The following is a 72089-nucleotide window of genomic DNA, read 5'->3' as shown; positions in this document are numbered from 1 at the left end:
TATTTCAGGTTTAGAAAATCCTATTTGTGTCTAACCAAAGCCTGATTGCTTTGCATTAAGCATACTGTTAAAGCTCAAGGGTGGAAGAGAACATTTATCCATTTTCTCCTTGTTATCTTGAAGATGATCATTAACCATAATCTCTGGTCTGAACATTTTAAGAGTATTCAACTACTGCGTTGCTTATGTTTTAAATATGTCACCAAACATCCACTGGGCAATGCATATGGAGGAACTACAGCGGGTTGGCTAGTATCCTTATTGGTTGCCATTGTCTTGCATACGCTTAAAAAATAGAAACTTATGGAATTCTCTTAATAAAAAACCTCAGGAGGTGAAAGCTATTATTATCCCTGTAATGAAGATGTGGAAACTGAGACCCAGAGATATTGGGGAATCTTCTTGTGGTCCCAGCCACCCTCAGGTAATGGAGCCAGAATCCAAACTCAGGACATTTGATGCCAGACCCTTCTTTGTGTATGCTCCACTGCCTCTAAACTCCCAAGTCCTCTGCAAGTGGCCAAATGTCCCCAATCTTTGTAGAAATCTCTTTTTTTTCCCTCATCCTCTAAGTTCTCCAAATTTTCCTAAAACAACAATATCTAATATAACACTGCATATTTTATATGAAATTTGAGTATTTTGATTTAATGGTGCTATTATAACCACAAGATTTTAGTTTCAGACTTGTATGAGCTCGCCTAGACTTAGCTCTTCATAATTGTGATCATGTTTCAAGGGACTGAGGGAAAAATGAAAACAATTTCCACTTTCTGTGTATCTGAACTCGAGGATTACCAATAAATGAGCAATACTCATAATTCATAAATGAAGAATCCAACTCTGTTTTACATAAAACCAGTCAGAACTACCCTTACAACTACCAGCTATCATTATATCCATTATGTTGATAAAATTATAATATCATATCAACTCTCATATCACAGCTCTTATTTTCAACAGTCATTTGCCAGCCCTACAAAATCATGGATCTAAGCCCTTAGAATACAGAATCTCATTTATTGCATCTGGAACTCTATGACCTAGATAGAATTATTAACCCTATTTTACAGGCGAGAAAAACCAAGACTCAGAAAAGGAAAGTAACTGGCCTACACTGACTCATTTAGTTCTGAAATGAGATCAGGATGTCTTTTGCCAAGTGTATCTAACAGGAAAGAGCAAGGTTTTATCACAGTCACCCTACAATCCAAATTCTGTAGTCCAAGCATAACTGTTTACAGACACGTCATCCTGGTCAGATGCTCAGGGCACGACTGCCCCTTTGCATCAAAGTTTATTAAAATACTTTGCAATCTCTTAACCAAACCAGTTTTGCAAACCAAGCCACAAGAGGAAGGATCGTGAAGGATGGCCCACTGGCCACCAGGGTCATAAGACCCAGATCCATCCTGAGTGGTCCCGAACTCAGCAGGCTTTTTCTTGTTTGTATTACACTGGTGGTATATAGAAAGGGAGACTCTCTCAGAAAAAGCATAGAGTAAATCTAAGGGGTTTTGTAAATCAAAGGTCAACATCTCTTTGAACTACACCTGGCAATAAATGTATGTCTTTGAGTTATGAAACTTGATCGAGGACTGACAGAATGTGATAAAAAGAAATCAAAGAAATGGTACCTCTACTTCCTCTACACTATTTTCCAGCATTATAAAAATTTGAAAGTGTCTGGCAGAACAGTTAGCCACAAGGGTTTTTGAGGTATTGATTTCTGGGAGACTATTTCTCTTGATAGACAGCCTGCATTTTAATGATGACCACTTCTAAAGATGATCTAGCCTGTCTTCATGTCAAGTCATGCAAATTGCACAGAGTAGGGTATATATGCCCAGGAAGACAAAAATGTGGATTCAACTTCATGTGTCTTTCTTCCTGGAAGCACTGTTTGTATATCTAAAATTTATGTGAAATCTCTTTTGTTGGTGGTATGATGCAACTATTGTCCTGTACCTGGGTCAGTTTTGTTTGAATCTATCTGTTGTCATGCTGATTGTCAGCATGGGCCACAATTATGAAAGTCATTGATTGTAAAATAAAATAATAAAGAGAAAAATCAGTAGGAGAGTGCCTGGGGTGAATTTATAATGCATTTAAAGTGTGAAGCTGTCCATTTAACCCTTAACAATATTCATTTTCTTCACAGTGTACAAACCTTGTCAGTAGTTTGAAAAGCTATGAATTTAAATAACCTTAAGCAGCCTGAGAAATGAATAATTTGATAGGTATATCTGGCAGATGGTTGAAATGTCTAAGTTTTTTTTTCTTTTTTCCCTGAGAATATGCTGTAGGGTTTCTGCCAAACTTAAGTTGTAAGGAAGGCAAAAATCAAACAAAAAATGCTCTGTATTTGCAAACTACCATTGCTAAGGTGGCATTTAAGAACAGTTGCCAGTCCCTCCTCCCTTGATCCTCAGAGGACAGGCCTGAAAAGCAAGAGGTTTTTTTGTTGGTGTTACTTGCTTTTTTCCCTAAGAAGTATTTTTTTTTAGATTGTCAAAATGAATATTTAATCTGACCAAGACTAAAATCAATGACTTGCTGGTACCTCTCCAGCTTGTCTTTATTGTTTTGTAGAGTTTAATGTTTATTTCAATCTTAATGTGAGTACTGACAGCTCCACTCGCATAATTTGATTGACATCTCATTGAAGGGACTCTGGTGAGAAACAGAACATATCTTTTCCCTTCTGGCTGTTGTTGATGTGAGCATACACACTACTTATCTTGTGCAAATAGCTGAAAAAAATGAGCTGAAAATAATATTGGTGATCCAAGTCAAAATACCTTGATCAACATCCACTTATTAAAAGCCTAAGTCTTTACCAGAAGTATGGTCTGGATGTAGAGTAGATATCACTGGTATTATAAAAGAGGATCCTGATACAAGGTACAAAGGATCAACCCAACTCACATTCACAAATACAGAATATGGATGATATGCCATGACCCAACTAATGAGGATATGCCAAAGGCTCCAAAAATAGCCCCTAACGAACAAAAACAGCAATATGATAGCCTTCTTTGAAAAATATCAAGGTGGGAAAGAGATTTTTAAGTAAGAATCAAAAATATACAAAATATTTGCAAATGACATATCAGATAAAGGACTAGTGTCCAAAATCTATAAAGAACTTAGCAAACTCAACACCCAAAGAACAAATAATCCAATCAAGAAATGGGCAGAGGACATTAACAGACATTTCTGCAAAGAAGACATCCAGATGGCCAACAGACACATGAAAAAGTGCTCCATATCACTCAGCATCAAGGAAATACAAATCAAAACCACAATGAGATATCACCTCACACCAGTCAGAATGGCTAAAATCAACAAGTCAGGAAATGACAGATGCTGGCGAGGTTGCGGAGAAAAGGGAACCCTCCTACACTGTTGGTGGGAATGCAAGCTGGTGCAGCCACTCTGGAAAACAGCATGGAGGTTCCTCAAAGTGTTGAAAATAGAACTGCCCTATGACCCAGCAAATGCACTACTGGGTATTTACCCTAAAGATACAAACGTAGTGATCCAAAGGGGCATGTGCACCCGAATGTTTATAGCAGCAATGTCCACAATAGCCAAACTATGGAAAGAACCTAGATGTCCATCAACAGATGAGTGGATAAAGAAGATGTGGTATATATACACAATGGAATACTCTGCAGCCATCAAAAGAAATGAAATCTTGCCATTTGCGACAACATGGATGGAACTAGAGCCTATCATGCTTAGCGAAATAAGTCAAACAGAGAAAGACAACTATCATATGATCTCCCTGATATGAGGAAGTGGTGATGCAACATGGGGGCTTAAGTGGGTACGAGAAGAATAAATGAAACAAGATGGGATTGGGAGGGAGACACACCATAAGTGACTCTTAATCTCACAAAACAAACTGAGGGTTGCTTGGGGGAGGGGGTTAGGAGAAGGGGGGTGGGGTTATAGACATTGGGGAGGGTATGTGCTTTGGTGAGTGCTGTGAAGTGTGTAAACCTGGCGATTCACAGACCTGTATCCCTGGGGATAAAAATATATGTTCATAAAAAATAAAAAATTTAAAATATATATATATACCAAATATAATAATATAAAAATTATTTATTTATTTATTTATTAGCCCAAATTTATTGATTTATTAATTTATCAACCCAAACTTATATGGTATGTCAGAAGGTACGTAAAAATCAGAAGTCTTATATGAGGAAGTGGTGATGCAACATGGGGGCTTAAGTGGGTAGGAGAAGAAAAAATGAAACAAGATGGGATTGGTAGGGAGACACACCATAAGTGACTCTTAATCTCACAAAACAAACTGAGGGTTGCTTGGGGGAGGGGGTTAGGAGAAGGGGGGTGGGGTTATGGACATTGGGGAGGGTATGTGCTTTGGTGAGTGCTGTGAAGTGTGTAAACCCGGCGATTCACAGACCTGTACCCCTGGGGATAAAAATATCTGTTTATAAAAAATTAAAAATTAAAAAAAAATCAGAAGTCTTTGAAGATATTTCTGCTAACAAAATACTAATTTTTAATATGATGATTACCATTTCCTAAATACTTTAGTATGTTTCAGTGCCTGGGTGGGTCAGTGGGTAAGCACCAACCTCTTGATTTCTGAGGGTCCTGGGATGGAGCCCTGCATCCGTCTCTGCACTCAGCCAGGAGTCTGCTTGAGGATTCTGTCTCCCTCTCTCTCCCTTTGCCCCTCCCCAACTCACACATGCACATGCACAGGCTTTCTCTCTCTAAAATAAAAATAAATAAATCTTTTTTTAAAAAAAGAATTTAAGTACCAGTATGTTGAGATAATAAGAGAGGTAAAAATATAAGATATTTTTAAACATCAAAACAGCTTATACACATGGCTTTATTTAGACCCATTTCCTAAGAATAATATAGGTACATGAAAGAAGTAAGGGAAATCACCCAGTTAATGACGGGAATTAGAGTACAGACTTTCTAACTCTTAATTCAGTGACTTTTACTACACAAAGTTGCAACAAATTTGTAAAAACTCATTGTAGGCTGAGGAGTCAAGATGGCGGAGAAGTAGCAGGCTGAGACTACTTCAGCTAGATAGTTTATCTAAAGATTGCAAACACCTGAAAATCCATCGGCAGATCGAAGAGAAGAGGAACAGCAATTCTGGAAACAGAAAAACAACCACGTTCTGAAAGGTAGGACCGGCGGAGAAGTGAATCCAAAGCGACGGGAAGATAGACCCCGGGGGAAGGGCCCGGCTCCCGGCAAGCGGCAGAGCAACCGCGCACAAAATCAGGACTTTTAAAAGTCTGTTCCGCTGAGGGACATCGCTCCAGAGGCTACCCGGGGCAAAGTCCACACGGGGTCAGCGTGGCCTCAGGTCCCGCAGGGTCACAGAAGGATCGGGGGTGTCTGAGTGTCGCAGAGCTTGCGGGTATTGGAACGGGAAAGCCGGCTACAGAGACAGAGCCAACAGTAAGCTCGAAGCTTGGGGTGACCTTGAACCGGTCGCAGGCTCCGTGAGCTCGGAGCGTGGCTGGAGGTCAGGCAGACGGGAGTAACTAGGCGCTGTTCTCTGAGGGCGCACTGAGGAGTGGGACCCTGGGCTCTCGGCTCCTCCGGGCCGGAGACCAGGAGGCTGCCATTTGTATTCCCATCCTCCGGAACTCTACGGAAAGTGCTCAGGGAACAAAAGCTCCTGAAAGCAAACCCGAGCAGAATACTCAGCCCGGCCCCTGGTAAGGGCGGTGCAATTCCGCCTGGGGCAAAGACACTTGAGAATCACTACAACAGGCCCCTCCCCCAGAAGATCAACAAGAAATCCAACTGAGACCAAGTTCACCTACCAAGGAGTGCGGTTTCATTACCAAGGAGAGCGGCAGAATTCCAGAGGAGGAGAAAGCAAAGCATGGAACTCATGGCTTTTTCCCTGTGACTTTTTTTAGTCTTGCAGTTAATTTAATTTTTTTCTTTTTCATTTTTTGTTTTTTTCCTCGCCTTCTGGTAAAATATTTTTTTAACTTTTACCTTTTTCTTTTTTAACGTTTTTTAACTAGTTTATCTAATTATATATATTTTTTCTTTTTTATATTTTTCTTATTTGTTTTCTTTTTTTAAATTCTTTTCTTTTCTTTTTTTTTCTTTCTTCCTTTTTGAACCTCTTTTTATCCCCTTTCTCCCCTCTCATGATTTGGGATCTCTTCTAATTTGGTTAAAGCATATTTTCCTGGGGTTGTTGCCACCCTTTTAGTATTTTCCATGCTCCTTCATATACTCTTATCTGGACAAAATGACAAGACGGAAAAATTCAACACAAAAAAAAGAACAAGAGGCAGTACCGAAGGCCAGGGACCTAATCAATACAGACAAGGGTAATATGTCAGATCTAGAGTTCAGAATGACAATTCTCAAGGTTCTAGCCGGGCTCGAAAAAGGCATGGAAGATATTAGAGAAACCCTCTCGAGAGATATAAAAGCCCTTTCTGGAGAAATAAAAGAACTAAAATCTAACCAAGTTGAAATCAAAAAAGCTATTAATGAGGTGCAATAAAAAATGGAGGCTTTCACTGCTAAGATAAATGAGGCAGAAGAAAGAATTAGTGATATAGAAGACCAAATGACAGAGAAGAAAGAAGCTGAGCAAAAGAGGGACAAACAGCTACTGGACCACGAGGGGAGAATTCGAGAGATAAGTGACACCATTAGAATAATTGGGATTCCAGAAGAAGAAGAAAGAGAGAGGGGACCAGAAGGTATACTGGAGAGAATTATTGGGGAGAATTTCCCAAATATGGCAAAGGGAATGAGCATCAAAATTCAGGAGGTTCAGAGAACGCCCCTCAAAATCAATAAGAATAGGCCCACACCCCGTCACCTATTAGTAAAATTTACAAGTCTCAGTGACAAAGAGAAAATCCTGAAAGCAGCCCGGGAAAAGAAGTCTGTAACATACAATGGTAAAAATATTAGATTGGCAGCTGACTTATCCACAGAGACCTGGCAGGCCAGAAAGAGCTGGCATGATATTTTCAGAGCACTAAACGAGAAAAACATGCAGCCAAGAATACTATATCCAGCTAGGCTATCATTGAAAATAGAAGGAGAGATTAAAAGCTTCCAGGACAAACAAAAACTGAAAGAATTTGCAAACACCAAACCAGCCCTACAGGAAATATTGAAAGGGGTCCTCTAAGCAAAGAGAGAGCCTACAAGTGGTAGATCAGAAAGGAACAGAGACCATATACAATAACAGTCACCTTACAGGCAATACAATGGCACTAAATTCATATCTCTCAATAGTTACCCTGAATGTGAATGGGCTAAATGCCCCTGTCAAAAGACACAGGGTATCAAAATGGATAGAAAAACAAAACCCATCTATATGTTGTCTCCAAAAAACTCATTTTAAGCCCGAAGACACCTCCAGATTTAAAGTGAGGGGGTGGAAAAGAATTTACCGTGCTAATGGACATCAGAAGAAAGCAGGAGTGGCAATCCTTATATAAGATCAATTAGATTTTAAGCCAAAGACTATAATAAGAGATGAGGAAGGACACTATATCATACTCAAAGGGTCTGTCCAACAAGAAGATTTAACAATTTTAAATATCTATGCCCCCAACGTGGGAGCAGCCAACTATATAAACCCAATTAATAACAAAATCAAAGAAACACACAACAATAATACAATAATAGTAGGGGACTTTAACACTCCCCTCACTGAAATGGACAGATCATCCAAGCAAAAGGTCAGCAAGGAAATAAAGGCCTTAAATGACACACTGGACCAGATGGACATCACAGATATATTCAGAACATTTCATCCCAAAGCAACAGAATACACATTCTTCTCTAGTGCACATGGAACATTCTCCAAAATAGATCACATCCTTGGTCCTAAATCAGGACTCAACCGGTATCAAAAGATTGGGATCATTCCCTGTATATTTTAAGACCACAATGCTCTAAAGCTAGAACTCAAGCACAAGAGGAAGTTTGGAAAGAACCCAAATACATGGAGACTAAACAGCATCCTTCTAAAGAATGAATGGCTCAACCGGGAAATTAAAGAAGAATTGAAAAAAATCATGGAAACAAATGATAATGAAAATACAATGGCACAAAATCTGTGGGACACAACAAAGGCAGTCCTGAGAGGAAAATATATAGCGGTACAAGCCTTTCTCAAGAAACAAGAAAGGTCTCAGGTACACAACCTAACCCTACACCTAAAGGAGCTGGAGAAAGAACAAGAAAGAAACCCTAAGCCCAGCAGGAGAAGAGAAATCATAAAGATCAGAGCAGAAATCAATGAAATAGAAACCAAAAAAACAATAGAACAAATCAACGAAACTAGGAGCTGGTTCTTTGAAAGAATTAATAAAATTGATAAACCCCTGGCCTGACTTATCAAAAAGAAAAGAGAAAGGACCCAAATAAATAAAATCATGAATGAAAGAGGATAGATCACAACTAACACCAAAGAAATACAAACTATTATAAGAACATACTATGAGCAACTCTACGGCAATAAATTTGACAATCTGGAAGAAATGGATGCATTCCTAGAAACATATAAACTACCACAATTGAACCAGGAAGAAATAGAAAGCCTGAACACACCCATAACCAGTAAGGAGATTGAAACAGTCATTAAAAATCTCCAAACAAACAAAAGCCTAGGGCCAGATGGCTTCCCAGGGGAATTCTACCAAACATTTAAAGAAGAACTAATTCCTATTCTCCTGAAACTGTTCCAAAAAATAGAAATGGAAGGAAAACTTCCAAACTCATTTTATGAGGCCAGAATTACCTTGATCCCAAAACCAGACAAGGATCCCACCAGAGCTATAGACCAATATCCTTGATGAACACAGATGCGAAAATACTCAACAAAATACTAGCCAATAGGATTCAACAGTACATTAAAATGATTATTCACCACGACCAAGTGGGATTTATTCCAGGGCTGCAAGGTTGGTTCAACATCCGCAAATCAGTCAATGTGATACAACACATCAATAAAAGAAAGAACAAGAACCATATGATACTCTCAATAGATGCTGAAAAAGCATTTGACAAAGTACAGCATCCCTTCCTGATCAAAACTCTTCAAAGTGTAGGGATAGAGGGCACATACCTCAATATCATCAAAGCCATCTATGAAAAACCCACCGCAAATATCATTCTCAATGGAGAAAAACTGAAAGCTTTTCCACTAAGGTCAGGAACACGGCAGGGATGTCCATTATCACCACTGTTATTCAACATAGTACTAGAGGTCCTAGCCTCAGCAATCAGACAACAAAAGGAAATTAAAGGCATCCAAATCAGCAAAGAAGAAGTCAAATTATCACTCTTCGCAGATGATATGATACTATATGTGGAAAACCCAAAAGACTCCACTCCATAACTGCTAGAACTTATACAGGAATTCAGTAAAGTGTCAGGATATAAAATCAATGCACAGAAATCAGTTGCATTTCTCTACACCAACAGCAAGACAGAAGAAAGAGAAATTAAGGAGTCAATCCCATTTACAATTGCACCCAAAACCATAAGATACCTAGGAATAAACCTAACCACAGAGACACAGAATCTATACTCAGAAAACTATAAAGTACTCATGAAAGAAATTGAGAAATGGAAAAATGTTCCATGCTCCTGGATTGGAAGAATAAATATTGTGAAAATGTCTATGCTACCTAAAGCAATCTACACATTTAATGCAATTCCTATCAAAGTACCATCCATCTTTTTCAAAGAAATGGAACAAATAATGCTAAAATTTATATGGAACCAGAAAAGACCTCGAATAGCCAAGGGGATATTGAAAAAGAAAGCCAACGTTGGTGGCATCACAATTCCAGACTTCAAGCTCTATTACAAAGCTGTCATCATCAAGACAGCATGGTACTGGCACAAAAACAGACCCATAGATCAATGGAACAGAATAGAGAGCCCAGAAATAGACCCTCAACTCTACAGTCAACTAATCTTCGACAAAGCAGGAAAGAATGTCCAATGGAAAAAAGACAGCCTCTTCAATAAATGGTGCTGGGAAAATTGGACAGCCACATGCAGAAAAATGAAATTGGACCATTTCCTTACACCACACACAAAAATAGACTCAAAATGGATCAAGGACCTCAATGTGCGAAAGGAATCCATCAAAATCCTTGAGGAGAACACAGGCAGCATCCTCTTCGACCTCAGCCACAGCAACATCTTCCTAGGAACAATGCCAAAGGCAAGGGAAGCAAGGGCAAAAATGAACTATTGGGATTTCATCAAGATCAAAAGCTTTTGCACAGCAAAGGAAACAGTTAACAAAATCAAAAGACAACTGACAGACTGGGAGAAGATATTTGCAAACGACATATCAGAGAAAGGACTAGTGTCCAGAATCTATAAAGAACTTAGCAAACTCAACACCCAAAGAACAAATAATCCAATCAAGAAATGGGCAGAGGACATTAACAGACATTTCTGCAAAGAAGACATCCAGATGGCCAACAGACACATGAAAAAGTGCTCCATATCACTCGGCATCAGGGAAATACAAATCAAAACCACAATGAGATATCACCTCACACCAGCCAGAATGGCTAAAATTAACAAGTCAGGAAATGACAGATGCTGGCGAGGTTGCGGAGAAAAGGGAACCCTCCTACACTGTTGGTGGGAATGCAAGCTGGTGCAGCCACTCTGGAAAACAGCATGGAGGTTCCTCAAAATGTTGAAAATAGAACTGCACTATGACCCAGCAATTGCACTATTGGGTATTTACCCTAAAGATACAAACGTAGTGATCCAAAGGGGCACGTGCACCCGAATGTTTATAGCAGCAATGTCCACAATAGCCAAACTATGGAAAGAACCTAGATGTCCTTCAACAGATGAATGAATCAAGAAGATGTGGTATATATACACAATGGAATACTATGCAGCCATCAAAAGAAATGAAATCTTGCCATTTGCGACAACATGGATGGAACTAGAGCGTATCATGCTTAGCGAAATAAGTCAAGCAGAGAAAGACAACTATCATATGATCTCCCTGATATGAGGAAGTGGTGATGCAACATGGGGGCTTAAGTGGGTAGAAGAAGAATCAATGAAACAAGATGGGATTGGGAGGGAGACAAACCATAAGTGACTCTTAATCTCCCAAAACAAACTGAGGATTGCTGGGGGGAGGGGTTTTGGGAGAAGGGGGTGGGATTATGGACATTGTTGGAGGGTATGTGCTTTGGTGAGTGCTGTGAAGTGTGTAAACCTGGTGATTCACAGACCTGTACTCCTGGGGATAAAAATATATGTTTATAAAAAATAAAAAATTATATTTTCAAAAAAAACAAAAAACAAACAAAAAAAAAAGAATTAAGGTTGCTAATCAGCTGATCTTAAAGTCGGGAGATTATCCTGGATTAGCCAGGTGGGCATGATGTAATGGCAGAGTCCTTAAAAGTGGAATACAGAGGCGGAAAAAGAGTGAAGAGCAATATGACGTGTGAGAGACTCAACGTGTCATTATTAGCTTTGAAGGCAGAGGAAGGGGGATCATGAGCCAAGCAGTGTAGACCTCTAAAAGTTATAAAAGGCAAGAAAACTGAGTCTTCTACAAGGGTTCCTGAGGGGAACACAGGGCAATTGACACTGATTTTAATTCCAGTGAGATTGTACCGAACTTTTAACCAACAGAACTGTAAGATAAATTTGTGTTATTTTAAGCAAAAAAAAAAAAAAACTCATTGTAAAAGATTTTGAGATTTATAATTGGAAGAAGAATCATCTGTATCAATTACCTTAAAATTCTACATGGGAGATAGGTATGTAAATACGAGGTTGATTTTCAAACCCTCACATTTACTTTTATAGTCTTAGTTACTCATATGTCTTTAGTTTGAGTTTAATGTTTTGAAATATTCCTTTCAATTGCAATCTAAGTTGTTCTCTGTGTATAAACCATAAAAAACTCTTAACTATAGGAAACCAACTGAGGGTTGCTGGAGGGGAAATACATGGGGGAGTAACTGAGTGATGGAGATTAAGGAGGGCACTTGATGTAATGAGCACCTGATGAATCAGGCACCTGATGAATTCATGCACCTGATGCACCTGATGAATCCCTGAGCTCTACCTCTGAAATGAATAATACACTCTGTGTTAATTAGTTGAATTTAAATACAATAAAAATTTTTAAAACATTATTGCTTTGTTAAGTACTATGAAATAGTTACAATCTATTTTAAGAGGAGAATTAGAAGTTCTGCTTCGAAGACAGTTGACCAGATTATAGAGACGCTTGTAAGAACAGGATTGGTATTTTGTTGTTTACATGAAGAGAAGTATTTTATGCAAGGGAATGACGTGTTTCAGTTCAGACAGCTTGATCCCAGTTTACTAGCCTCATCCATTCCTTTCTTTCCAAACCTTTGTTCTAGGCAAACTGATCTAGCCACTAACTCTTAAATATATCCTTAAATTTCCTATCTTATTTCCACTGCTTCCATCATGTTCCTTGCCTAAAATTATCTACACTTCTTGCCCAGTAGCCTATATTTGGAAATATAACTACGCCACCCACTTTGCAAGTTTGTAAGTACTTATTAACACACCTATATTTTCATGCACTGTGGCTATACTACTGACAGGGAGAAAAAACTTTTTCTTCCATCCTCTTAGGTTCATTGCCTAGGGCCCTGCAAATAGAACTGACAAAAGACAAACTAACAGGAGAAAAATGGTTATTTCATATGCATATGTCAGGCATCACAGAAATGAAATGAAAACTACAAAGAGGCATCAGATCTGGAGGTTTATAATCCATTTTTTAACAAAGGACAATCCATTTGTGGAGAAATGTCAAGAAAAAGGAGGGTTTTGAGCTTCTAGGGTCAGGAAGACAAATATATGGGGAAAAACTAATGGAAGATAATGGTTATTTAGTAGAGTTTGTTTGTGCAGGCCCATGTTGGTGCTGACTTTCCATTTTTTTTTCATGGCAATAAATTATGAGAAAGAGAAATTATGGCATTCCTCATTTCTCACAAGTTTCTGCTCCTAATCAGATAAAGGAAGCTCCGAGAAGACTTCTTTCTGCATTTGTTGATTCCCAGTGACCTTAAGCATAAAGTGTCCATATATGAAAGTAGTATTTTTGGGGGGTGGTAGATCCTGATTCTCTTCACCACTTTGAATAACTATGACAGTATATCCATGCTGCACTTTACCCTGGATAGTAAGTCTTTGTAACCAGGGAAAATTCTCTACTTCTCATTAACTAGTTAGAAAAGCAAAAATCTAGAGAAGGGATCCAGATGGATGCTTGAGCGCACAAGTCTATCCTTCTTTCCAAAATTCTTAACATTAACATTTATTTAAAATTAATAAATAGTACTCAGATACAGAGAATACCATTTGTGGGCCTAGAATGTTAAAAATTCCTAAAAGATAGAAAGATATGTATCACATTTCTGAAAGTACCTATAGCCAAGAACATACAAGAGTTTTATAGTTCTGGAAGGGTTTCGGGAATTCTGAAAGTGTTCAGAGGTTGATAATTTGAGAAATAGCCTTTAGAATAGCCTGGAAGTTTGGCTTCTCAAGGAGTGGCAGGAGAAAAATTCATCTGTAAGTATGGAAAATTGTACCTTAGAAGGAGGGCATTGTTTCTGGGAGATGGGAGCTTATTCTTTATGGAGGCTTCCTGAAAGAATTACTAATGGGTGTACTTGAGCAAAATAAAAACTAATTCAATGTAAACTCCTCTGAGTCAGCTATATCACGTTAACTACTGCCTACTCATCAATTATAAATTACTTAGTTAATTAATTTAACAATGAATTTCAGGTCCTCAGTCAGTACATAGCATTTATCTTGGATCCAGAATAAGATTTTTGACTTAGTGTTAAGGATCCCTCCAAAGTCCAAATCTTCATGTGTTCCATTGATAAAGTAAAAGTCACAGACCACCTTTCAAATTTCATCTTCCAGATCATGATTACTGAATCATTACAATTAGCAATATTGAGGCAGTTGATACATAGAGAACACTGCACACAATAGCAAATACATATTTTCAAGAACAAGCACATATAAAATATTTCCAGATATCTGTAATATGCTAAGTCAAATAGTCCAGTGAAAAATTCTAATGAATTGAAATCACATAGAGAATGTTCTTAAGCAACTAAACCAATGTGAATTCGCTCCTTGGTGAGTCACAGATACACCAGGTGGAGTTGTCACACAAAGTAAGCTTTATTTGCAGCAAATAAGTATATCATGAGAATAACTTCCAAAGCCATGACTCCCCAAGCAAGGGTGAATAGATTGCTTTTATTTAGGGTTAGGATGAATATTTAGATAGGGAAGCTTTGTCATCGTATGCAGAGGCAGGCATATGGCCACACATGTGCCTTAAGGAAACATACCTATACATGCATTGTATGTTATGTACATGTGTGTTATGTAAATGAGGTCTGTGCTCCTCCTTGGGTGGAGATTTTATATTATTATAATGAGGTAAAGGTGGTTGTTGGTCATTCTAGAGGTCACTGCATGGTCCATCTGTGTAGGTGTGAGTCAGGAGTTACACTCCAGCTGGTCTGGACAGTCTGGGCTAGCTGAGGTCTTATCAGGGCAGTCACTATCCCTTGATGGCTGGCTCAGTTTCCATTTGCCTGTGTTAAGACATGAGGTAGAAAGATGAGCTTAAGGAAAAATAGGGGACAAAGATTGATGAGTAAAAACAAGTGGACAATAAAGGTCAGGTCTTGGGGTGTAGCTGGTAACACTTTGACTAAAATACATTAAGTTAGAATCAATGTAAATACATAACCACATAATGCCTATATGTTAGGAACTGGAAACTTTGTATCTAAATAATCCAGGATAAGATTAGTAATTAAAATGAAAATTTAAAAGTATATTTTATTATATAGAGTGAATGAGCACAAGCAAGGGGAGGGGCAGAGAGAGAGGGAAAGAAACATATTCCCCACCAAGTGTAGAGCCTGACCCAGGGCTCCATCTCATGAACCCCGAGATGATGACCTGAGCCGAAATCAACAGTCAGACGCTCAACCGACTGAGCCACCAAGGCGCCACAGAAAATATTTTTTTTAACTAAATGATAATCAAGGTGCATATACATCTAGAAGGAAAGTATAGTCTTAAATTCATACGTTAAAAAAGAAGGAAAGCAGGAAAAATAAGCTAAGCACCCAACACAAGAAGTTGGAAATACAAAGAAAATCAAATACGAGAAAATTAGAATGAAGGAAATCATAAAGATAAAAATGCGAAAAGGGAATAAATACATACAGGAAACAAATACAAATGTTGGATATTTGAAAAGCCTAATAAAAATAACTATCCTTCTAGGAATACTGATCAATAAGAATGGAGTAGGTACAAAGGGCTGATATTAAGAATTTAAAAAGGACATTGCTAAAAGTGCTATAACTACCAAAACTAGATAACATATTATCAATAACTAAATGTAGATCTAAAATATAGATTTTTAAAGATATATTGCTAGAAATAAAAATGAACAAAACTAACACTAGAAGATATAGTAAATTTGTATACTCTAATAACAATTAAAGAAATTGTTTCTTTAATTTTTAATAGTTACATACCAAAAAAGTTGAAGCACAAATGGCTACTGTAGGAATTTTTATCGGCTTTTAAATTCTTAGTCTCCTAATACCAAAATTTATGCCATATCTGAATCCAATTCTGATGCTTGATGAAACATTTGATAAGATTCAGTATATTTTTATGAAAAAGAGAATCCATAAAAATTAAAAAGAGAAAAGAATTTTCTTAATATGGATTGAAAAATCTACAAAAAGAATCTATACTATATATTATTAAATAATTTGTATATAAATATAAACTATATATTTCACTGGAAATTTTGAATGGTTTCATCTTTCAAATAGGAACAAAACAAGGTGCTCAGGACCACCATTCCTTTTTAGTAATTAACTTGAGATGCTTGTAGGACAGTAAGACAAAACAAATAAGCCAACTAATATATGGCATAAGAAGTTGAGGAGGAGGGGGAATGAAACCCATTATTTGCAGGTGATATGAGCAGGTATAGAAAATTCAAAAGAATCCACAAGTGCACTATTAAAATGAATTATTGAACTTAACAAATTTGCTGAACACAATTTACTTTATATAGCACTAATAAAAAGTTAGAAAGTAAAATATTTTTAAAGATTTTATGTATTTATTTGACAGAGATCACAAGTAGGCAGAGAAGCAGGCAGAGAGAGGAGGAAGCAGGCTCCCTGCTGAGCAAAGAGCCTAATGAGAGCTCAGTCCCACTTCGGGATGGTAACCTGAGCCAAAGGCAGAGGCTTAACCCACAAGCCACCCAGGCACCCCTAGAAAGTAAAATTTTATAGCAGATGCTTTTTACCATAGCATCAAAATTATGAAATACCCAAGAATAAATATAACAGAGGAGCATAAGATATATACGTGGGAAATTATAAAGCTTTTGATGATAAAAGTGAAAGAACTAAAAAAATGAAGATCATACCACATTCATCAATGACTTATTTTAAGAACAGCAGTTCTTCTCAAACTAATCTTTAGATTCTGGCGAATCCTAGTTTTTTGTTGTTGTTGTTTCTTAAATCAACACATATATGGTGAAAAGTCACAGGATACTTTGAAGGTTTACTAGAGGAGAGTTTAACTAGAGATGTTTGCTTGGAGGACCTGTACTCTTCTCTTTTTCTTACAGTCTTATTGGTTGACTTTCTGTGAATGGGAGCACTCTAATTCTGTGATGTTTCCTTAACTTTCACATTTTCTTTGTTCTTCAGAATAATCTACATGCTGTTGCCTGACAGAAAGACCGCACTAAGTATTAATGTTCTTCATTTCTTTTTACCTCTCCCAAGCAGTCATTTCCAAAATAGTTCTAATTAAATGGGGTACCCATTCTACCTATTCTTTATATCTGTCTCTCTCCAAGTTGAAGGGGATTGGTTCGATTTTCCCAGATTTAATGGGTTCACCTTTCCCCATGTGACTGTATCTTTGAAGCATGAAGAATATCCTTACCAAACTATCAAAAGTTTCTGTTTATATTTGGACATTACTTCCTTTTTTCTTAGAAGCTAAACTTTTCAAAGACTCGGGTCAAAGATCGTGACCTGCTTTCTGTTTGGTAAGTATTGCTATTCTTTGCTGGTGTCTATTTACTTTAGTTTAGACGTCTAGGTCAGAAGGAGTAGAATTTCAGATCTGCTCTCTCTTGTTGCAGTGGTTTATATCCCAAAGTATAAACTTTGAAATGTTAACATCATTTATTAATTATTTTAATATGATATTCTTCTAAGCATCGACCTAGTAAATAACAGCCATATAAAAACTGTATTAAATATTGTTATTCAAAATGAATAACAAAAAATATTTTATCTTTGAATAATTTTGAATCATTGCTGTGACTACATAAATCTATCCTTCTCTAGTCCTTGACACCATGATGGAGGGAAGAGAGGTAGAGAGGGAATGAAAAAGACAGAGATATAAGGTAAAGGAACTAGAAGGAGGATGAGGGAGAGAAAGAAAAGGGTGGAGAAAATAGGAGGAGAAAAAGAGAGATTGACAGAGAAAGAGGTCACAGAGTCATTTAGACTAGAAAGGTGTAATTTTATTTCAAAATCAATATTCAGAGAAAATTATGATGTAATTAGTTTGGATGGGACGGGATCCTCTACCTCATTTCACAACTGAAGAATCAAGTTCTACTGTGATCACCATAATTTAAAAAGTCATTCTGGCTGTAACTATGAGGTTGGAAGTGACAGGGTGTTTATAGTATTTGCTTGGATCTTACACATGAATTGAGCCTATGTTAAAAAGATAATAATATATATTCCGCATCGTTTAGCAATCAAAAAAAAAAAAGAAGAAGAAAGAGAAGAAAAACTATAAAAATAGCTTTGACATTCTCCTTTTTCCCCAACAAAAAACTAGGAGAAAACAATGAAGTGCACAAACAAATTTACTTACACACACACACACACACACACACACACACATGCACACCAGGCAAACTGGTCTCTTAAAATCTAGGAGCAAAAGGCTAATACGAGAAAAAGGAAAGGAATGAGTTGAGGTGTATTGTTATAGCAGATTCGCTTTTCTTTCCGTATTTCAACTAGATTGTTATTTACAATGGATTGCTGGAGAACCTGCATATCTAACAGTTACATTTCCCAGCACCAAAGCGAATTATTCTTTCACATTAGTTTCATACTTTAGAACAGTATGCATTGCGCTGAGACCTTGTAAAGCATAGTGTTACATGTGAAACTTTGATCTCCAAAAAAAATCAGGATCAAAGTTTTCCCTGATTTGGACATAAATCTCAGCTCAAATAAAGTGATAATAGTCTAGTCAAGAAAAAGCAACCGGATACAATGTCTTTGAATTGGTGTTACTATACATGGTGGGTGTATCATTGAGTTAATTAATCATTTCTTTGAACTTCTGTATTCTGCTGTCACCAGGTTAGGAATAAATGCCAGTCACTGTTATTCTATTCGACAGTCGTTTTCAGAACTAATATTTTGTAAATAGAGAAAAGAGTAAAATGTGTGGCTCTGAGAAACACAATGCGGAGAAAGTTTGTGATGTAAAGAAATGCATAGACAAATGTAACATCTTCACTATTGTTAACTGGACAATTCTCATCCTTAATAAAGGACTGATTGAATTTTGGGTTGTTATATTTTTGAGGTTGAAGTTCATTTGAGTGTCAACTGCTGAAATTAAGGTCGTTATTAATGTGAAGTCAGGCGGCCTGGGCTTAAATCACGGCTCCTCCAATTACCAGCTACTTGAACTTGAGCCAATTACATGAACTCTCCAAGCCACAGTGACTCCATTTGCAAAGTGGGGGTGTTAGCAGTACCCATCATGTAAGACTGTCATAAGCATTAATATAATTATAATTGTAAAGTATTTTCCATGGTAATTGTGTAATATTCCTGGTCATAATTATTATTATATCCCAGAGATTTCAAAACTGTTCATCGATGGCAGGAATTTTAAAGTTTGTTCCGAGGAATTATGGGAATTCTATAGACTTGCAGCCGAAGTGATAAGTAGACCGGCCTGAGATTGTCCATCCTCTGCTTCAAACAGAACCGTTGTACTCTTAACTTCTTTTAGCTTTTTTTCATGGACAGTTTTAAACATATTTGGAAGCAGTGAGAACATTATAATAAACCCCGTGTACCTCTCACCCAGCTTTATATAATTAACATTTCAATATATTTTACATAGTGTTTTCCTTCACAAGATTTGGCTTGCAAAACATTTCTAATGATAACAATAATAAATTTGAAAACCACCAACATAAAGGCTAAATACATTCTAGTGAAAAATAAAATCTTCCTCAGTTGGAAATCTGCCATCAGTTGGAATTCAGGCACCAAAAAGAATGCCGTATATAAAAAGCACTTGAATTTTGATTCGGTCCTGTGCGAAACTTTCTCAGCTCTGTGAACACTCTCTCTGTCTGGGTAACCACAACCAGTCCCAGCCTCATAGCTTTAAACTCCATTGATACGCCAGTGACCCTGGCTGTTATCACTAAAAGCGACCTTTCTGAATGCCTAAAATATCCACATGGCTATCCAATAAGCATTGGAACAAAATGCACCAATCGGAACTCTTTATTTTCTTACCCACAAACGTGCCAGTCTCTGTCTCAGTAAACGACAGTGCCACTCACCCAGTTCCTCAAACCAAAACTGTAGTGATTATTTTACTTTCTCTCTCTCTCTCTCTTTTTTATACTATTCACACCAGAACGTTGCTGCTAAAAAAGAATACATCCCAATTCTATTCACTCCTTAAATATCCACTGCTATGACCCTAACTGGTCTCCAAGCCTGTTCTTTTGCCCTTTTATAATCCATTCTCAATGCAGAAACCCAAGCAATCTTTTAAAAACATAAATCAGATGGCATCATTCCCCTGCTCAAAATCCTCCAAAGGAGTTCTATTGTTCCCTGAATGCAACCCAAACTCATCCCAGGGCCCTGTTATCTCCCCTCCACCTCCTCCTGGGTCACTGTCCTTATTCACTATGCTCCAAACACACGGCTTTTTGCCATTGTTATGCTGTCTTCACATGACCACACCAAGCTTGCTCCTGTCTTAATGCCATTGTGCTTGCAGTTCCCTCAGCCTGGAGCACTTTTCTGTCAGATTTTAAAAAGGCTGCCTTCTTCATAGCCTCTTCGTATCCTACAGGTCTCTGCTTAAATAGTTTCACCTCAGAGTCCTTTCCTGCTCACCCAATCCTCAGTAGTCTCTCCCCGTCACTATCACAGGAAAACCACATTGCACTGTCTTTATAGCACCTGATCACCATCTAAAATGATTTTTTTTTAAGATTTTATTTATTTATTTGACAGAGAGAGAGAGAGATCACAAGTAGGCAGAGAGGCAGGCAGAGAGAGAGAGGGGGAAGCAGGCTCCCCGCCAAGCAGGGAGCCCAATGTGGGGCTCCATCCCAGGACCCCGGGATCACGACCCAAGCTGAAGGCAGAGGCTTTAACCCACTGAGCCACCCAGGCGGCCCTAAAATGATCTTTTCCATTTGTATTTTTTATTTATCCGTTCATTTATCCGTTTGTATTATTTTCTGTCTTCTCATTTCCTAGACAGTAATCTCAGCGAGAGCATGGACTCTGACTTCCCTGATAAGCACATTTTCCCTCAGTGTCTAGGTATTAGCTGACATGATATAAATTTGTTGTGATAATATTAGAAAAATAAAAATATTATCGAATAGTGGAGTATGAACCACTGTCTCTAGAGGTCACAGATTTCACCCTCATATAGCTCCCCCCATTTCTGAATGAGCTTTACTTACTTTCTTCATTTCTCTGAGTCATTTTCCCCTGTCTTTTAAATGGGGAAAATGACTAAGACACATTATGGTTGAGCAGACAGAATGAAATAATACAGAGCATATTCTCCATTTGCTTCCACCTCACCTCATTCTTCAACCTTCTCTGTTCTGCTCTTTGCTGAGGCTGGCGTCCATGACATGTATCACCTAGATTCACTTTTCCTTTGTTTCTCTTTGAGTTCCAACAATGAGTGGAACTTCCTGTTCCTGTCGGGCCCCTATCCTCTTCCTATCCGGCTGTGGTTTCTTCCCTAGCTGACGATGGCAGCAGCTTCTGCCTGGCAGCTCCTCTTCTTTTCCAAGCCCCAACTCTCATCAGGCACTATTCCTGATTCTCTTCCTCTCTCTTGCCTTTTCAGGGTTAGTAGTGTGTAGGACTGGAAAAATTTTCCTTCTCCCCTTCTAGGTTCCTTGGCTGCTCTAACAATTAAATTGACATAAAACAGATTAACAAGTGAGAAACAAATTTTTAATTTTATACATATGGGAGCCCCATAAAAATATGAGACCCAAAGGCCGTTAGGCAATTCGGGCTTATTTGCCATCCAGAGCTAAGGAATGAGATAGGGGTCTAGAGCTACAGAGGAGGGGAGTGAATCACAAGGGAGTAAGAAGAGCAAAAGTAGATATTTGCTTTTCCATACAGATAGGCCATTCAGAAGAAAAGGTATAGCTGGCAGTAGCTCTTTTTCTTAACCAGGCCGCCTGTCTGAATTTCTTTAGATAGTTAAGGGAAAGGTAGAAATTTCTCTTGAGTCTGCTGGGTCTTGATTGACTTGAGCTTAAAATAATCCACATGCCAAAGCAGCACACTTTGGGGTGACATAGTCTGCTTCTCTTCTAATACCTTCCCACTATTGGTAGTGCCTGAATGCCTCACTTTTCTAAATTAACTTCAGCTTTTTGATGAACATTTGTTTCCTGCCAGGACCATGATTGACACAGATACTGTATGTGGGCATTGTCTGTTGCTGCCTGACACATACTTTATTTCAACAAATACTTGCTGAGTGCTTACTGCACACCCGGCATTAATCAGAAACTCAGTCAACACTGCTTGTATCTGACTTATTTACATGAGAGTTCATATAAGTGTTTTAATTAAATAAGATAGCGAGGTTTAGGCAAAATTAAATATCATAATAAGGTACCTCCCAATTAAAATATGGGTTACTAAAACACAGCACACAACTCCTGTTCTGTTGGGTTGCTCTTGTTCCCGCTGTTAGTGTGTCTATTGATTCTATGCACTTACCCTAAATATAGAAAATAGATACATACATGCATAATCTGGTTTATTTATGTGTGATCTTCACTTATAGCTGCAGATTATCAAACTGCAGGTATGAGTTTACATATGGGCAGTTATAAGGTCACTGGTATCAACTAAAAATGCCATACTTAATCAGATAAGGCAAATGAAATAAGTGTTTGTTTAGTTTTCATTTTACCAAGCAGAACTCCCTGGTGATGAGCTACCCGTAAGTCTGTCCGGCGTTGGTGTTCTTGCATACCTGCGGCAGGCAGGCACTGGCGCATTGATTCTCAAGGGCTCGGATTCTGGGATCAGAGTTCTGGGGTTCAATTTCAGCATCCCATCTTACCAAGTCCTTGATTTTGGACAAGTTACTCAACTTACATCAACTCTCCAAGTCTCAATTTTCTTATTTGTCAAAAGGAGGTTAAAATTAATCATGCCAGCCCCCAAAGGCTATCGTGATGATAAACTGAAATAACATATGTCGATTACTTCTCAAAAGACTACACTAAATGTCTATAAAATAGTTGCTATTAATGGAATAATTAATGATGATCTTGAGGCTAGGAAAGATACTGAAAGATATTCTGGTATATAAAAATTATAGACTCTCCATATTCATCATACGTAGAATACAATATTTTTTCTATATCAAACATCCTATGAACTGTTCTCCATTATCATTTTATTTTCCTCAAAGATTACAAACACATATACAAACCTATAAAATATATAAATACAAGGGTGCCTGGGTGGCTCAGTTGGTTAAGTGGCTGCTTTCGGCTCAGGTCATGATTCCAGGGTCCCTGGATCGAGTCCCACATCAGGCTCCCTGCTTAGCAGAGAGCCTGCTTCTCTCTCTCCCTCTGCCTGCTGCTCTGCTTACTTGCACTCTCTCTCTACCTCTCTGTCAAATAAATAAATAAAATCTTAAAAAATACATATATATAAATATATATTTCAGATTATATATAGGGACTTCGTTGACCAAGCATAGTGTATGCTACCTCTGTAGTAATCCAGGATAATTAACTAAACTCAACAGCCCCCAGCCAAGCCTGTGGGTAATCTGGTAAAAAAATAATAATAATGCTGAAGTGGGAAATGAAGCTGAGTAAGCTTACCTTTTCCATGAGATCATCAGGAAACATGACTAGATCTTTTTTCTATGGTCTTCACCCCTTATCTGTAAAGCAAAGGAAGTAAACCAGTTTTCAAAGCATCATACATGAACCACTTGTTTAGGTATGAGCTAGGATCTTGCTGTTTAGTATATAGATTGCTGTCTTCCACACCCAAACCTATTGAGTCTGAATCTTGGAAAAAGGAAAGGAGGCAACAGAACTGCTTTTTTAAAAAAAATTAAACAAAAACAAACAAACAAGGATCTTAGGTAATTCTTATCCACACTAATGTGCTGAGAACCTCAAGGGCAGAAGATTATTTAAGGTATCTTCCAACTTAAGTCCTCAGTGAAATAGGTCAAACCATTACTATTCTATTTAAAATATATTTCCGAACTGGTGACTGACCCCATGCATGAATGTGAAAATTGGCACTGGTCTAAAACATACAGTCCTTTCTCTGTGCGTTAAAAAACTATGACCACGTACCTTATCTTTTAACTGGAGTTTTTCCATCACACAATTTTAACATAGGAAAAAAAAAAAAAAAAAAACATAGCCTCAATGGACTGTGAAACAGTGAGCCAATCACAAAGGCAACACGAAATTCAATCACAAACACCTGCAACTCATTAGAAATTTAGCAGCACAAATGCCAGAGGCTGTAATGGGTCTCAGATAGTCTGTGCAACTCTGCCAATACTCACCTATAATTTGGACTTGACATTTACAAAAAAGACAACATTTACAAAAAGGAAAGGGCAAAGAGTTTTACCAAATAGTCCCACTCTTTCAACTTCCCCCTCCCTGCCAAGGCACTGCAGGGGGAAAAAAAAAGAAAGAAAATCAATTCTAAATGCAGGTGCTATTTGTATTCCTCCTTCAGTGCTTATGAAACCAAATTAATTGATGAGGAATTAAACCAATATTCACTAAGGGATCTAACAGTATCATATTTTCCCCCAGAAAGTAACATTCTCTATAAATGTCTTTAGCGTAACAGATAGGGATAAAGAAGAAAGGGAAAGTGGAAGGGAGAGTTTTGTTGTTAGATTTTCTTCCTAGTTTGCTTTAAGGATTAGCTGCATTCAGCAAATGTAGTCTTGAAATCCTACAAATGAAAACTGTTACACTTGGTGAATATGGATCGATATGGTCGTCATCATCATGTGGAGGGAAAAGAAAACTAAACTCGGGCATCTAGAGAATTTGATTCTGGTTCAGGATTCATCCCAAGTGGAGTCAGCTTGGAAAAGTTGTTTAACAACCTACAGTTCTGTTTACTCCGTTTTGTTTCAACTTTTGAGGGCTGCAGACTTGATATCCTCCATGCAGCTTCTGTTTTAATACAAGTACTCCTCATAAGCTGTGAGCTATAGACAGTTCATTCTTCTCTCCACATCTTCTTCCAAGTTCACTCTCTCCCCTGTTTTTCATGACGTAAGTCTGATTAATGTGCCTATACTAATGCACCTACTATCCTAAGGAGAATACTTTATACCTTATTCTGGGTATTAAAAGTCTCAGGGATTTTCCTTTGACCATTTTCTCAGTACATTTTGGAAATTACTCCCCTCCAATGCCATTTGATGAAAGTTGAGGAAAGTGAACTCACTTCAATGTATTGAAATTTGATGTATATTTCAATTTGTATTTGAAATACAAGTAGGAAGAAAAATAATCTGTTAATAAGAAAATCATAATTAATTAGACAGTTTAAGGTCACTCTTGGCTGCATAACCCACCATTTACAAGCCTTACTGAAAATTTTTAAAGGAGCTATCATTTGTGTTCTACGAATGTGCGATTTCCCAACCATTCCTTCTCATTTCTTTTCTCACATGTTCTGGAACATTTTTTGGCATTTGTCCATGCTTCAACTAACTAATATGCTTTAAGTTAACATAGAAACACCTTCCATTATCTGCCAAGTATGCTTCTAAAAGCTAAGAGCACCGGCCCTCTGTGATTTAGGAGATTCATTCTTATATGTCAGGTGTCATATCAAAGATCCAGATCTCATCTAGAAGATACCCATGCATAAGTCATTTTCTCAGAAGCTCCAAGATGGCCCGTTCATCACCTCAGGTGTTTGGGGAAGTTTCTTTCTTTGAGAAAGAGAATGTGTGCAATCCCTGGGTATCAGGACAGAGTTCAGCAGTTCGGGATGAAGGGAAGAAAAGGGAATAAAAAGGAAAGGAGATGACTAGGGATGTCTAAAAACCATGTGTATATTTGTCTTAGTCTGCTTGGGCTGCCATCACAAAATACTGACAAAGTGGGCCTGGCTTAAACAACAGAAATTTCTTTTCTCACCGTTTCGGGACAGGAGACCTGAGATCAGGATGCTGGTATGGTCAGCTTCTGGTGACAGCTTCCTGACTTGCAGATAGCCAGCCACTTTCTCAGAGAGGGAGAGAATGACAAAAAGAGAGAGATCTATTTTTATTTCCCACGTTCTTATCAGATTAGGATCCTTCCCTTGTGACCAAATTTACTTCCTAAAGACCCTGTCTATCTCCAGATACATTGTGGATTGGGGCTTCAGCATATGAACTTGTGGGAAACACAATTCAGTTCATAGTACTGTTACAAAGTAATAAGGAATAGAAATATCCATAACATAGTTCACCTTACTGTGATAGTGTGATTTAATTAAGAAATATATAGTTAATTAAGGAATATATTCTTAATTAAGAAATATATATATAACAGTGGTCTTCATCCACTGTTCCTGGCACTGTTCCTGTGTTTGGGAGCACAGAGCTCCTAACACCCTTGGAATTTTCTAAGGTGTCTTTTGTTATGTTAATGACTTTTTTTGGAAAGCCCCTAGGAAGCCTGAATTTGGGCTTTAGAAAACCAATCAGGTGATTGGATGGTTGTAACTTCCAGTCCAACTCTCCTCACCTGCAGAGATGGGAGGTGGGCTGAAGATTGAATTCAACTGCCAATGGCCAATGATTTAATCCAATAACGGCTGTGTGAAGAAATCTTCATTGAACCCCCCCCCAAAAGGACTAAGTTTGAAGAGATTCTGTGTTGGTGAATAGGCAGAGATTGGGGAGAGTGACACATCCAGAGAGAGTTTGGAAGCTCGGTACCCTTTCCTCATACCCTCCCTGTGTACCTTTTCCATCTGCCTATTCCCGAGTTCTATTCTTTTATAACGAACAAGCAATTCAGCAAATAAAATGTTCCTCTGAGCTCTGTGAACTGCTCTAGGATATTAATTGAACCCAGGGAGGGGGTTGTTGAAACATTCAATCTATAGCTGGTCAGTCAGAAGGAGAGGTAAGAATCTGAGCTTGCCACTTGTCTAAAGTGTTCAGGGGGGTTAGTGGGGTGAGAGGGAATCTCATGGGACTGAGGACAGACAGTGTGTATCGTCAGCTATCTCCAGATTGACAAAGTCAGAATTGAGTTGAATAACAGGAGGCCCACCTGGTGTCAGCGAACTACCCAGTGGTGTGGGAAACCCCCTCACTACCCACTGGAATTGGTGACTGGAATCTTGACTTTCAAACAATACATCTTAATGTCTTATAGGTATTTATACATTCACGGAAAATGACTAAATGACTATGCTTAACAATAACGATAGTTGCTTTTGGGTGATTGAATCACGAGTGTTATTTTATTAACTAGTTTTTATCTACCTAATTTCTTATAATTAGGAAAAATATTATTAATAAATATTATTCAGACTAAACTGACATTCTCTGGAAAATAATCCGCTAACTTCTGTAGTGATTTATAACTCCCTCCTCAGATCACTGTAAGTGAAACTGTTCTCTGTTCCAATGAACTCTCAACCTCGAAATGCTTTGGGGAGTTCTCCTGGAGTGTAAATTATGAGATTATTCCTAACCTTGTCAGGTTCTGGTGACATACTGCCTACTATAATATAATAGAAGCAATTCATAAAATATTCTTTCACCTGAACCAGTGAAGTTCTGTGGCTTTGTGGCTGCCAGTGTTCTCCCTCACAGATTGTTTACTAGGAGGGATCCTTTAAAGGACAGACAGTTGTGAGCTGATTTTACTTGCTAATTCTCAACATTGTTAGTCTGGCTTTAAGGTGGCATTAGAGAGATGCAAAATAGATGTTTGATGAAAGTGATCTGGCCTCATGTCACTGCTCTGCAAAGGCTTTAAAGGTGTGGCAACCGATACTGAGCCGGCTTTATCTTTGGAACTGCTGACTGGGGCCAGGGGCAGACAGAAACCCTGGCTTAATTAAGACCTGTTACAAAAACCTCATCAAGGAATTCTTGGAGAGTGAAGCGATGTAGCTGCACCTGAAATGTAGCACCCTGAAATCCTCACAGGCAGAGGAATAGTAAGCAATGTTCAGGCTTTGCTGTTCCCCAGGGGTGCACACAGGGTAACCATCGCAGAAGCTGAGACATCTTCCCTTCAACGAGGCAGTCAGGACTTTGCTGCAGGAAGTTGTCTTCTAATCTGAGGGGCACTGTGCTCCACCAAAAGTGTGGACAATTGGGTACAGATGTGGGGGGCAGACAAGGGCTCTTGTCTGCATTGGACCAAGCACAAATCATCACATATGAATTTTCGAGTTCATTTTGCAGCTGATAAACCTGTTCCGTGGCCTCCAAACTGGCTTCGTGAACTCTGAAACAATGAGCACTATTTTTAATATGAATATGTGAGTCTGTCATGACATTAAAAAGATTGGGAAGCAGAGGGTTAACCAAATAGCATTTTGCCATCATCTAAATTCAGTCCAATTATGAGCATTTAAAGCAAAGGAAGAAGACCTAAGATATTCGGTAGTAAAGGAAAAATCATTCGATATGCAGTCAGTGTCTCTGCCCATTTAGCTGCCTCTTTGACTAATGGTCTAATCTGCAGATGGCTTAAAATTTAATTCATTTGGCACTTCCTTTGCTGCCCAGAAAAACCCAGTGCACACGGTTCTCAAAGATGCTCTACTGAGCTGCATCTTTAGCCACACACTATGCTGGCTGGCAGCTTGCCCCATTACAGAGCTAAGAGACCTTGAAGAGTGTTTATTTCACATTTCACTAATTAGGTGTGTGTATTTGACCTTGCTAATCTCTTCAGAAAATCTGAAAACAGGTATTGCATGTTTTGACATAATACTGTCTGAGTGAGTGTGAGAGGCAAAAGGGAAGCCCCAGACACAGTATTCAGGAGATGCCGAATATCCTTATTTGTTTGTGTAATCTTCAGAAGACCTCGCATTTCTTAATCCAAAAATCAGACTTAAAACTTGCCTTACCAAAGGGGTAAGGGACCACAGAGAGGGTATGTCTCAATGATACCCTCAGGTTCATCTTTGGGACAGGATATCCTTGAGACAGTGCTAGTGTTGGAGGTGCCATACTGGAGAACCCTTCAATAGGTTGGTTGACTTTCTCTATAAGACTATGAACACTCAGGGCACCTGGGTGGCTCAGTCAGTTAAGCGTCTGACTCTTGATTGCAGCTCAGGTCATGATCTCAGGGTCTCCAGATCAAGATGGAGCCCTGCGGTGGGCTCCTGGCTCAGTGGGGAGTCTGCGTCTCTCCCTTTGTCCCTCCCCCACCTCAAGCACGCATTCCTTCTATCTCTTTCTCTAGAAACAAATAAATATTTTTAAAGGAAAAAAAGGAATGTGAGCACTCATCAATACATTCAATTTTATAACCAACATGTTTTTCTTTAAAAAAGGCAAGCTCTATTTCTGTTTAGTCTATTCCTTTCTATTTATAATATGTGTCTGTTTTTCTCTTTAGATTCAGTTACCTTGGACAGCCATGAGGACCACAGAGAAAATGCTTTATTGCTGTTAGAGATTTACTTCTTCATAAATGATGAACTTATCTTTTACTGCTTTTCTTGGGGTTAATAAGAAAAGATAACAGAAACATCTAGAAATCTCAATATCTTCCTCAGTTTTATTCACTTTTTATTCACTTTCTTCCCCCCCTCTAACCCCCACAGCATCCTTTTAAATTTTAAATCTGATAAGAGAAAGGAAACAAACATCAAAGATCCTAAGGCTTTATTTTCATTCTCTGCAGAAGTGGAAGTATAGGATTGTAGTTGAGAACTTGCGTTCAAGAGTTAAAAAAAAAAACAGGATTCAAATCCCAGCTGCACTATGTAACCTTGAACACAATATTTAACCTCAATTTCTTTGTTTCTAAAATAATATAACAGGTCTCAGAGTGCTGTTGAGGATGAAATAACAAGAAAAGTACCAGGCACATAGTGATTACACAATAAATCACATTACTGTTATCTGTAAAAATTAACTGTGACATAGTAATTATTATTCCCAATTTACTACAGAAAAATAAAGACTCAAAGCATTAAATACCATGTCAGATTTCCTATGGTTGGGGAGTCGCAATCCATATCTTTTTAACTCCAAAGTATATTTTCCATTCATATGCAATTATAGATATATTAGGTTCTTTCATTTGTAAGTTCCAATAAACTAGGCCATCAAACTCTGGTAAGGAATTAACAAACAAACAAACAAAACAAAAACTGGCCAGTCACTTTTGGTCTTCCATAGAACAGATATTAATAGTTAATGAAATCCAGCCAGAATGGCCTGCTTCAACCTTTTCATCTTCAAATTCAACTGGCTGGTGGTGTGCAGCAACAGAAAGATCCAGGAAGCTTCTTCACTAACTGAATTTGTTTGTTTGTTTGTCTCTTTCTCCCCTACTAGGTCTGCATTAACATTTTCTTTCTTTTATGAAAAAAAAAATTCAAATGCAAAGAGGAAGCGAAACACTTAATCCACTCTAGTAGGTCTGTCAGACATGTGGCCTGTGGAGTAATTTAATCCAGCCCACCACGGAATCTGAAAATTGCTTCTTCCATCCCCTGCTGTACCCGAATCTGAATGTGGGAAGAACAGTCTCAAAAACAAGAGCTCCTGAGTGCTGTTTCTAAGGGGCAAGGCCACAGAGGTGCACAACAGTGGGGGGTTATGAATTCAATTTACTCATATTCAGAGCAGTAGAAGAGAAATGACTGTAGTTCCATTGTTTCTTAGAAAACTCTGGGTTGGAAAAGCAAGAGAACTCAAAGCTTCTGGTTCATTTAAAGAAATACGGAGCCAGGCTGGACCCAGGAGCAGAAGGGGAATTTCTGGAAATTTTAGTAGATCCTGTTGATAAACTAATCTCTTGCTGACACAAAACTAACATTGTTACCTCGTCAGTAATGAGGGTGCTTTGTACCAACTACCCTAGTGCACATACACATACACACACACTTCAAGAGCTGCTGATTTATATTTCTAGATCTTTTAGGAAAAAATAATATATGAATTTGTTTCAACCATCTTTTAAAAGGTTCTTGGATATTCTTCCTTGAGCACACATGATTAAAATACTTAATGATGCCTCTTTGCAAAAGTAAAAGGCTCTCTATCTCGAGGAGTTATACACCCTGTAATAGTCTCATTAATTTGTTCCCTCTTAATCCCTACTCCAATCTATTTTATTTTATTATTTCCTCTTTCTTGGATTCTTTAGTGGGATTTTATTATCCATAGGCCTGGAGCATGTCCAAACACGAACATGACAATTACCTTAAATTAATCCAGTGACCAAGAAATATAAATACATCATAAAATATAAAGGCGTGTTCCAGAAATGCAGTTCGGTAGAGATATTTTCAAGGATTAAAATATTTTTTCCCAGCAAATATTCATCATGATATCACAGTACACTGCAACACACACAGAAGATGGCAGACAAGTCTCCTTTAACTGCATGTCACTGCTGAATCTCAAGGTAGACTCTGCTGCTGTACCTTGGTATGGTCTCTTCACCTAGATGTCCATTCAGTTAGTTGATTTCACAAATAATTGTGAATATTTTTATATCCGTAGAGCCTGTGCTATAGGCAAAGATGAAAAGACTCTCAGGGGCACCTGGCTAGCTCAGTCAGTGGAGTGTTCAAGTCTTGATCTTGGGCTTGTGAATTTGAGCCTCATGCTGGGTGCAGAAATTATTTAAAGATAAAATCTTTAAAAAACAAAAAAGACTAAATCTCTGAGGGTAGTTTAATGGGTTACATCTCTTATTTGCTGTTTGAACCTAGCCTCATCCTTTAAACTCCAAGTTTCAGTTCTAGCATTTACTAAATGGGGATACTACTACTTTATAGCCTTCTTGAGAAGATTAAATGAGATTATCTATGTAAAAAGTGGCTAATTGCTGATATTTCACTCCAGATTTTAAAAATGTTAACAAGGAATTATTATTCCTGTCTTTGTTAATCTTACCATGATCAGAAAATGCCTTCTTATTGGGAAAATATGCTACATGTGACTTTACTGGACAAAATTGGAGTATGGACAGTAAATGAGATGAAGTTGTTGGATCAATGTTTCATTTACTAAAGCTGGGAATTATACTGTGGGGATGTAAGAGAATATGCTTGCTCTTAGGAAATACACACTGAACTATTTAAGGTAAAGGACCACAATGTAAACAATTTATTCCCAAATGGTTTAGGAAAATAATATACACACATGTATACATACATATACTTATATACATACATATATACATATGTATACATATATACATATGGGGAGGCATGTGGTAAGCAGATGGGGCGATAGTTTAATAATAGGTGAATCTGGGCAAAGGGTATATGACTTTTTTGTTAGCAGTCTTGTAAGTATTCTGTAAGTTTGAAATTAAAACTTACAAATAAAAGATAAAATAATTATAGTAGGAGAGACAAACCATGTACATATATCTAGAATCCAACCATGCTATAACTGAGAGGTGCAGAAGGGAGTTAGGGCATGCTTGGAATGTGAAGAAGCGCCTATAGAGAATCTGAATTCATCCTGGGGAAATAGGAGAGATACAGAAGGTGGAAGTAGAGGTAGAGGTAGAGGTTAGAAAGATGGAAAGATGAATATAAAAAAAAAAAATTGATACAATTTTTTTTTAATGAGCATAAAGGAAATTTTAGATACTTGTTATTCTCCAACAGGTATTACAGGGAAATGAAATATGTTTAAAAAATATTTATCTGAGCTCATGGTTGAGAAGTCTACCTACAGTGGACCATGGGAATTACTGTGCTAATTCTCTAACCTACTTTTCTGTAGAATGGTGGTCTGGTGAAATGTTCCTAGCGGGGGGGAAATGTTAACTATCAAGTTTGGGAAATGCTGCACAATAGAATCTGGTCTCAGAGATTCACGAAGCATAATGGCAACCATAGGCTCTAAGAATTTCAGAAGTGAAAACCCGAATGATTTCCCAAATGTTTCATAGGGCCTCTGGTATCATTTTGCTGGTGTCATGGGTTGTGCTCTCTGATGTAGACATGGAGATGGAGTTTGGAGTACTAAGGGGAGCGTTCTACCCTACCTCAGTCACTGGATGAGGAAGACCAAGGAGGCAGTTCTGTGCAGCTGGGCCCACCTGAGGGAACTGAGAGCAGGACACAGTCTGATGACCACATGCTCTTCTTACTTCCTGTAGCTGAGAGACCAGCACTTCCCTGAAGAGAATGTACCTCCATGTCGATCACATTTGTTTATACCAGTTTTCGTCCTGCATGATACACTTTAGGAAATAATGCCCCAAACTTTTAAGAGTAAACAAGTTATTTCTCAAAGCAAATATTGGTGAAACTGTCAGAGAGAGAATGCTCAAGTATATGACTATTGCTCTCATATGTAACTTTTATTCTTCTCTGTCTGTCCCTGATGGTATGTTCCTGGTAATAGAGTATATTATTTAAGGAGTACATTTGCTTGGCATAGTATCTACATAGCATCACAGGAGTAAACAGTTAATGCTTTTGTTGATAATACTTCATTTCTCTTAATGCCTTCTTTAAATAAAACCTTAGGTGTTTAACATCATGAGACCTACTTTGCTCCTAAATACCTATGGTTTAGAATGAACCATATGGTTACAGTTAAGTAAAATAATTAAAAAAAAACATTAGAATTGGTGAAAAAGACACCTACCTGGATAACAGTTACCAGTATTAACCACCAGTAAGAACCTATGTGAATTCAGCTTCTCCTTCCTTTCTCTGATAATTGTCAAGTCAATATATGTGGAAATATTTTGCCAATGGCAAAGCACTCTAAAATGCCAGGGATTTGCTTTGTTATTACTTTCATTATCATCCTCCTCAAACCTAGAAGTATTCTTATTACATAAAGAATGGATACAGTCACGCGGGATCAATATAGAAGAGTTCGTCCATTGTTTATTTATACATTTGTTCACTCAACAAATACTCTTTTTAGCATCTGTGACAGATCAGGCTATGTTTTTGGTGCTTCTACCAAAGGAAGAGTGCCTGGTTGCAAGCAAAAGAGGCATCAACAGTAGAAGGTTTAATAGGTTGTGTATATAATTTGTTGTTGTTGGAAGGATGGTGACTTCAGGCACAGCCACCTATTAATTAAAGCTGATTGTTAGTATTACAACTCTGTGCCAGAGTCCATGCAAGGGAAAGAGAATGCCCCATGGTTAATCATTTCTGCTTTGGGTCCGATAGTCTTATCTCTATCATGGCATAAGCAGTGACTCCTTTGAAACGATTGGACAACGAGTTCAGCGAATGAGTGCCCCCCCTCAAAGAAACTGAACACCAAAAACACATGATATATTCTAGAATTGTCTTATCCAGGCAATAAAAGTGGACTGAAGAGAGCCCTGCTTGATCTCAATGAGAAAGTGTTTTCCTCAATCTCTGCAGCATTAACTGCAGGAAGGATTGGAGAGCAGATGGCAGGAAAAAAGGAAGGAAGACAAGTCATATTCTTTTTTTTTTTTTTTTTAATTACAGCTCTGTGTAAAAACTTCCCAGGGCTCTTAAACATATGAATCATCTATTCCAGTCATCTAAAATGTTCTATCTATTCTCACACTGCTATATAACACAGAATAAAGCATCATTGGTGTATCCCAGACTGCTCCTCCTATCATTTCTTGGAGCACTGAGAAGTAAGAGAAAGACAAGAGAGAGAAATGGGAAGGAGGGAGGAAGAGAAAATGAAATTAGTGGATTTCATTTCATCGAATGTCAGGAGATTTTATAAATTATTGGAGAAAGATACTTAGACAAAATTTAAACTAAATAAATTATTTAATAAACAGATGCCAAGCGGGAATGCATAATTTATTGCTAATATGCATAAGCTAGTTTAAAGATTCCAGGGTCTTTCCTTGTTTGCCAAACTAAAATATCCCCACATGTAACCTTTGCACATTTGAGAGAAAAGCACAGAAATAGTCACATTCAATCCATTTTCAATTTAGTTTGACAAATATTTCTATAACGTACACATTTTCTTATGTGTTTTGAGAGTTAGAGAAGTAATTAAAGACACAGAAACTTAAAGAAGAAAAATGCATAAACACCAAATAATTGTTTCCAAATTCATCTCTTTCGCCAAATATGTTATAAAGCTCACCTTGTCCACTGAACTAATTTTGGCCACAAAATTAGTTCCTTCAAGGCACAAGGGCACATTTCCTACCTCCCCAGCTGGTGAGTGGATTCATTGACTATATCTCATAAACGCACCTGATAAAAATATATCATAAAACCTATCATAGACTGGTAATTATTGGTTTAGATAAACGTGCCACCCAGTAGAATGTGTCTTTGCTTCGGGGAATGTGTCTTATTCTGCACAGGAGATGGGTAAGGTAGGATTATTATTATTATTGAAATAGTAAACACTGTGAGAACAGGAGTGGAGGGAATTATGAGGTCACAAATATATGCAAAAATTGTGCAGAACAGAGATTCTTCAACTTCAGCATCCACCCCTTTGTGCTTGGCTTCCTCATCTCTAAAAATACTCATAACGTTTTATGAGGATGAAGTGAGTTAATGCATACGAAATTCATTCAAAATGTGTGGATCTAGTTGAAAAGTTAAAACTTGAAGGGAAATGGTCCTAACACATGGTAAACACTCAAAACCTGTCATAGTGGTAATAATAAGATGATGATGGTGATGATGGTGATGAGGGGGTGGTGACATCTGTAGGGCTCTTTGATAAAGCAGTTTGATAACAAATTATTTGAGTAGGGGAGTTTCAAGAGCATTCAATTTTTGCTACTGTTCTGCAACAAGCTAACTCTTTAACTTGGGTAAAATATTATACTTCTTGACTCTCAGGATCCCCATCTGTAAAATGAAAGGTAAAAGAGAAAACCTTTTTTTAAAGATTTCTGCCATCCCTGTCTCATTTTAACTCTCTAGGCAGAGTTCCTGCATTGAATTGAGTCCTTTTGTCTGTAGTTTTAAGGTATAATATTAATCATAAAAACTTTTAAAATTATTATTCTTAAAAACAGTGTTGGCTAAATAGTAGAGCTGTTACTTAATATGGAAGCCAATGGCGTAACAAAGCAGGAGCAGGCAGAGGAATGGCTTATGTGGTTGGTAAGTTATCCCTCCACCAGCAGGGAAAAAATGGTAATTATTTGCTATTAATAGAAAATGTTACTACAACTGTCATTACTAGGGCCTGAACTGCTACTTTGTTAAATGAAGTGAGATCCACAAGCTGACCTCAACATTTTCTTCCTGTAGGTTGTCAAATGCCCCATTACAGGAGGAAATGTATTTCCTGGTAACTGTATTAGAGTAAGAGCAATTCCAGATAATTACGATGATCTCCATAAAATCAATCAATTGCTTTACTTCATTTCTTTCTCTTTCTCTTGCTCTATTCCTCCTTGTATCTTTGAGGGCGGGACAGCTTGAAGACTGGATCTCAGCGTTCAGACTACACCCCTGCATTTAAGTATTGCCACTTTCCCTCTGATCAAATACTGTTCCTTCTTCTGATCCATTTGCCCCTCTTCACAAGAGTTATAAACTTCCAGTTGTCCTCTGCTTCTCTCTCAACTTTCTATCACTCATCAGTTTTCAAGACCTGACCATTCTTCTTTTTGATGGTTCCAATCTGCCCAGCCACTTTTTTTTTTTCCTACTGTAGCTGCTGGTCTTCAGTTTCTGGAGTTAAGATATCACATTTCTTTCTTCCTTCTTTCTTTCTTTCTTTATTATTTGAGAGAGAGAGTGAGAGATCATGAACAGGGGGAAACTGAGCAGAGAGCCCAATGTAGGACTTGATCCCGTCATGGCCTAAGCCAAAGGCAAACACTTAACTGACTGAGCTACCCAGGTGCCCACGTGTGGTTTCCTGTATGGGTCTCAGTTCAATTCAGTAAGCATTTCATGAAAACTTCAACAAGGCTTCATGTTGGCCAAAATGAGCTACTTGACAAAGGCAACAATGTAAGGCCACTGTTTCCACTAGGATTACCCAATGATTAAATTTTGAAAGGGGCCTTTAGAGATAGTCTAGTCCAGCACATTCCCATAGAGTTTAGGGCAGTGATGGAAACATTCTATATGTGTGGCTGTTGAGCACTTGAAATGTGCCTAATACCATTCGTAAAATGAATTTTTAATTTTATCTCATTTGGTTAGTTTTAATTTTAATGTAAACAGTCATATGTAACTAGTGGCTACTTAAAATGGATTTTATCCATGAGGAAAAGCACCTACAAAAGTGAAAGTTACTATCCTAAGATCATTTAACTAATTTTAACCCTGTTTTTTTTCTTTTAAAACCCACTATCAACCCAGTAGCAAATTCTGACCTTAAATATATCCATTATTGGGGCACCCTGGGTGGCTCAGTCAGTTAAGCATCTGACTTAACTGATTCCTGTTCGGGTCATGATCTTCAGGGTCCTGAGATCAAGCCCTGCATCACCAGGCTCTGTGCGGGGTGTAGAGACTATGTCATATTCTCTCTCCCTCTGCTCCATTCCCCCCAAACCTGCTCACATGCTATCTTTCTCTCAAAATAAATTAAATATATATATAAATAGATATTGATCACTCTATCGACAGAATGATCGATATCTGTCGATAGAGCGATCGATATCTATCTATATGTATATATCTCCACTATCTGAAAATTTCTTACCATCCCCACCGTTAACACCCTCCCCCAACCATTGTCTTCTCCCTTCGCTTCCATCCTTGAGTACAGGATGACATACAAGACCTTGCACAAACTGGCTCCTACCACTTCTTGACATCATTTTACCAATCTCACACTCATTCTCACACTTTGCTCCTTGCTGTTCTTCCAATATGCCACACTCAGTACCCAGGTATTTAGACTTGTGGTGCCCTCTGCCTCTAGAGTTACCCCGGTATCTGTGTGGTGCATTTCCCAACTCCTTTCTTCTTGAAGAAATTATATAGAGTTGTGTCCACTTAACTGTGCAACATATGGAACACAAGATTTGGGAGAAAAAAGTGGCTAAATCTTACACCTACAAAGAAGGAAATAGGGTCACCTGAGAAAAGTTGAAATGCTAAGGGTACACCTCAGCATGAGGATTGAATCGATACTCTTCATCCCAGGATAAATCTTAAGGCCAAAACTGGCTTAGGCTCTGAAGGAAAACCTTGGGAAATGCCTTATAGGGATACTTTGATTTTGAAATTATAAGTTTAAGGAGTCCTGACCAATAATAATAATAATAATAATAATAATAATATACTATTATTCAATAACAATAATTATAATTATATTATTTATATTTATATAAATATATTTATATGTATTTATACATATATATTTATATATCAAAATATATTCATATAATATATAACTATTATTAATTAATATAAATTATATATAAATATATTATTTTGCTGAAAATATATGTATATATGTAATATAATATATAACTATTATTATTTATTAATATAAATTATATATATATATTATATTTGCTGAAGATGAGTTCACAGTCAGAACTTCCAAATTACTAAAGAAGGTAAAAAGAAAGAGTCCTGAAGGACAGTGAGTCAGTCAGTGAGCCAGTCAAGAACCAATGGTAACAGAAAAATTTGTGACTTTCAAATGTTTTATTCCAGTATGAAACATGCCAGCAACCTCCAAAATTTGCAGAGGGGTCCAGCCAACTGGCGTAGTCTTCAATAAGGAAGAGCTAATATTATATCGGGAGTCCAAAGGCAACCTGGAGACAGAATTCCTTCTTCTTCTGGGAACCTATCTTTTTCTCTTAATGTTTTAATGGATTGAATGAAGCCCAGCCACATTATGGAGGGCAGGTGGTCTGCCTTCTCAGTTTGCTGGTTTACATGTTTATCATATCCAAAAAACTCCCTTCACTGAAACATCTACACTGATGTTTGACCAAATATCTGGGTACCATGGCCTGGCCATATTGACACATAAGATTAATCATCTCAAACCCCAATACATTGTCCTAAATGCAAGGCAGCAGCCCAGGTTGCGATGTCCCATGGTTTTAGCAATTTTGTTTGAGTGTGTAGTCTTACAATATTATATTAGAGTATTTCACCTGGAATTTCATAGCCAGAGAAAAATTCCCTGACATTTCCCTGGGTGATGAATTTGTGTATTTGTTTAGCCTATAGTGATTGTTTCTTTTGGAAAAGTTGCCATCATTTAGTCCCTAATTTGTTTGCATGACCATCTCACTGAAACAGAAAGGTATTTCAAAAGGAGATCGAATTAAATGACACTTTTAAAAATGATGGTAATATTAGTATGATCTACCCTCCTATCAATACCCTTCCCATCTTGTAGCGGGAAGAATCCTCCATAAGAAAATAAGTCCTCAGAAAGGAGGGCCCTCCTGACTGTGTTGTATATTGCTCCATTCTATTTTCAACTCTCTCTTTCATCACTACAATAACTCACAAACATAATAAACAGCACCTTTCTCTAAGAGAGGTGGAGTAAAAAAGACTAAGAATTCTTTTGGAATTTCTATTTTAAAGTTTATATTTTTGCGTGTGCGAACAGTTAGCATCTCATTATTTATACTGTTCCCAAGTAGGATATAAATGCACCTGGCTCTTTCTATGCCTCAGAATACCCAATGTCCAGTTTTCATGTCAAAAAGCGTTAGCACTTATACTACATAAATAATAAAATGGATGGAGAGACTCAATATTTTATGATAACCTAAAACACTCACAAAAAATCCATTTTGAACTCCCTCAAGCCAGTCAAAGACCTCTATTTGGATGCAGAAAATACAAAAGATGATTGTCCCTGTCAAATATAATTATTCTATTTAATAATATGTTTTGAGCAACGACTACATTAGGCATCATCATACAAGACATGCATAATAAAAAGTGAGATGAGAATGGGAAGTTTCAGTCAACACCATCATGGAGATTTTTGTCAAATAAACCACCTTTACCAAGGAAAATAAAGAGAGTAAAGGAAGGTCCTCAAAATCTAAGAAGTGAAACTAATCATGCAGAAAATTCATTTTACCCGAGGCAGTTCTGACTCCAAGAATAAAGGTAAGAGAACTTAGGCAGGTTTCATCATTGCTTTGTTCCTGAAGCTAGATGTCAGCTCAGAGCATCCCAGTTGTGTGTGAACATTTGGCTTCCCTAATAAGACACATGCAGCAGAAAGCCCCTTCTATACATTGTCAGTTTCCCAAACGTTTTGTTCCTGCCCTGGCATGAATCCTCCTGGTTGAGATAGCATGACTCTTCTGTACTAGGATTGCATTATCATTACCTCATGTGCCCCATGCTCGCTGTCCACTGGATGGTAGGTGTCTGTGGCTGTCCTCCAACCAGATTCATGCCCACTTTTGTCCTCACCCGCTTTCCTGGTTTTTAGCTCACTGTTACTCCGGTATTGGATATTTTGGGCATGGTGGCCTATATCTGCCAGCTTTGTTTCAGCTCACTGCTCCTTCCTAAACTATCTGAACCACTCCAAGTTCTTTTTGACAAGACACCAAGCCTCAAGTAACCAATCTGGAATAGCTACACATTCTTCTAGGCCAAGTTTCCAGCCTTGTCACTAGACTCTACCAACCTATGATAGTGCTGATAAAATGGGTCTGAATTCAGGAGTCTGGTGTGCTAATAATTTACAGTAAAACCATAAGTAAAGTAGTTTTTCTCTCCGCTAAACTTTCTTTGTAGGTTGTTATTAAAATGCACAGACATGTTCCTGGAATACACGGGAAAAAGTGCAATGTAATCAATGATGTGCAAACCTGGAAGCATATGTATAATAGGAGAGAAAAGAGACTAATACTGTGTTTCATTGTCTTGGGTATATTCTAGGTGCCACTTAGTGATATAGCAAAAGATAATATGATTCCTGACCTTGAGTAACTCATGACTTAAAGAATATAGTATGACTTACATGGAATTTAAAGAACTAGGATTATTTGCAGAGTATATTGAAGCTTATGGAACCTGAGACTTGATAACTTATACTTATCTCTACTGTTGGAACTCCAACCTTAACCTGTTAAAATCTTGCTACCTTGATCTTTTGAAAGGTAATTCTTAAAATGTGCAATATTTAGTATGAAAGCATTTTACTTCCATGGATGAAATAAATTGGGTAGCACACAGTATGTTTTCTTTTGTTAGAATATAATCTATTTTTGCCTTCAATAACAAAGGGAAGGGAACTAACAATAAAGATGTACTAAGAAGTAGTTTTTATCTGAGGCTCTTTGCACAGATTAGTACATTTAATCCTAATAAGGAACAAATAATCAAAACATATTAAATTGTGGCTCACTATAACTGAACAAATTTCTAAATAACTAGTAGATGCAGCAGAGTCAAAATTTGAATGTATGTCTCTTTGACTTCAAAATACATACTCTTCAAAGTGCATCTTAGAAAAAATACCTTCCTGGAACTAGACAATCAAGAACTAAAATCTTGAATAATCCTAAAATTGTCTTCCATGAATGTAGTAAAATTTTATTGGCAAATCCCCATGATATTCTACTCTGTTTACTCCAGCATTTTCATATAGGGATATTCTTGGTTTAATTTATTCTTGATATTCTTGTAAATTTTCTTCGTTTTCTGTAAATTTCCCCCTGAGTGGGTCTAAGAAGCAAGTTCACTTTAGCTGTTACTGTGTCCCTATTGCTCAATCCCTAAAACATGATAGGTATTCTGTATTTGTTTATTGAATAGAATAAATGATTGTAAAGAAGGACACATGTTTTTAAATTACTCATATACCTCAGTTTTTATAGAAATCAAATTATTATCAATAATAATTTTAATTATGGATTATTTTATGTTAGTATGTTTCTTCCAGTGCTTTTCTTTAAGCGGATAATATCATATTTTCAAAAATAATTGAATAAGATCTGTTTTTTATTAATGTAAGTCTCATAACTGATCATGTTTACCACAAAATGCAAATGGGAAATTAAGATTTACTCCTTGGGTATCATACCTGGCTTTTAAAAGGTTGTAGTGGAAAAAGAATGTATTGAGCACCTACTTCTAGGTGTTGTTGAGTGCTAGGAGCCCCCTTCTACCTGTGTCTTTGAGGTTACATCTATATTTCTTCACAGTGCTGGACTTAGTGGTTAAGTATAACATTTCTCCACATAATCATTGTTATGGTATATTGACAGAGACTCACAAAGCTCACATGAAATTTTAGCTGTCATCTTTTTTCTCCCTACTAATTTCCAAGTGAGGATATAATTTTTCATTTCATTATCACTCTGTGTGTTTTTTCTCTATATATACTGTTCTTTACTTCTTCCTTTTATTTTGTTCCCTTTGATAGCTTAACAGTTGGATATAAGAGAATGTCACTTTAATTTATTCCCTTTTTTCTTTCTACTGATGGCAAGGAAATTAGCACCTTAATGGATGGCACACTGTATAGAACATATTAGCTTCATAGAACTCTTAAAGACATGTCCGCGTTGTACTATGGCAAAACTTAAAGATGCCATCACAATTTTCCACCTCAACTCCCATGGTCACACAAAATGATGGTAATAAAGATGGGAGCCTTGGAAAGCAAATCTAACCTCTTTAACATTGTTATCAATCCAAGTGAGAAACAAGGATCACATTTCTGCCTGTGTGAAAAGAGGGGCTGACAGAGAACTGGTAGAGGACATTAAATTACCACATGTTTCCTTGGATATTTTAACAACGTTCATTTGCCCTTTGCTCTTAGAGAAGGTCTAGGATATTGAACATAGAAAATAGGAGTCTATGACACACTTCTGAATAAAATTTCAGTCACTAACAGCATAAAAATTTCTTTAGAGTAGTTTTTTTTTTTTTAAGATTTCATTTATTTATTTGACAGAGAGAAAGACACACACAGCGAGAGAGGGAACACAACCAGGGGAGTGGGAGAGGTGGAGAAGCAGGCTTACTGCCCAGCAGGGAGCCTGATGCAGGGCTGGACCCCAGGAAACTGGGATCATGACCTGAGCTGAAGGCAGTCACTTAACTAACTGAGCCACCCAGGCACCCCTTTAGAGTAGTTTTGTGAGGATAATCTTCTCATATTATTTAAGACCTGCCTCACAAATTTCTCTGTGGCAGAACTTTTATCAATTAAAGGAATTAATACCATTTACTTTACCACTATATAATTAGCAGGCTAACTCTGCAGAAATGATAGGATGTACCTTTGAAAATTTACAGGATGAGAGCATACCCCCTAGAAAATAATGTATTTTGCGGGGTGTGGGGGGGAGGCGAAATACAAACACATGTATATCACGTTTAAAATATCTTTCAGAGCTCAATTGAATATTGTCTGCTGTACAAGTCATATTTCATAGTTTACTGAGATCAGATGCAAAACGTCTCTTTATTGATTCTGAAACTAACTATAATAGACTTTTGTTATAATTAAAATGTATGTGTGGCTTCCAGGTCTCTGTAGGACAAAAGTAGCAACCTATATTTTAATCCTTCCATACATTCCCCCAAAATGCTCCAAAACTACCAGGAGAACAGAAAATCAGCTAAGATCCATGTTTAGCCAATTCTAGGAGACACTACTACATGAATTCCTGAAATCAACAGAACTGGATCCAGAACCCACAGTAGCAAAGAGAAAGAAGGAATTTTTCATAGCAAGCAGTGTGCAAAACAGTGGGGTCATGGAAGTGATCCATCAAAAATCACCTGATAGGTATCATTCCTGGAGAGACTGGATTCTGTCTGTATTGGGGTAATATTGAGAAGAGCCCTGAGACTTGGTTGTTTAGTCCACTAGGGGCCAAAAGAAAGGAGTTTGGTGATAGTCTTGGAAAGGTAGTACATTGAGGGAAGATCAAGCCAACTTTGAAAAGTGAGGTGTTCTTAAATGGCTTGTTGGTGAAGAGGGGAAAATAGATGCAACTGAAGATATTATAAAGAGGCTGAGAAAAGAGCAGTATCAAAAACTAGAAAGAGGTGGGTAAAAACATACCATTTGTTAGGACACCTGGATGGCTCAGTCACTTAAATATCTGACTTTTGATTTTGGCTTAGGTCATGATCTCAGAGTCATGGGATCAAGCCCTGCCACGGGCTTTGCACTCAGCACAGTCTGCTTGTCCTTCTCCCTCTCTTCTTCCCCCAGTTCACACACGTGCTCTCTCTCTCTCTCTCTCTCTCAAATAAATAAGTAAAATCTTAAAAAAAAATACCACTTGTTTGTTTGTTTTTAAGAATTTGTTTATTTATTTGACAGAGAGAGAGAGATCACAAGTAGGCAGAAAGGCAGGCAGAGAGGGGGGTGGGAAGCAGGCTCCTCACTGAGCAGAGAGCCTGATGCAGGCTTCGATCCCGGGACCCTGAGATCATGACCTGAGCCAAAGGCAGAGGCTTAACCCACTGAGCCACCCAGGCGCCCATACCATTTGTTATTAAAGTTAATTTCAGTTGGCTAAGTACTCAAGAGATCATCCAAAGCACTTACAGAATCCCATTGAATTATGTGTTACTGACTCTTAAAAAAAAAAAAAAAAAAAGTGATACAACACAGATAAAAAATGAATCCAGTATTTGTGACAATCCACACAAGAAGAAAACAGAAGATAAAATAAAAACGTTTTGCAGATGAAAACACTAGAAATAGCTAGGAATCAGAGGAAAACTACTACATAATGTTCCAAGAGGAGTTAAGTAAAATTAAGCACTTGTTGGCATAAAAGAACATCAGGAATCCAGAATTTAAAAATTCGATATAGTAATGCCAAAATACTAAAGGATGTGAAATCAGAGCTGACCAAACCTAAGAAAGAAATTAAAGAATAAGACAAAATCTTTTCAAAAAGGAAAAATTAAATTATAAGATCTAAGGAAAATAGATATGACCAAAAACACGGGAACATAAGACTGTACGTATAATAAAGGATCAGAAAAAAAGTGATGATTTGTAAGAACTTTCCAGACCTTTAAAAAAGGCCTGAAAGATATTTGAAGTATATAAGTGGATAGAAGAAAAATGAAATAATTGAAATTTTAATATAAAAATTATAACTTAACATTTTGAAAAACTATTAACTTAAGAAAACTTTGTTAAAATAACACTTGAATCTCATATTGAAAGTTCTCATCAAGTGTGTGGGAAAAATCAATCCAGTACTGTCAACTGTAAGACATATGGTAGTAAACTAGTATACTTGAAGGAAAAAAGCCCTGGGGCCAGTCAGATATGAGGTAATTAACAAGTTAAAAAAAAAGTGTTGGCATCTAATTTTTCAAAAGCAACATACTATGCAAGAAACTGTGGAGCAATATTTTTAAGAAATCAAGGAAAGAATCAGGGAAAAAATTAATATTCATCCAAACTGTGTATCAATTCAGTTTTAACATAAAAACCTATGGCATCTTTGGCCTCATGAACTTTTCCTGAGGCAGATCCTAGAGGGAGAGTGCTACCCAACCAAGATAACATCGGGGAAACTATAGTAAAATGACTACTGGTGAATAAAGTAAATATTTGATAATAAATCTAAGACTAAAATAAATGAGGATAAAATGAAATAGTACTACATAAATGTTCTATGATAATATGGAAAGAACACAAATTTTTAAGTGTAAAGAGAAAGGAAAAAAATAGATTAAGCTCCTTGATTGCCACAGACAATCTAGTCAAAGGCTATCATTTGAAATTGACAAACTGCATCATTTAACTGAATAAATGCATCTTGTAAAACTATCACAAACCTCAGTGACTTAAAGAGAAAATCATGTTCTCATGAATGGGCTAAACTTTGCTGAACTAGGCCACTGATCTCAGCTTGTCTCAACATCACATCTGGGTGTTCACTGGAGACATCTAACCTAGGTGGGGCTCAGCTGCGGAGTTTGGCTTTATTCCACCTGTCTCTCATCTGCATCCTGAGACTTTTAAGCTAGCCAGCCTCAATCTTTTCATGCCAATGGGAGAGGAGCAATAGCACCCACAGAAGCTTACAATTTTCTTGAAGCTTAGGCTTAAAAATTCATACTATTGTTCTTATCTCATTCTATTGGTCGAATAAAGTCACATAGTCAAACTCAAAGTCAAAATGCAGGGAAGAATGCAAGTATGCCCCAACACAACATGAGGGTACTATAAAATTACTTGACTAAGGGCATGGATATAGGGATAGTTGGAGAATCAGAGCTCATAACAGTCTGGACCACAAACAAATAGGAGGAGCCTAGGTAAAGAAAAAGGGATCATGTTCATTTTATGAAGTTATTAATATGAAAATTAACACTAGAACAAAATACAAAATGTCATAAATACCAAAAAAATAATAAAATATAAAATAAAATAAAACATAAACTCAAAATAAAAAACAAAACCAAAAGAAAGCAGATCATATTGTGAAAGAAACAGTAAATGTAACATAATGCATTTAGTAATTTTAACTTAATGTGAGCAGATCCCAAATATATTAGTCACATTAACAAATATAAATAGGCATATGTGACCTGTTAAAACTATTTTCTAATTGACTCACCTGTCATATCTCAAAAAACTCCATGCTGAACATAAGCAACAAAGCTAAGGAGAAAAAATACTAAGAGCAAAATTAAAGACACAAGTAAAGGAATATTGGAAAAATTCAAGTAAAGTAATGCAGAGGTTGCATTGTTGCTGTTAATGTTAACAATCAGGCAAAAAGCATTAAGCACAAAAAACAATGCTTCACAACATGAAATGTACAATTCACAATGAAGATAGAACAATTATTAATAGCTATGCACCAATCAGCATAGCAGCAAACTTCACAAAAAAGACACAGAAAATCATATAGGAATCTATTAGTTGGATACTTTTTTTTAAGATTTTATTTATTTGACAGACAGAGATCACAAGTAGGCAGGGAGGCAGACAGAGAGTGGCGGGGGGGGCGGGCGGGAAGCAGGCTCCCTGCTAAGCAGAGAGTCCAAAAGCCCAATGTGGGGCTTGATCCCAGGACCCCGGGATCATGACCTGGGCCGAAGGCAGAGGCTTTAACCTACTGAGCCACCCAGGCGCTCTTGTAAGTTGGATACTTTTAAACAGAGCTCCTTGCTCAAGACAGGTCATGTAGACCAAAATTAAAAGAATAAAAAAAATAAGTAAATAAATAGTGAGGATAAAGAAAACCAAAAGAACTTAATCAATAAGATACAACCTATGGATGTATATAAATCTTGGCACTCTGAAACACATTCTAAAATTAAGAATTTTAGGGGCACCTGGGTGGCTCCATCAGTTAAGCATCTGACTCTTGATCTTAGCTCAGGTCTTGATCTCAGGGTTATGAGTTCAAGCCCATGTTGGGCTCCGTGCTGAGCATGGAACCCGCTTTAAAAAAATGTACAAAGAAACTGTAAATTTTTCTTGATGCCTACTGCTAAAGCTAATAAAAAGCACCTGTGGTCAAACAGATGGGTTTGCTACTTTCTATAGCAAGTGAATATGCACACTGGAGGAAACTGTGAACTGCCTCAATACAAGGGTATTAGAAATGGTTTGTTATGGGATTTGGTCCTATGTTAGATAATTTGGGGAAAGATTCAAAGAAGTGAGAGTTTTATCTGTATTGAGTGCTATCAGAAAGGCAGGGAAATGTATTGATTAGGTATCTTACTTTTTATTTAGGAGGCAGGAGGAGCTAAGTGGACTCACTATAATTGATAAAGAAGAAGCAGTCAGTCCTCACGTGAAATGGAAGAGGGAGCTGTTTGATCACTTTCAGGATGTGCACTATTTTTGCTCTGTTTTCGATGTTCCAACATGATCCTACCGTGATCTTGTATTACCTTGTGTCATTATGATCACAAGGTCGCATTCCATACTGCTGTTCTGTGAAATTCTGTGAAAACAAATATGCAATTTAGGGTATTTCAAAAGACCACCCTGGCAAATACTCAATGTGGTGACTATAAAGATAGATCCACAGATTCTTTGATATGCAGCTTAATTCTTTGTCTCCACTGCAGCTTCCATTATGATCCTAGGCTCTCGCTCTGTCTTCTCTCAATCATTCATTCTGGGGGAGCCAGCTGCCATGTTTTGGAAAGTACTTTGAAGAGCCCTATGTGGCAAGCAACAGAGGCCTCCTGTGAAGTCAGCATACACACCAACTATGTGTGTGAACATGTGGGTGAACTTGAAGACTAGCCTGCAGTCCTAGTGAGTCACCAGATGACTGTAGCCCCTGTCTACATCCTGAGTGGCCCTAAGCCAGCATCTCCTAGCTGACTCCCTCTGGGATTCCTGACCTACTGAAACTGTGGCGTGATCATGTTTGTTGTTGGAAGCCATCGAATTTGAGGGTATTTGTTACACAGCAGTAGATAACTAATAGAGAAAATAAAGTTTAGATTAACTAAGACTAAAGAAATACAATATTACTACAGTGGTGCTTGGGTGGCTCAGTCATTTAAGCGTCTGACTTTGGCTCAGGTCACGATCTTAGGATCCTGGGATCAAGCCCAGCATTAGGCTTATACTCAACAAGGAGTCTGCTTCTCACTCTCCCTCTGCGCCTCCCCCAACCCACGTGTGCTCTCTTTCTCTCTCTCTCTCAAATAGATGAAATCTTACAAAAAAGAAATATAATATTCCCAATAGCTAACAAACACTAAAGAAATGTAATAGGCAAACCAAGGTATAAAACAATTTTTGATGGCATAGAGACATTGTAATATGGACTGGAAAGAAGATGATATGAAGGCTTATTTCTCAACTATGATCATGTTATTGTGGTTATGTAACAGAATGTACATATTTTTAGGAAATGCCAACTGAAGTATTTAGGGTTAAGTGATGTGATGTCTCTGCAACTGGCTTTCAGAATAGTTCAGCCAAAAGAGTCATACACATAAACACATAAAGCAAATATAGCAATATATTAACAATTGCTTAAGCTAATTTGTGGTTATATGGGGGTTCATTTTTCTGCCCTTGAGAAATTTAAACATTTGTCTATGTTTGAATTTTTTCATAATAAACAGTCGGAGGGAAATTACATAAAGGTGCCCTGGAAAGAAATTTGACAATATGTACAAATTGCCTTAGAGCTTGCCAAATCCTTTGACCCAGTAATTTCACTCCTTGAAATGTAACTCAAGAAAATAATCAGAGATGTGGCACAAGTTTGTATAACAGGACATTTATTTCACTGCTGTTATAATTGCCAAAATTTGGAAATAATGCCAATTCACAGAATAGAGAATGAGCAGATAAATCATGGTATAGTCACGTGATGGTATATTCTGCTGTGATAAAAAAATAATAATGCCGGGGCGCCTGGGTGGCTCAGTGGGTTAAGCCGCTGCCTTAGGCTCAGGCCATGATCTCAGGCTCCTGGGATCGAGTCCCGCATCGGGCTCTCTGCTCGGCAGGGAGCCTGCTTCCCTCTCTCTCTCTCTCTGCCTGCCTCTCCTTCTACTTGTGATTTCTCTCTGTCAAATAAATAAATAAAATCTTTAAAAAAATAAAATAAAATAATAATGCCTTACACATGTTCAATAACATAAGAAATTAGATTACCATTAAATAATGAATGGAAATACCAGATACAAAATATGCAGCAGGATTTTAAAATTATATAGTATCATAGAAATTATATACACAGGCTTACTTTTTGTTTATTTTTGAAAGAAAATACACTATGAAATGTTGATGTAATTGCTCAAGATGAATAGAGTCACAGTGGGTATATATTATTCTTTATGCATTCCAACATTTTTTTCTAAAAGGAGTATGTATTACTTTTATAATCAGAAATATTAATAATTTAATAATTTTTATATAATTATATTTTTTGTTATATTTTGGGGGTGGGAGGTAGGGATAGGGTGCCCGGGTGATGGACATTGGGGAGGGTATATGCTATAGTGAGTGCTGTGAAATGTGTGAGCCTGATGATTCACAGACCTGTACCCCTGGGGCAAATAATACATTATATGTTAATTTTTTAAAATGTTATAGAATGTCATATAAAGATGTTAAAGAAAATACTTGAAGAAGACATATGGTTTAGCAACTGGGGATGTTGTAAATATCTAAAATCTAATTGAGTCCCCCCTTTTTGTTTTTGTATCCCTCTTAATGTATCACAATTCAATATTTACTAGAGTTTGGCACTTAGATTTCATTTCATGATATCTTATATATTTTTTTCAGTGGAGTGTCTTTGTTTTTGTATCGCTATAATTGACCTAAATTTGTACACAATGCATTCAGCTTTAATTTCAGCTATTACTTGAGGCTTTAGCTCTGTCTTACTTGAGTCAGGAGGAAGTTGTGATCTTTGATGGTTTCTCAGTGTGAGACATTCCTGCTTAAGTCCTGTAAATGCCTCAACCTGCTGCTTGTCATCTAAATTGGGAGTTTTGGTCATATTTAAGGGACGAAGCTCTGCTTCTTGTGCATTTATTTCACACCCTTGCTTTGATGGGTCAATCTTGTTTAAAATGAACTTTGAGTGCTTCTGTGAGCCCTTCTTCAGTCTCTCTTCTCAGTTCCCTGTGTTCCACCAAAATGCATTTGGATGATAGAAGCAGCTCAACTGTATTCAATCACCAAAAACTAGTCTAGTTCAAGGACACCTTACTTGATTACAGATAGTCAAGTCAATCTCTTCCTGTAGTGAAAAAAAAGGAAGGAAGGAAGGGAAGGAAGCAGGGGAGAAAGAGAAAGCCAAGAGAAAGGAGGGAAGGAAGAAGAGTCATTTATAAACTTTAAGTGAACCAGAAAAAAAGTTGCTTCAAGATGAAATAAAGCCACCTTCTTCCCATAAATTCTCAGTTCTTCAGAGTATGGGGGGGGGGGGCGTGGAATCCATTTAATGCGTTGAATGAATACTTGGTGAATTTCGAGCAGCAAAATGTTGTTGACCTTTTTTTTTTCTGACACTGACAGTATTCATCACTGTCGTGTATATTTGTCTCTGTGCTGTGTGTTGCAAGTGCAGAGATGACCAAGACATAGCTCTGGCTTCAAGGAGTCAAGCAGTAATGGGGGATATGGATGCATAAGCCTATACTGATAATTTCTTTAGTACTGTGAAGGGAATGTACGCACAGCGTGTATGAGAAAACAGGCAAATCAAATCCGAACCCAGGAATTCATGTGCTATTTCACACCTATTAAAAATATCCTTCCCCGGACTGTATTTTGTGTTCATCTTCATTAACAGTTGGACCAGATTTATTCCTTGTGACACCATTATTCCTTGAATTTCATTTCTTACATATAATGCCATATTTTCATCACTATCACTATTAACAAACTAGGTTCAAGAATGTGGGAAGTGAAGTCTGCGTTTGTAAAAGATTGGAAGAGATTTAATTTCCCTTAACATAATTACAATTGAACTCTCTGTCTCTTGCTGCCTACTGTCTTTTTTATTTATGGCAGGGATGATTTTGTATATGCATTTCAAGCTAAACAATTTCCCTTTGTTTGGGCTTTTGATTTTTTCATCACTTCAGTCTGCAGCTGGCATGTACTTAATCTTTTATTTAGCATTTGCAATGATTGTGGAGACTGGCATGGACAAAATTTCCATCCCAGACTCAGGCAGTGCATTTTACAACTTTTTCCAAAGAAAAAGTAAGTCGTTTAGCTCTGAGGATTTTGCATTTGATACTCTAAGAAAATTTTTGCAGGTTGTAAAGTTGCTTTGAGTTTTTAAATTATTCTGACCTAGTAACAATACTTATGGATTATCAGCTCTCATGTTGACATGTTTGAAATTGCTATTGAATTTTCCTAGCTTTGGAAGCACACATACATCCATATAGAGAGATAATGATCAGTAATTCTTTGAAGATGTTGTTAATATTTTTTCCATGATTGTTTTACTCATCAAAAATTTACTAATCCAACTAACGTGGGGTTGGAAGACTTTGTCACAACTTGGACAGATGTTTCTCCTTTTGGAAGCTCGATTTAAATGCTCTATTTGCTATTTCAAGCTATTCTGTTTCCATTATTTCATTATAGGAATGTATATAGCTCCTATACTTTCCAAGGGTCTTAACCTTGTTACTTTATGCTTCCTTCTCATGCCAGTTAAGGTATTTTTTAATTCATTCATTCATTTATTTATTTTAAAAAATGTTTTATTTATTTATTTGATAGATAGACAGCACAAGCAAGATAGAGAGGGAGAAGCCTACTCCCCACTAAGCAGCGCAACATGGGGCTTCATCCCAAGACTCTGGGATCATGACCTGAGCCGAAAGCAGACACTTAACCGGCTGACTCACCCAGGTGCCTCTTAAGGTATGTTTTCAAACTTCAACTGTAATGTCTACCTTTGTTCAATTTGGAGAATAATTATCAACCCTAATCCACCACCTATGAATAGAATTTTCTAGGTAGAATTTTCAACACAATAATGAAGTACTTGGAAAATTTCTCTTTAACGGTGACTTTGTGACACAGAGAAAGCTTTGACAATAAATTTGTTGTCTTTTTTTTTAATTTGTTGTCATTTTATTTATTTATTTATTATTTATTTATTCAGAGAGAGAGTGCAGGCAAATGAGAGCACAAGCTGGGGGAGGGTCATTGGGAGAGGGAGAGGCAGATTCCCCACTTTGCAGGGAGCCCAATGTGGGGGCCCAATGCAGGGATCAATCCCAGGACCCCCAGGATCATGACTTGAGCAGAAGGCAGACACTTAACTAGCTGAGCCACCCAGGCACCCTTAATTTGTTGTCATTTTAAACAATAAAGTATATGAAGCTACTGGGCACATACTGATTACTAGAAAACCAGTGTCTTGTATCATTAATTATAAAAGAGATCAGAGTCAGTGGCCTCTAAAGTAGTGTATACATACACATGGTGAGGGAGGGATGAGAAAAGGTTCCACTGGATTTGGAAAAAAACCCCACAATTTTCATATTTGCTTCTTATCATTCCGTTCTATTGGATTGTCTATTTGTATATGTCTTCTACGTAATATATTTATATAGATTTATGGTAATTTAATTTTGAGTCCCTTACACACTACTTTATGAATTTTGCTAAATTTGACTATTGCTAAAGGTAATTTTAATCCACTGTTGAAAAGGACGCAGTGAAGGGCTGGAAAATTCAGCAGGTAAAATATGATAGATGGACAGATAGATGATAGAGTGCTGGATGGGTGGATGAGTGGGTGGCTTGATGGACGGATGGGGAGAGAGAGAGAGAGAGAGAGCTATTTAGAGCACCAACTTTCTCCAAAGGATTTCAGCTAGAATTTAGGTAGTGCATGCTTAAAACAGTCATGATGACCCTCAGTACCACACCTATATTTTGTGTTCTATATAAAAGGGATTACAAGGTCCCTACCTTAATTTTTACTTTGTCTTGAAAAAATGATATAGCTGCTATAAATGATGATAGGCTATTGACATTTGTACAACACATATTCATATAAATACACAAGTATTAAAATAATATAACTAATCTACAACCAGTGCTGTCTAAAATATTCTCATTTACTCCCAATATACATACTCCATTCCACACTCAGAATAATGAACACTAAAGGCCCAATCAGAGGCACATGTGTACAATGAATGCGAGATGGGTCACAGATCTTTCTCTTACATCTGTCACATGCTAGCTTTAAGTCATTGAGCAAATAATTTATATTCTCTGAACCTCAGATGTCACTGCAAAGTAGGGAAGGTAGTAACTCCCCTGAAGGAGAGACGTGATGATTTGATACTATGTAGGGGACTAGCTCAGTGTGAGGCACATAGTAGGCACTCAGTGAATTAGAGCTACTAGCTGCTAACTACTGTTAACGTCCTTCTGTTTGTGTTACCACTTGGCTGGAGGAACTTTCAGTTAATATTGGTGCCACGAATCCAGCATTAATAAGCCTTCGTGTGCTGTGCTATCTCCCCTCTGTGATGAAAGCTCGGATTTATGACTGTGGCAAACCAGGAAATTAATTTCAGATCCAATTTTGCAACCTCCAGTATTCCTTTCTCCAGGTATCTAAATGTTGATTTTTGACATCAATGTTCATACACCACATATGAGGAAATGATCTGGTATCTATCTCCAAAATTGTTGCTAGATCTCAGTGCTCACAACTAATATTAAGAGTCCTCCCAGACTCATTTCTCCAAGTTTCTGAGTTCCTTGAACTTCGTCTAAGGTGGATACACATATCAGCCTTTCTCATTCTCCTTGCGAAATGAAATTTCCTTTCAGCCTTCTCCTCTGCCCAAAGCAGGAAACAACCTTCCTGCTCCCCAGCTGTTCCCACTGTGTTTCCACAATATTAGGAGGCACTGTCTGCAATTTGAAATCATTTTGGCTTATTGTAAGGGCTCATACTGTACTTCATTAACAGGGCTGCTGTGAAATTATGAAACATTTTGATGAAAATTACAAGATATTTAGACTTATTTCTTGCTGAAAATATGCAAAGCCCTTCAGGGAAAATACAGGCAGATGGTGTTTGAGACATTTATTGTTTTCCTATGTATTTGTAAACAAATATTATAAATTGAAGAGTTCCAGAATGATCTTTAGGAAATCTAGCAGCAAATTAATATATGAACTGATACAAAATTAAGGAAACTGTGATACCCATTTCCATTCTACCAGCGTTTCTCTTTCCTATCTTTAATATTTTGAAAAGGTTTCAAAATTGATTCAAAATTGATTGTTGAAAAGCTCCAAAAAAAGCAAAAACAACAGCCTCTTTTTTTTTTTCCCCAGGCATAATTGTTGTAACTCATGGAAGCTCTATAATTAACACTACCAAAAATATTATTATTTCTCATGTAGGTATAGCAATGTTTGCTTGTATCTACCCAGAAAATCTTAGGTAGCGCAAATCCACAGTCATCTAGAAATGAATTAAATTATTCACTTCTTACCATTTAAGGGTCTGAAAATATAATTTATATCCTTTGTGGTTCTCTCTGAGGAAGGGCCATTATTTTTGGAAGTTTACAAGTACTACCCTGAGGACTTCATTGAAACAAGTGATAGTACATGAGTTAACTGTGTAAAGGAAACTATCCTTAATATCTGACTACTTTGGCCATATATTACAAGTCTCTAAGGCAAGAAATTATTTATTAGTTGTAATAGTGACAGTTCAAAGAGGACTCTCATGCAAATCAACAAGGTATATTCTGAAAATATAAATTGTCCATATTCCACCATTGATAGATCTAAACTTTTCCTTCTACTCTACCTAGTGCAATTTCCCCTTGTTCTCATGGTGATCTCCCTTCACATTCTGTTCTTAGCCAATTTTGTTTACAGAAAGGCAGAAAAAAAAGGTCCAAACGAGATATTAGATCACCAGAGAATGTTCCTAAAGAAGGTAGGCGAAATGAAACACCTTTTTGAGAATGTCTTTGAAGATTTGTTATTGATAAGCAATGTTATTTTAGTGCAAAACACAATTGCATCTTCACAGATTAATTTTCTCTGGTTGAAGATGAACACAAAACCGGGTGAAAACTTTCTATTTTAGTGAAAAGGGTTAAGCTAGTGAATCATATTTTTTTCTGACTTTTACAAACATACATAGTCATTTTCCCCAATATTCTCATAAGAATTGAAGTTAGAATTAAATTGCATATTCTTTTTCTTTCTCTCTCTCTCTCTCCTTTATTGTATTTTCTGCATAATCTTATTTTTGCAAAAAGATTAATAAATACACAACATTTCAGGAATTGCTGGGAATTTATGAAGGAATATGAAGATGTTCCTAATGTCATGGATAATAATTATGTATCCCTTTTAAAATGGGTTACTGATGAAGGATGAGCTATGACTAGTCCAGCTCCATTTTCTTGATGGACTACCCTCCCATAGGGAGATAAGTGAAAATCATTCATCTTAAGCATTTCAATGTGAAGAAGAAACAGCCCAGCCTATTAAAAAACTCCATAACAGTGGAGGACATAATTATAATACATTTCTGTAGGTCTTGAGTCACAATGTTTTATTTGTTTTTTAATTATTTTTATTAACATATAATGTATTATTAGCCCTAGGGGTGCAGGTGTGAGAATCATCAGGTTTCACACTTCCTAGCACTCACCATATCACATACCCTCCCCAGTGTCCATAACCCAACCACCCTCTCCATACGCCTCCTCCCCCCAGCAACCCTCTGTTTTGTGAGATTAAGAGTCTCATGGTTTCTCTTGCTCCTGATCCCATCTTGTTTCGTTTTTTCCCTCCCTACCCCCCACAACCCCTCTGCTCTCCCTTCAAATTCCTCATATCAGAGAGAGCATTTGATAATTATCTTTCTCTGATTGACTTATTTGCTTAGCATAATACCCTCTAGTTCCATCCACGTTGTTGCAAATAGCAAGATTTCATGTTTTTTGATGGCTGTGTATTCCTGTGTGTGTGTGTGTGTGTGTGTGTGTGTGTGTGTGTGTGTGTATCTCACATCTTCTTTATCCATTCATCTGTTGATGGACATCTAGGTTCTTTCCATAGTTTGGCTATTGTGGACATTGTTGCTATAAAAATTTGGGGTATACGTGCCCCTTTGAATCACTACATTTGGGTATTTAAGGTAAATACCCAGTAGTGGGATTGCTGTGTCATAGGGTAGCTCTATTTTCAACTTTTTGAGGAAACTCCATACTTTTTTCCAGAGTGGCTGCAGCAGCTTGCATTCCCACCAACAATGTAGGAGGGTTCCCCTTTCTCTGCATCCTCACCAACATCTGTCATTTCCTGACTTGTTAATTTCAGCCATTCTGACTAGTGTGAGGTGGTATCTCACTGTGGTTTTGATTTGTATTTCCCTGATACCAAGTGATGTTGAGCACTTTTTCATGTCTCTGTTAGCCAACTGGATGTCTTCTTTGCAGAAATGTCTGTTCATGTCTTCTGCCCATTTCTGGATTGGATTATTTGTTTTTTGGGTGTTGAGTTTGATAAGTTCTTTATAGATTTTGAATACTAGCCCTTTATCTGATATGTCATTTGCAAATATCTTCTGTTAGTTGTCTTTGGATTTTATTGACTGTTTCCTTTGCTGTGCAAAAGTTTTTGATCTTGATGAAGTCCTAATAGTTCCTTTTTGCCCTTGCTTCACTTGCCTTTGGCAATGTTTCTAGGAAGAAGTTGCTGTGGCTGAGGTTGAAGAGGTTGCTGCCTTCATCCTCCTCAAGAATATTGATGAGTTCCTTTCTCATACTGAGGTCTTTCATCCATTTTGAGTCTTTTTGTGTGTGTGGTGTAAGGAAATGGTCCAGTTTTATTCTTCTGCATGTGGCTGTCCAATTTTTCCAATACCATTTGTTGAAGAGACTGTCTTTTTTCCATTGGATATTATTTCCTCCTTTGTCAAAGATTAGTTGAACATAGAGTTGGCGGTCTGTTACTGGGCTCACTATCAAGATAATACAATACTATCTTGATGATGACAGCTTTTTAATAGAGGTTGAAGACTGGAATGGTGATGCCACCAACTTTGGCTTTCTTTTTCAACATTCCTCTGGCTATTCGGTGTCTTTTCTGATTCCATATAAATTTTAGGATTCTTTGTTCCATTTCTTTGAAAAACATTGACGGTATTTTCATAGGGGTTGCATTAAATGTGTAGATTGCTTTAGGTAGCATAGACATTTTCACAATATTTTTTCTTCCAATCCATGAGCATGGAACATTTTTCCATTTCTTTGTGTCTTCCTCAATTTCTTTCATGAGTACTTTATAGATTTCTGAGTACAGATTTTTTGCCTCTTTAGTTAGGTTTATTCCTAGGTATCTTATTGTTTTGGGTGCAGTTGTAAATGGGATCGACTCCTTAATTTTTCCTTCTTCTGTCTTGCTGTTGGTGTATAGAAATGCAACTGATTTCATGCATTGATTTTATATCCTGCCACTTTCCTGAATTCCCATAACAGTTCTGTCAGTTTTGGAGTGGAGTCTTTTTGGGTTTTCTACATAAAGTATCATATCATCTGCAAAGAGTGAGAGTTTGACTTCTTTGCCAATTCGGATGCCTTTAATTTCTTTTTGTTGTCTGCTGAGGCTAGGACTTCCAGTACTATGTTGAATAGCAGTGGTAATAATGGACATCCCTGCTGTGTTCCTGACCTTAGGGGAAGAGCTCTCCCATTAAGAATGCATTCCCATTAAGAATGATATTCATTGTGGGTTTTTCATAGATGGCTTTGAGGATATTGAGGTATGTACCCTCTATGCCTACACTTTGAAGAGTTTTGATCAAGAAGGGATGCTGTACTTTGTCAAATGTTTTTTCAGCATCTTTTGAAAGTATCGTCAATTTGGGCAGAAAGTTCGTGAGAATTGGCTGGCATTGATGGGCGATTTACAGCTGGCTCTGTGCTAGGAATGCTCTCTTGCTAGGGTATGTACTTATTTCTTGAGAAAGGCTTGTATGGCTATATACTTTCCTCTCAGGACTGCCTTTGCTGTGTCCCACAGTTTTTGAACAGTTGTGCCTTCATTTTCATTTGTTTCTGTAAATTTTTTCAATTCTTCTTTAATTTTCTCATTGACCCATTCATTCTTAGTAGGATGCTCTTCAGCCTCCAGGTATTTGAGTTCTTTCCAACTTTACTCTTGTGATTGAGTTCTAGTTTAAAAGCATGGTGGCCTGAAAATATGCAGGGAATGATCCCACCCTTTTGGTACCAGTTGAAACCTAATTTGTGAACCAGGATGTGATCTCTTCTGGAGAATGTCCCATGTGCACTAGAGAAGAATGTGTATTCTGTTGTTTGGGGATGGAATGTTCTGAATATATCTAGTCCAGAATGTCATTTAAGACTTTTATTTCCTTGTTGATCTTTTGCTTGGATGATCTGTCCATTTCAGTGAGGGGAGGGGAGTGTTAAAGTCCCTACTATTATTGTATTCTTGTCAATGTGTTTCTTTGATTTTGTTATTAATTAGTTTATATAGTTGGCTTCTCCCATGTTAGGGGCATAGATATTTAAAATTGTTAGATTTTCTTGTTGGACATATCTTTTGAGTAAGATAGAGTGTCCTTCCTCATCTCTTATTATAGTATTTGGCTTGAAGTCTAATTTATCTGATGTAAGGATTGCTACCTCAGCTTTCTTTTGATGCCCATTAGCATGTTAAATTGTTTTCCACACACAGACCCCCTGCCATTTAAATCTGGAGGTGTCTTTGGGTCTAAAATGTTTCTTGTAGATAGCATATTAATGGTTCTTGTTTTTTTATGCATTCTAATGCCCTTTGTCTTTTGATTGGGGCATTTAGTCCATTTACATTCAAGGTAACTATTGAAAGATATGAATTTAGTGCCACTGTATTGCATGTATGGTGGCTGTTATTGGATATTGTTTCTGTTCCTTTCTGGTCTACTGCTTTTAGGCTCTCTCTTTGCTTAGAGGACCCCTTTCAATATTTTCTATAAGTCTAGTTTGGTGTTTGCAAATTCTTTTAAATTTTTTTTGTCCTGGAAGCTTTTTATCTCTCCCTCTATTTTCAATGATAGCCTAGCTGGATATAGTATTCTGGGCTGCATATTCTTCTCATTTAGTGCTTGAATATATCATGCCAGTCCTTTCTGGCCTGCCAGGTCTCTGTGGATAGGTCTCCTGTCAATCTAATATTTCTACCATTGTATGTTACAATGATGTTGAGACCTCTTATCCCTAGCTGCTTTCAAGTTTTCCTCTTTGTTAAGACTTGTAAGTTTTAGTATTAGATGATAGGGTGTGCACCTATTCTTATTGATTTTGGGGGGGTTCTCTGCACCTCCTGAATTTTGATGCTTGTTCCCTTTGCCATAGTAGGGAAATTCTCTACTATAATTCACTCCAATATACCTTCTGCCCCCCTCTCTCTTTCTTTGTCTTCTGTAATTCCAGTTATTCTAGTATTGTTTCATCTTAAGGTATCACTTATCTCTCAAATTCTCCACTCATGGTCCAGTAGTTGTTTGTCTGTCTTTGCTCAGCTTCTTTATTCTTCATCATTTGGTCTTCTATTTCACTAATTCTTTTGTCTACCTCATTTATCCTAGCAGGAAGAGCCTCCATTTTTTATTGCACCTCATTAATAGCTTTTTTTTTTTATTTCAACTTGATTAGATTTTAGTTATTTTATTTCTCCAGAAAGGGTTTCTCTAATATCTTCCATGCCTTTTTTGAGCCCAGCTAGCTCCTTGAGAATTGTCATTCTGAACTCTGGTTCTGATATATTACCAATGTCTGTATTGATTAGGTCCCTAGTCATCAGTACTGCCTCTTGGTTTTCTGTTTTGTTTTGTTCATTTGTTTGTTTGTTTGGTAAGTTTTTCCACCTTGTCACTTTATCCAGATAAGAATATATGAATGAGAGAATAAAATACTAAAAGGGTGGCAAAGACCCCAGAAAAATGTGCATTAACCAAATCAGAAGAGACTCCAAATCATGGGGAGACGAAAGGGGATAAAAAGAAGTTAAAAAAATTTTTTAATTAATTTAAAAAATTTAAAATATATATATATATATAAATTAGACTGGTGAATAGAACAGAACCACCCACTTGATTCTGGGTGTATTTTGGTCTCTTAGAAGAAACTACCTCCCAAATTTTTAAATAAAGAAAATATATATATATATATATATATATATATATATATATATATATATATAAAATTTATATACACAAAAATAAGGGTAAACACAATGAAGGGATAGAATATGACTGTAAAGATAAAAATTTTAAAAAATATCCTAAATAAGGAGTTGATCAGATAAGTAGGTTGGGAAAAGAAAGAAAAAGAAAATGGAGAGAATTTGCTCAGGCTGGAGACTAGAACAAAGCCCTGTGCTAGATTTTGGGTACATTTTGATCTATTAGAAGAAGTTGTATCCCAAAATTTTTAGAAGAAAAAACCCTGTATGTGTACAAAAAATAAAGTTAGATACAATGAAGGATAAAATATGACTATAATAATGAAGGTTCAAAAAGGGTTTTTTTAGAAGAAAAGTATTGTTAAGATAAACTAGTTAAGGGACGCCTGGGTGGCTCAGTTGGTTGGGTGGCTGCCTTCGGCTCAGGTCATGATCCTGGGGTCCTGGCATTGAGTCCCGCATTGGGCTCCTGGCTCCACGGGGAGTCTGCTTCTCCCTTTGACCTTCTCCTCTCTCATGCTGTCTCGCATTCTCTCTCTCTCTTAAATAAATAAACGAAATCTTTAAAAAAAAAAAAACGATAAACTAGTTTAAAAACATTAGAAGTAGAAAGAGTAAAAGTTAAAAAAAATTAGAATAAGAAAAAATTAAAATTAAAAAAAAATTGATTAACTTTGTAAGAGTAAAGAATCATGGGGAGAAAGCTATAAATTCCATGCTTTACTTTCTCCTCCTCTGGAATTCCACTGTTCTTCTTGATCAGTGAGTGAGCTTGGTCTTGGCTGGATGTTTTTGCTGATCTTCTGGGGGAGGGGCCTGTTGCAGTGATTCTCAAGTGTCTTTGCCCAACGTGAAAATTGCTCCACCCTTGCCAGGGGCTGGGCTAAGTAATCTGCTCGGGTTTGCTTTCAGGAGCTTTTGTTCCCTGAATGCTTTCCTCAGAGCTCTGGAGGATGGGAATGAAAATGGCAGCCTCCAAATCTCCAGCCCAGAGGAGCCAAAAGCTCAGGGCCCCACTCTTCAGTGCACCCTCGGAGAAAAACACTCAATCACTCCCAGTCTCCCTGGTCTCTGGTCATGCTCTGAGCTCACCCAGCCTGTGTTGAAGCATTTCTGTCTCTGGCACACAGCCATGTTTGGAGTCTCCAAACCCAGCAGATTCCTGCCTCCAGAGAAGGAAGGTGGGTGTCCCCAGATCTGCCCCTTGTGGGGTCCCTGCTCAAAGAGCAGTGGTCTGATTATGCCATGGATCACAGTTTAAGATAATCCTGAGCTGAGAACTCACTCCTCAGCTCTGTCTCTGTAGCTTGCTTCCCTGCTTTAATACCTGTGAGCTCTGTGACACTCAGACACCCCCAATCCTTTTGTGACCCCACGGGACCTGAGACCATGCTGGCCCCATGTGGGCTCCACCCCCGCTTAGCCTCTGGAGTGACATCCCTTAGTGGAGTAGACGTTTAAAGATTCTGATTTTGTGCTCTGTTGCTCCACAGCTTGCCGGGAGCCAGCCCCTCCCCCCACAGTCTATCTCCCGTCGCTTCAGATTCACTTCTCCACACATCCTACCTTTCAGAAAGTGGTCAATTTTCTGTTTCTAGATATGCTGCTCTAGAATTGCTGGTCCTCTTCTCTTCAATCTCCTGTTGGATTTGTAGGTGTTCAGAATGTTTTGATAACTATCTAACTGAACTCCTGCGACCTGATGTCACCTCAGCCTGTTACTCCTCTGCCATTTTGACTCCTCCTAATGTATTCAAAAGCATTCTTCAGATGATTTTTAACTTTGCACCATAGCCTTCTAATTGACTTGCTTCCCAGTCCACACCTTTCCACTTTGTCCTTAAATAACCAATCAAATGTTTTAAAAATACACTGCAGAAGTCAAAGCAGCACATCCTGCCAGTGGACCAAGGATGATGCATAATTCTCTAGACCAAGAAGATCCATATCATCACTCACTTTCCAATGTTCTTCACAAGGAGCAGAAAAGCACCTGGCGACATCATGGACGCCATCCTTCTTCACCTCTTACAGGCAGAAAATAACCATAGACACATTATATGTGTTTCCCAAAGCACAGTTCCCTTGTTACCCTCTTCTCTTTTCAGCTCCTTCTCTGAAAAGCAAGCTTACCTCTCTGAAGTTTAATCACATCAGCAGAATGAGGGAAAAAATTTCAAGAAAGTATCCAGATAGCCCTGGAAATTAAAACTTGGTTACTTCAGGATATATTTGTTTAAGAAAGCCTAGAAACCATTCATACTATAAAATTCCCTATAAGACCTTAAGACCAAATAGTAGCTTCTTTGGTGTCCATTGCATGTGCCCCTGCAAACAAAGCACCTTGATCTTGTGTACATCATGAAATTTACCAACTCAGGTCATGGAACTTTGGAACTTAGAAGCATCCAGGTGCTTTGTCACATGATAATGAGAAAGTCTTGCTTCAGAAATAAAATTATACTCTAGAAATATGACTATCAGCAAATGATGAGTAGTTTCTGAAGAGGAACCACACATCTAGCTCCAAATCATTGAGCTTGATTAAACCATTCTGGAAGCAAGCAACAGAGCAAGTGTGGCAGGGCAGCACTCTTCCTGATGTTAGGATGGTGACTACTGGATTCAGGACAAACCAGAGGTCCCTAAGATCACATCCAGGCAGCTGGCATCTTGAGGAAATTCAAATTTAGCTTTGAGACTCTTGAGTTTTACTGAAATAAGATACAGCTTCTCATTTCTGAAATAAAATGGGATGGGAAGAAGAGGGTGAAAAATTTTAGAATCATCAACATGTTGAGTAGAGAAGCTTAAAAATAATCTCAAATATCTACCTTATCTTATAGATAATGAAAAATAGACCCCTGAATCAATGAGCAGTGTGAGCTGTGTCACACCGTTAAGTCAGAGCATAATTAGAATCTGATTCTTTTATTGGACTAATACTTATTGAGGTCCTAGAATTAAAAGTAGTCAACAAAATAATCTAATCCCAGCTGGGCTGGGTTTTGAGTGAGGGGAAGAGACAAAGGAATATACAAATATATAGTATATAAGAGAAAGATTCATGCAACAAGGGAAAATAAAGTGGAGGATCAGGAATAGGGAGATAAGGAGGGAGGCTATTTTATGTAGTGTTTTTAGGGAAAGCCTCACTAACATTTAAGTAAAAAATTGAAAATGAAGTCACCTGGATGCTCAGTCAGTTAAATATGCAACACTTGATCTCAGCTCAGGTCTTGATCTTAGGGTTCTGAGTTTTAAGATCCCTGTTGAGCTCTATGTTGGTTATAAAGCCTACTTCAAAGCAACAACAAAAATTAGAAGTGAAGAAGTGGGCCACATACTTATGTCCTCACTCCTGTTTAGTACTTTCCTACCAAACCAGGCCTTTTGGATTACTTACAATTAGAATATTTACTTCCATGGAACTAAGGCAGTATCATTGACAGTGGCCATTGAAAAGGTCACCTTTCTTCAATCCAAGATGCTCCAGAAGTAGGTCTTCTTTAGAAGCCATACTTCCTAACCACCTGAGCTAGTGGTCCTTTCTAGGTCACTGTTTCCCTTATCTCCCCATCACTGATGATCTCACTTTCATGAAATGCTTTTCTTTGTTGGATATTGAGAAATTACACAATTCAGATATTGCTAATAGGTCTCCAAGCCATCTCTCATTTGCTTTCTCTTTTTCCTTAAGATTCTTTCTTTCTTTCTTTTGTTCTTTCAAGATTTTATTTATTTATTTGACAGACAGAGATCACAAGTAGGCAGAAAGGAAGCAGGCTCCTTGCTGAGCAGAGAGCCTGATGCAGGGCTCAATCCCAGGACTCTGAGATCATGACCTGAGTTGAAGGCAGAGGCTTTAACCCACTGAGCCACCCAGGTGCCCCTCTTCCTTTCTTTCTTTGACAGGAAGAGGAGAGAGCAGATGCATGAAGAGGGAGATCAGCAGAAGGAGAAGGAGAAGCTGGCTCTCTGCTGAGCAGGGAGCCCAATGTGGGGCTCCATCGTAGAACCCTGGAATCATGACCTGAGGTGAAGGCAGACACTTAATTGACTGAGCCACCCAGGCTCCCTCCCTTTTTGCTCTCTTCTCCATAAATTCCCTGTGTTCATTTGGCTCCATATGAATTAGCTCATGTCTTCTTTCCTGGCCACACCCTGTATCAGCTGAAACTTGGGTTTTGTGAATGGAGTGCCTGGTTTTGAAACTCTCAGTCTGACCCTTCGTACTGAATGATTTCGTGGAATTTACTTGCCCTTTGGGGAACAATAATAATACCTACCTTCTAAGGTTGTTGTGTGGATTAAATGAATTTGGAACAATCCCTGGTGTATAAGACAGGCTCGATGTGTGTTCGCTGTTAGTCTTAGTCCTTAAATGTCACCTCTGGTGGATCACAGGTTTTTAAATTAACATCTCAAGTTCTCAATGCTCTTCTGAGATTTACCTTCAGACTTCCAAATTTATGTTGAGAAGGTTTTTCTAGATCAAAGCCTAGTACCCCAAATTACCATGTCCCAAACTATCATCCCTTTTTCCTCTATAATTCTCTAGGTGTAGGGAAAAAATAGTCTAAGTCAGCATGTGCCAAGAAAAACTCTCCCAAATGGGAAATTTTTTCTTCAGAACTGCCTCATTTCCTCTTTAAAAGACTTAAAAGGCTAACACCTAAGTACATCGTTATTAATATGTGTAAGGGCCTACTTAGCCAGAGCGACTCCATCTCAGTTAAACAGCCATTTTGTTGTTTGTGCAGTAAAACTTAAATTGACCCTGCCCCCCCAGAGGGCCAGTAAAATATGGTCGGCCAGTTCCTGATAACAGAGCCCAGAATACAAGGACGAGTCAGGCCAGGTGGAGACATCCAATCAGTATAAAGCACACATATTATCTCCCTAGTCACCAAGGAATGTAAACCCCACGTTTTGGCTGCCAAACTTGGGCACCAATTCTGACCAGAGTGATAGGCTAGTTCAAACAGCTACTATAGGGTAAATTGTAATTCAATTAGCCATCTGCGTGTGGCCTAACATAACTTAGCCTTCCCAAAAAGTACTGTTTGTAACAGTTCCTGGTATGAAGTAATCTTGAATAACAAATCACCAGACCAGATGGAACTAGCCAATCAGCAAGAGACACACGAACCCGGTGGGTTGAGATAACAAAATATGAATTGCAGTTTTACCCAGTAAAAGGTAGCCTGTAAGATAAGGAGGGGTTGCTTTCTTTAGAGGCGGCCCTGACCGGTCAGTTGATTCTTGAGCCTGTAAGATTGGCAGGGGTCGCTCTCTTCGGAGGCAGCCCTGGCCGGTCAGTCTGATTTCTAATGCTTGGCGTAGAATAAAGCTTTGCATAACTCTCACTTTGTTTCAGTCTCATTCCTTTGATAACGGACCCCAACAATATGTTTTATATTAAAACGAACATCTTACAGCTCAGTCTAGAAGTGGGACATGACAGCTGAAAGATGGGGTCATAGGACAAGTGAGGAAAGGCAATTACATGACTCTTATGTTCCCATTTTCCCGCTTTTCCTTTGCTTTAAATATGTTTTGTTTCACTCAGCTATGGTTGCTAAAGTAAATGAACAGCTTTGTTTTTGTAAATAAATATTCATAAATCTATATATATATGTGTGTGTGTGTGTGTGTGTGTGTGTGTGTGTATCTATAAAATGAAGGAAATTTTATTTACCAGAAAATCTCAAGACTTTCTAGTAATCACAGTATTCAGAGTGAGTCAATGGTAGACTTCCTGGTACGGGGGCTATGAAGTTGCCAGCCCCCTGACCCTCACCAAGCAGCTGCATCTCTAGGGATGAGGTACAGATATCCTGGAAGCCACTCCCAGCCAGAGAGCACAGAAGAGATCAGAGAAAACAAAAAGAAGTGGGGAAAAGAGGGCTAGGCTTTGCACATTTGCCCTGTGACATACGTAGACCCACAGTTCTATGCTGTGAGAACCCTGGGGTAGAGAGCCTCTTTAAGAACACCTATAACATTAACATTATTTAGGGTTCCAAATGGGATTTATGATTTCTTCAAAAGAGCCCCCGGGATGGGGGGACAGGAAACGAGCCATGTATAATGTGCATGGATAGCACGTATTAGAATATAACGCCCCCAAAATTTCTTATTGTCTGCTCTTATGGCTTTGGATAAAACCATCCCAACTCGTGATACCAAGTCATCTGTAAGTAATGTTTACTAAAACTCTAGTCTAGAGACCAGTATCCAAACACATACATGTCTATATAAACTATATGACTTACAGGTCTCTTACAGTTCTGATTCTAATATCCGGTGACCCTCGAAATCAGTGACAGTGAATACAGGAAGAGATGTATTTACCTGGTGCTACGGATAAGTTTCAAAATTATACTGCTATTTAAAGACAAGGGGATTAAGCTTGGCAAGCATATGGGGTCAGCAAAAAGACTAACATTAACCTGATTTTCATTTCCTTTCTTCCTTCCAACTTTTGCTAATGTGTCAGTTCCCTATTCTGCTGAGCATGTCCCTTAGAAATAATACGTCCACACTCACCATCAATAATGTGACTGCCGCAGAGAAAATTCAGGCCAGTTACAATGCATGGTACAAAGCTATCTAAAATACAAGTGTGGGTGTTTCAGCTTGGGTCTTATCTCATTTGAAATTGAAATATGTTTGCAGTGCTTGAATGTGGGAAGATTAATTATCACCTCTGTTTCAAAATAAGCAGCAGTAGAAACCCATCACATGAAAATGTGGAAGTGACATTGTTGACAGCTAACAAGAAAGGTTTTCAGCTGGAAAAGGGTGCAAACAGAAACAAATGCATTCATATTTCTCATCTGCAGCCAAACAAAAATGGTGTTTGATACTGGCTGAGCTTGCCTCAGAAAACTAGGGCCCTGTGTTAGTGAGGACAGTAAATGCAGCAGGATGAAGCGCGGAGTTCTGCTTCCTAGTTCTATCAGCGATTTCACTTTTCCAAGGTCAGGACGTCTCTCGCTTTTTTGCCCTCCTGGGCCCTCGTGCCCCTGGAAGAGAGGACAGAAATCCTACAAAGTCTTACCACTGACTGGCAATGCAGCCATAGGTAGAGAATGCATTTCTCTGAGCCTCAGTGCCCCCATGTATAAAGTAGACATAGTAAGTATATGCTTAATTCAAAGTGTGGTTGGGAGTTTACTGTGCATTAGTGCCAAACAATGGGACAGCACCAGGCATGTAGGAAGAGGTCCACAATTGTTAGCTGCAGCTGTTGCAGAGTCATCTCACTCTGCTCGAGGACAACCAAGAAACAGTCTTCCCGCCTGAATGCAGCTAGCTTTCTTTTAAGGCATGAAGTTAGTGTGAGGTTCGTTTTCTCCTTCCTCCTTAAACATCAGTGATTATAAGAGATCACTGTGATGCTTCATTCCAGAACGATATGTCTTCTTTATGTTGGTTTGTTTTAAATGCATCTTGGGACCCCCATGGTTAATGTCTGGTCTGAAAGGAAGGTTTCTTGGGCCCTTTGAGCAGTGGCATTTTGAAGCTCAGGTCTCATGATGGATCTCTTTTGTTCATAGGAAGCGTTGAAGTTAGGAAGTCTGCTGCCTGTACCATACATTAAGATAATGAGAGGAAAATGGTATAAATTCAGATCATTTGGCCCCCTACCCCATCTCTATTTCTCTCTCAATTTATGTTGCACAATGACAGAAAGTACCACCTTGGGAGGTGAGCCTGCCCTGTGGTTAATCATCCTGATACATGCTAAAATACCCCACACTATAATTTAACATGAACAGCTAGAGGTTGTGTTGAAACTGTCATGACTCACAGGAATCTGCTAATTTTGTCCTGTTCACCTTCATTCTATAACTTTGCAAGAATTTCTGCCAACATCGGCGGGGGTGGAGAGAGAGAAAGAAAGAGAAAAAGCAGCTCTTTGTGAAATGGCACCTCGAATCTGTGCCATTGATAGTGTCTGCCTGACTCCCCAGGCAAGCCCTTTCTGAGCCACTCCAAGCCCTCCAGAGACAGTGTCTTTTATGAAAGCTAAGCTTCCTTCTCTCGGGCTCTCACGTCTTCAGCAATGATAATCATTCTTGAAGCTGGAAGTGTTGTCTGCTAGCTGAATGTTGCTGGTGCTGAAAAAAAGCAAACAAAGTTAGCCTGATTGTTTTAGGTTTGGATTAGTCTGGAGTATACAGAGAAACATTTTAAAAGACTTATTTTGACTATCAAAGTGAATCAATATGACAGCAGTCGTCAGGGGAAAAATGAGCACCAGGCACACACACAAACATCACACAGCCACGAGCTCCAGCGACTTTGGGAGCGTGTTAGAGGGGAAATTGTTTTCCTGAACGTCAGTGAGAAAGAGGGCAGTTCTCCAAGTTACTTAGGAAAAGGTACAACCACAGAGTGGCATCCAAGATAAAGGTCAAAGGAGTTTGAAACTAAATTCTTATCGCACATGATCTCATTGCATTATTCGGTGGTTTGAGACCCATGTATCTGTGAAAATGTAATTATTTATAAATCATTCATGGGTTGGCCAAAGAAACTGATAGTAAGGAGGGTAGATTGGGTTAGGAATTGGAGTGAAAGCAAACTGACACATAACAAAAAAAAGCAAAAGCAAAATTAACTTAATTGCTGAAAACAGTTTTAGAGTTCAACTCAACCACCAAAATATCTGAGTTTGTGAATGGAGAGCTATCTGGACTATTCTGATTATGCTCTGAGTGGCTGTTGCAGACTTGTCATTCAGATAAGACAGCTCCCATTACACTGGCATGGAAACTGTAGGACTCTCACCAAAATGCATGAAATTAAAGATGGATTTTCACTATTACTTCCAATAATCAAATTTCTATTTAATCAGTTTGAAATGTCATATGGTTGCCATTTTCCAAGAGAAATTAAATCTTCCAGCACTTATCCTGGTAAAATATTGATGTCTACTTAAACAGAGTTTGCATCTCCCAGCTCTTTTTGTAAAAAGACATAGCACAAAAATCTACTCACTTCAGCACAAATGAGTATTATTTGGAAATAATCATCCTCAATATATTCCCAAGAGGTAGACCCATGCTGCTGTGTGATATATTCTAAATATATAGACATGAAAACAAAATAGGGTAATTTCTTCCTATTACTTAGAAAAAAGAGTTACACAAAGTACTCTCTTAGATCATCTGGAGAAAATGTATGAAATCATATTTTTAAATACTTCTAAAGGCAGATATTCAGAATACTTTCTTTTCTACATATTTATGCCCACATCACTTACTTCTTAGTAGTTAGATTCCTCTACAAAACAACAAAACAAATTCTAGATTTATTATAGAAATATATGCTAAAAAGTCACAGCATTAGCAGCGTAAAAGTATGCTAAGATAGTCATCTTGTTTGAGAAGTACTGTCAAGATTTTCAAGGTGCATGCTCTGAAGCTCTTACCAAGTATGCAGTGTTCTCACGGGAAAGCCTGGGCCTCATACCCCTATCCAGGTGAGAGCTATTCTGAACTTGAACCCCCATCTCAACACCAGACCTGTTCTGAAGTTCCTGATCTAGGCTTCCCAATAAGGGAAAATTTGTCCTGAAACAGGTTAGATAAAGTAGGCCTAATCCCGTGGTCTTGATTCATCTCTATTCTCTCCATATCAAATAATTCAGGCCTTACATTTAGAAAAGAAGTGCTATTATTCATTCTTTCAATATTAAGCAACATTTGGCTTTATATGAATATATATTCCTGGAATAACCCTTCCCTGTCACTTCACTGAGAAAGAGCCTGAACCCCAAGTTTAGTTTTCTTCTCTCTAAGAATGCTTTTTTAGGTATCATAGACCCTTCTAGTGGTCAGGGTCATTGTGGTTCATAGAAGCAGAAGTGCAATTTGTTTTTTGGTTTTTTTTAATTTTTTATTTTTTATAAACATATATTTTTATCCCCAGGGGTACAGGTCTGTGAATTACCAGGTTTACACACTTCACAGCACTCACCAAAGCACATACCCTCCCCAATGTCCATAATCCCACCCCGTTCCCCCAAACCCCCTCCCCCCAGCAACCCTCAGTTTGTTTTGGGAGATTAAGAGTCACTTATGGTTTGTCTCCCTCCCAATCCCATCTTGTTTCATTGATTCTTCTCCTACCCACTTAAGCCCCCATGTTGCATCACCACTTCCTCATATCAGGGAGATCATATGATAGTTGTCTTTCTCTGCTTGACTTATTTCGCTAAGCATGATACGCTCTAGTTCCATCCATGTTGTCGCAAATGGCAAGATTTCATTTCTTTTGATGGCTGCATAGTATTCCATTGTGTATATATACCACATCTTCTTGATCCATTCATCTGTTGATGGACATCTAGGTTCTTTCCATAGTTTGGCTATTGTGGACATTGCTGCTATAAACATTCGGGTGCATGTGTCCCTTTGGATCACTACATTTGTATCTTTAGGGTAAATACCCAATAGTGCAATTGCTGGGTCATAGGGCAGTTCTATTTTCAACATTTTGAGGAACCTCCATGCTGTTTTCCAGAGGCTGCACCAGCTTGCATTCCCACCAACAGTGTAGGAGGGTTCCCCTTTCTCCGCATCCTCGCCAGCATCTGTCATTTCCTGACTTGTTGATTTTAGCCATTCTGATTGGTGTGAGGTGATATCTCATTGTGGTTTTGATTTGTATTTCCCTGATGCCGAGTGATATGGAGCACTTTTTCATGTGTCTGTTGGCCATCTGGATGTCTTCTTTGCAGAAATGTCTGTTCCATGCTCCTGGATTGGAAGAATAAATATTGTGAAAATGTCTATGCTACCTAAAGCAATCTACACATTTAATGCAATTCCTATCAAAGTACCATCCATCTTTTTCAAAGAAATGGAACAAATAATGCTAAAATTTATATGGAACCAGAAAAGACCTCGAATAGCCAAAGGGATATTGAAAAAGAAAGCCAACGTTGGTGGCATCACAATTCCGGACTTCAAGCTCTATTACAAAGCTGTCATCATCAAGACAGCATGGTACTGGCACAAAAACAGAAGTGCAATTTGAATGAGGTCAACAAAAAAGGCTCTTGAAAGTGGGAGGGAGAGGCAGAGCTGAGACCAGGAGCAACAACCTATGCCTTGCCCCTGCTTTTCTTCCTTCTTCCCTCTTCCCTTCCTGTCTCCATCAGCTTCTAAGGTCACATCATTCCAGCAAATCCTCCAGAGAGAAAATAGCCCCTCCTACCTACTTCACTGTCAACAAATGGAGGGGCAGGAGGGGTGGACAGAACTGGATTCCGACTGGCTTAGCTGGAATGTAGGCTTAACTCTATGAAGGTGATATAACTGTCAGACCCTCTGGAACCACATGTAAAAGAGAAAGAGAAAAAGTTCCCCCTGTAGGAGCTGGTTGGAGAAGAATGGTGATGAGTATGTGTGGATATTAACCGGGAAGAAAGAAAGAAAGAGAGGAAGGAAGGAAGGAAGGAAGGAAGGAAGGAAGGAAGGAAGGAAGGAAGACGGGCAAGAAAGAAAGAAAAGAAAGCAAGCTAGCTAAGGAAGTGCAGATGACAAAAAGTATGGATCCCTGCTCCATCTCCCTGTGCTATGGACAGACGGTGGCTGTTAGGGAAAAATTCACTATGGGGTATTATTGCCTCCATCAGAAAGGACGAATACCCAACTTTTGTAGCAACATGGACGGGACTGGAAGAGATTATGCTGAGTGAAATAAGTCAAGCAGAGAGAGTCAATTATCATATGGTTTCACTTATTTGTGGAGCATAACAAATAGCATGG

Source organism: Mustela nigripes, chromosome 9, assembly GCF_022355385.1.
Source record: "Mustela nigripes isolate SB6536 chromosome 9, MUSNIG.SB6536, whole genome shotgun sequence".
NCBI lineage: Eukaryota > Metazoa > Chordata > Mammalia > Carnivora > Mustelidae > Mustela > Mustela nigripes.
The sequence above is the reverse complement of the archived record's forward strand: the minus strand, read 5'-3'. Positions refer to the sequence as shown.